Here is a 60,948-nt window from a genome sequence, read left to right as displayed (position 1 = left end):
AAGAGAAAAAAAAAATCAAAACCAAAAACATCACATTACATCACAATAGTTAAGGCCCACTTCCTGCTCATTAAAACTGATTAGAGCTCAAAAATTAAAGCTCCAAAACATTTTTTTTAATTTTTTCATTCAAATCATGTTTCAAAAAAAAAAATTTTGGGTGTGTTTGGTTTGGTTTTGGGAGATAAATTTTTAAAAAAAAATTTTGAGAAAAAGTTTAAAGTTTTTTTGGTTTATTTAGATGTATATTTTAGAAATAATTTTGGAGTATGAGAGTTTAAAATGATTTGATATTTTGTAATAATTAAATAGATGTGTGTAAAAAAAAATAATTAAAAAGGAAAGATGAGAGAAAAAAATAATTAATTAATGTATAAAAAATAGAAAGTAATTTTAAATTTTTTTTTTTTCAAAATCACAAATCAAACAAATTTTTTTAAAAAATTCACCAAAATTTATTTCTCAAAAAAACAAACCAACAAGCCACTATCTCTACCTCGTCAAGGGTTCGGTCAACGAAAACGTTAACATCATGCTGACGTGTCCGATGACCCTGACACATAACGTCCCACCACTTTAAAGTACTAACAATTGGATAGGATTGTATTTGTGCCCGATCTTTCTCTCGCTCTCCTCCAACTCCACTTCTCTTTCGTTTTCCCTCATTCAAATCAAATCCCCCTTTTTCCATTCTCAGATCTCATCCAAATCCCCCTCCAATGGCGACCCCAACCCCACGCGAAGACAACGTCTACATGGCCAAACTCGCCGAGCAAGCCGAGCGCTACGAAGAGATGGTCGAATTCATGGAGAAAGTCTCCGCCGCCGTCTGCGATTCCGAGGAGCTCACCGTCGAGGAGCGCAACCTCCTCTCCGTCGCCTACAAGAACGTCATCGGAGCCCGCCGCGCCTCCTGGCGTATCATATCTTCGATCGAGCAGAAGGAGGAGTCTCGCGGCAATGCCGACCATGTCGCAACGATCAAGGATTATCGGACCAAGATCGAGTCCGAGCTTTCATCGATCTGCGACGGGATTCTGAAATTGCTTGACTCGATGTTGATTCCTTCGGCTACGTCTGGAGATTCGAAGGTGTTTTATTTGAAGATGAAGGGGGATTATCATAGGTATTTGGCGGAGTTTAAGACTGGTGCTGAGAGAAAGGAGGCCGCTGAAAACACTCTCAATGCCTATAAGGCAGCGCAGGTTTGTGATTTGATTGCATTTTGATCTGTTGTTTGCATGATTTTTGTTGTGATTGAGAGAAATTAGGGTTGTTTTATTGTTATTGTACTTCAATTTGATTTTTTTAGGTTTTCTTCAAACTGAATTTTTGCGATGGTTAGGAGAGATTAGGGTTTTATTGATTTATGTTTCTGTTGAATGTTAATTAATTTGGGGTTTGGTGAGAGGCATTTTGTTTTTATGGCCTTTTATTTTATATTGCAAGTTTTATGAAGGTGGTGTGTTTTACTTTCTGCTATGATCAAGAAATGGATTGTTAGATGTTTGGTGTTGGAATTTGGATTGTGTTGTTAGATTTTGGTTTGCATTCATGGCTTATTTTGGTATGATTTGAATATTTTTGTTTGCGTTATGTAGTTGTCTCCCTTTGTGTCAATATAGAAATATTGATTTTGTAATAATTGTTAGGTCAGCGTGAGTTGTGAGATGTTTTGAAATAAACCTGGTCCCATGTCAGTGATGCCATGCCGCTGTATGTCTGACTGTCAAATTCATCTCATTGTCAAATGGCACGACATGGGTTTTGATTTGATTGTTCACATATTAGGAATTGAAAAGAGACCGTAGGAAAAATTATATGGTGGTCTTGTGGTGCTTGACTTGATTTTTGTTGGCTAAAATAGAGGGACTCAGGAGTTTTGTGTGTGTGTTTTTTATATGTACAAGATGACGAGTGTTATGTGATGATGGTGTAGAACATTGCTCCAAGACCACCAAATAACCTCTCCATCTCCAAGGGGTTAGTGGTGAGATGCTTTGAAATAAATCTCGTCTTATGTCAGATTGTCATGTATGTCGGAATGTCGAATTCATCTTAAAATGATAGGACACATAATTTGATTTGATCTTTGAAGTGTAAATATGAAGAGTGTTTATATATTAGGCATTGAAAGGTATCCAAGTGAACTAGGAACTTGATCTGCCCTTTTGTTTGACAATCAAGGACCAAGCATGACATAGTTACACTACACAACACATTTTAAAGTGTCTATGTAGCACAAATCATTTTGATTGCTTGTGCTGCTGACTCAGCTCAATCGAAAATTTAATTTGAATATGAACATTAGGGTAACCAAATCATATCAAACGAAGTCTTTGACCTATTTAGGTGGGGTCAGTTTTATGGATCCTTTTTCACTATATAAATTAAATAAATTCATATTTTGTTAGAAACATTAGGATAAGAATTATAAAAAATAAATAAATAAATAAAACTAAATCCTATCCACTAACCACTAAAGGCATGCTTAGGACCCAAAAAATGCCCTCTTACTTAGCAAGCATCGAAGAAAGTGCCTTATTCTATGCCAAGTTAGGCACCTTCTTCAGGTTCACATAAAGCCCTTAGGTTCGTGCCTTTCATTTGGCTCCATTTGTAGGCTTTAGGCTCAAGAAAGGCATGCTTTTTTAGATATTAAAAAAGTATCTTTATCTTTTATTTATTTTTCAATAGCCACTAATGGATATGTTTTATACCATATTTACAGTCTTTATAAATTATACCTATAATTTTTTATATTTTATATTTTTTATTCTAGGTTCATAAGCTTATGTTTGATTACATGAAATAGATCTTTGTAATGCTTAGCTTGATATTATGTTAAAAAAGTTTACAACTAACTTTTTCATTATTGCAATTTGCAAAATGGAAATAGTTATTTGCTTTAGTGAATGCCTATACTAAAATTATCGATTCAAAATATTTACATTTATATTGATTTGTCTAACTTTCTTAGTTGATGTGTCAATTTTTTTTTTACCTTTTTTCTGTTTCTGTTACATATTTCAAATTGCTTTCACTTGCAAGCTCTGTTATCAGAATCTTATGATTCGTGATTCGATTCGTAATTTTTGCAAAATTAGATACGAATTTATGGGTGAATTTATTTTGGAAGTGAATTTCTAGTGAATCACACGCTTCACAATCAATTCACGATTCGATTCACTTTTTATGATTCATACACTTTTTGAAATTATTGTGTCCGACATATTTTCAACTCTTTTTTTCTCCATTTTTTTAGTGAAAATGATATAATACAACTTCTAATAGTTTTTAATACTAAAATAACCAACATATATACATAAGTTGTTGTTATTTTAGTGATTATGGAGTTTTTAGTGATCAATATCATTGTTAATTATTGTTACTTTGGAAATTGATAATTTGTCTATTTGGTTATTATCTTTATTAAGAATAGTTGTCTAAAAAAAAAGAAAAGATATGATGGTGATCTTACATAGGAACCTTTGTTAACTTCTTACCTATTAAACTACGTGATTATCATTCAAAATAACATTTTCATTGATTTAAGTCTAAATATTTCATATTCATAAGATATATTTAACATCTAAATATGTAGATATATGTTTTTAAGTAATTTAAAAAAAATGACCGAATTTTTATGATTCACGATTCTATTTGATTTGCAATTTGGTACGAGACCATTTTGATTCCCGATATGAATCCCAATTTGACAACTATGCTTGCAAGTGTATATTTAATATACATTCTTATGTCACATGAACCTTACTTCTTTCATGCTCACGTTTTATGTTGTGCCTTTCGCTTAGGCTTTGGGAGATTTTCGCACCTTAGTGCGCCTTGAGCCTTTGACAACTATGCCCTTACCCCACCCTTCCCCTTTAAATGCCAACTTATTGGCACATGAATCACAATTATAAACTTTTCTGTGATCTATGGGAAAACTTTCATCTTTTATTATATATGCAGTTTTGTAGATTTTTCTTTTTATATTGCAAATGTTGTGCTCTCTCTAATGGTAAAAATTATATTAGGTTTTGGGGTTGTTTTATATAACTTTCTTTGTTTTGATAATTGTGATTCATTTTGTTATTTACCGTTTCCATCTTGATTTCAATGTTCTCTTTGCAGGATATAGCAAATACAGAGTTGGCTCCAACACATCCAATTCGGCTTGGATTGGCTCTTAACTTCTCTGTATTTTACTATGAAATTTTGAATTCGCCTGATCGAGCATGCAGCCTTGCAAAACAGGTGAAGGAACACATCTTAGTCTCTATAGATAAAAAGAGGATATTAATAACTGAAATTTTTGTTAATCAAGGTTCAATGTTAATTTGGGAAAGGACATGATGAGTTCACTTTGCCTTGGTACATTCTTTGACCTGAATTTTATTGCGACCCTTTTTGTATAATTCAGATGCTTACCAAATATGGGGAAAACATGTGGGTCCTCTGCTAAAAATTAACCATATTTGTACTTTATAATCCGTACTTCATTCTATTTAACTAGATTCATTTCATGAATGTGGGCCTAGGGTATAACTAACATTGTTGTGTGACTTGTGTCTGGGGCTCTTAAGAACCAGAAGTCTTCTTTTTCATGAACTAAACTAGTGAGCAAATGAGAAACTGCCCCAAAAAAGAGTAATTAGACGAATGCTTCTTACAAGCATAATTATGTTGCCCTCTTGATAGTCCTATTGTTATAGTTGGCTAATGAATGAGTTATTTTTAATTTATTAGTGACTTGTGCCTTTTTCTAATTGTTATCCGATTTCCTTCAGGCTTTTGATGAAGCCATTGCAGAGTTGGACACACTGGGAGAGGATTCATACAAGGACAGCACTTTGATAATGCAACTCCTTCGTGATAATCTGACTTTGTGGACCTCAGACATGCAGGTTTAGTACCTTTTACATTTCATTCTTTTTGGTTATGTATCAATGTATTCTTTTAACTCATGCATTGCTGGACCTATTTATAGGATGATGGAGCAGAGGAGATCAAAGAAGCACCCAAGCACGAAGAGGAGAAGCAGTAAACTAACTGATTGTTTTCATTCTAGTATTTCACTTCTCTTCTGTTTGTTTTTGAATGGAGAAGTTGTGTGGACCCTCTATCTATCTGGTGTGGAGCCTCTAGGATTTGATGTGATTCTTATTGTTTTTTAATTTCGGAATACGAGTGTTTACTTTTGTGATTTAATGATTAGTGCCTAAATCCACTTTGGTTTTCAATTTTTAGAAACAGTTCTCTCTTAGTTTCCGATTTAGATTTTTATATTTTTAATGATTTTTTAAAAATATTTTAATCAATTTTTTTTAATCTTTGGCTTCGCTTAATCTTAATATATTTAGAAAGTAAAAAATATGAGTGAAATTTTTTTTGGGCAAATTTCACTTTATCCCTTATAATTTTAGTCATGTGTGATCTATTCCCTTAACGTTTGGAAATGATCACATAATCTTTATGTGGTTTGTGAACAGAAGTGCACCATTAGACCCGTTAACTATGTAATAAAAAATTCTAAAATACCATTATACATAAGTAACATTCATTTCATATTTTTTTGTTTTTAACTCTTGTAAAAAAACTGAGGAAACAAAATTATTTATTTGGGAGGAAAACAAAAATTCAAGGTTTGACTTTGGTTCACAAATCAAATTTTAACTTTTTACCTTTAATTTTTATTATAGTATTAATTCTAATCTTTCATTTATATTTGTTAGTAATAACTAATGAAAATAGACCATATAAACAAGCTAACTATTTTTTCCTTAATTATTATTGGCATATAACTCAACCTAACCGTTGTCCATCACCACTCATACTCTTTCCCAATCTACTGTCATCCCTATAACCTTTTTAGCCTCCGTTTATGAAGTGGGTTGGCTTTTTGACTTTTTGACTATTTTAGCCTGGGCTATTTTAGCTTGGTTTGGGAAGGGCTTTTTGACTTTTTAGCCTCCGTTTAGGAAGTGGGTTGGCTTTTTGACTTTTTGACTATTTTAGCCTGGGCTATTTTAGCCTGGTTTGGGAAGGGCTTTTTGACTTTTTTGACTTTTTTTGTGAGAGAGGATTGTAATGATTATGGGTTGGATTTGATGTTTTGTTTTTTGTGGCTAAAATAGCCTATTTTGTTTTTTGTGGCTATTTTAGCCAAAAAAGCCTGGGCTTTTTCTTGCCAAACGGAGGCTTACCAATCCATCGATACCCTTCCCTTTCTAGAAATCCCCCCCCTTTTTTTTTTTTTTTTTTAAATGGGATCACTGTTATGCCTGTTATGCTTCAATTTAAGGTATATTATGAGTTTATTTTTATGATCCGAATTGTTTATTTTGTAAGATTTATTGAGTACTTCATGCATATCAAAAATCATATTAATCAAATATTAATAACTATATAATCGATAACCAAACAAATAAACAATAAGTTTTTCTTTTGAGAAATAGCATAAAAAATATGCCATTCGATCATATAATTATTGATATTAAATTAATATGATTTTTAGTAAGCATAAAGTACTCAATAAACCCTACAAAATGAACGGTTCAGATTATAAAAATAAACACATAATATACCTTAAATTAGGCCAAGTTTGACAACCCTAAAATAATCTATTTTTTTATCTTTTTTCTATCACATCACCTCTATACTTTTCTGAACATCTTTTCGTAAAAAAAAATAAAAAATACACTTATTTAGGTCATGCCAAACAATCCCTTAAGTCATAACAGTCACCACTGTACTTTTAGTACAACACTGACCCATCTCCTACTTTTCCTAGTCCTAGCCACTGCGCTATTCAACACTATTGACAAAAACAATAATTAACCTCCGTTTGGAAAGTGAGTTGGCTTTTTAGCTTTTTGGATTTTTTGTCTATTTTAGCCTGAGCTAAAAAACTTGATTTGGGAAGAATTTTTTGGCTTTTTGACTTTTTTTGTGAGAGAATAGTGTAATAATTATGGATTGGATGTGATGTTTTGTTTGTTATGACTAAAATAGTCTATTTTATCTTTTGTGACTAAAATAGCCCGAAACTAACTTGCGAAACGGACTCTAAATTGTCTAAAGTAATCCTAAGAATAATTAAATTGTCTAAGGCCAAGTTTGGCAACTCTAAAATAATCCGTCTTTTTTTCTTTTTTTCATCACATCATCTCTCTACTTTTCTGCACATCTTTTCGTAAAAAAATAAAAAATATACTTATTTAGGTCATCTCAAACAACCCCAAAGATAAAACTGTTACTTTAATTATGGTTGTAATTGATATCTTTTTACAAATTTAAAGTTTAAACTAAAATAATAAAAAAATTAGTTAAAGTTTTATAAAATATTGATTTTTTTTTGGTTGTTGCAATTTTTCTTATTTTATTCTCTCAAATTATTAGTTTTTTTTTTTTTTTGGATAATTTACTAATAAGTCATAATAGTTTACTCCCATATGTCTTATTGAAAATAAGGTCTAGTAAAATCGTTGTTAAAAATAATTTTTATGATAATTTTTTACATTTATCGTTAAAAATTAATAATTAGTGATTTTTTTTTTATTACGATTTTTATAAATTGTAATTAAAATTTTTAATTAGTGTTTTTTTGTAACAAAATTTTCAAACTATCGCTGAAAGTTAAAAATTAATAACTGTTTTTTTGATGATATTTAATAAAAACGTGATTAATTCTTACCAGATTTCGGCAACAGTTTATCCAATCCGCAAAACTCGTCCAACCCGCATATAAATTGACAGTTTTGTAGACACAATGCGAGAGGATGCGGTTTGAAATATGTCATGTTTACGAGTTGCAAACGGATTGCGAGTTTAACCTGCACCCGCAAGAACTCGCCTTCACTTTTTATTTTTATTTTTATTATTAATTTTAACTGTTGATTTCATTCTTATATCATACCTAGATATTTTTGCCCAAAACAAAACATATTTTTTTCTTTGAACTTGTTCTAACATTACATTTGCTAATAGTATTATATTAATTGAAACTAAATAAATACTAATAATAATATTATTGTTTCATAGTTGAACTTATTCGAGATAAAGTGTGATTTGAAATTTTAAATTTCTTAATAAATATGGAGTTCTAGTTTAGGATTTTGAAATATGTACTTGTATTAGTTTATGATTTGATTTAGGATTTTGAAAGATTTGTTTGTGTTACGAATTAATTTTGTTGTGTATTTAATTTTACAAGTTTTAATTTATTAATTATTAATGTTAAAGCATTTTAGAAAATGGGGAGAAAATGACCAAAAATAAATATTTACAAAATAAAAAAAAGGGCTAAAAAATAAATTTTTTTGACAAAAAAATCTAATCCGCAAATTATCTGCACATTCACAAATTTTATCTGCACAAATCACAAATTACCCTACTAACAATTACAAATTAACTTATTTACAGACATGAACGAATTCAAATCAACGCGCAAACCCTCGACATCCTAAGTCCAACTATTCTAAAGTTCCCTAAATTTTTTTTCAACCCAGTGGGGACAATTTAAAGAAAGAGTAATAAGGCAGCAATTGGAGCTCCGCTTGACCGGGTCTGGTATCCGCCCTCTCTCTCTCTCTCCCTCTCCCTCTCTGTCTCTCTCTTCACAAATTGATTAACATTCACGCTAAAGCTTTCTTCTTCTTCTTTTTCTTCAAAACCTAACCCCAGCTGCAATTCTTCTATTTCCTTTGCCCGAGGAACAGAGAGAGAGAGAGAGAGAGAGAAAGGAGCGGAGAGAGAGAATGATGTGGGTGTTCTATCTGATATCGATGCCTCTAACGCTGGGCATGGTGCTTTTAACTCTGAAATACTTCGCTGGACCGTATGTGCCTCGATACGTCCTTTTCACCGTTGGATACACCTGGTTCTGCTCTCTCTCCATCATCATCCTCGTCCCCGCCGACATTTGGACGGTACTCTCTCTCTCTCTCTATTTCTCTAAAATATTGCTTAATCAATACATTATTAGATCATAATTCATTTCGCTAATTAGCGATAGCTTGGCAGTAGATGTGATATTTAAAATTCTTGGGAATCTTAGAATGTTGAATAAAGGCTTAAATTATATTATAGTAATGTAATTGTGATTTGAGTAGGCTTAACTAATTCCTTTGTTTTCCACAAAGCTGCAAACTTGACTATTTGATAATGCACTTGATATCAATTTTAAGCCACCTGTTGTGTTCTTATCTAGGTGTTGGTAATATGCAGTTAGGTCATTTTCATTTAAACAATCCTCAAACATATGTTCTAATTTGGTATTCCAGTTAATTTGTTGGGATTTGTTGGGAGCTAAGATGCATTTAGTTATATATGAGGCCCAAATTGAAGAGTCAGATAGTTGTGATTAATATTGATGAACATGATGTGCATCATGGTACAAAGAAAAGGGGCAAATTAGGAATAACACATGGAACACGCTTTCTATGTTGTTTTGTAATGAATTTTAGGCTTAATTTGAGTCCTAATTATGTCTTTTGTAGGTTAGTATGATATTGGATGGTTTTATTATCAGTGTTTATTACATTTTAGTTGTTAAGAGCAATTTGGTCATTTTTAGAGTTGTTTTACATGTACTGTAAAATGGGTCACACACAGACTGTAAAATGACTCAGTGGGTTGTTTCATTGCTCAAGTTATTGGGTCTTATATGGAGTTTTTTTATTCATATTAAGATTATAATTTTCTAATTGGTCACATTAAATGGCTTGTACTGTTAAAAAGTCCTAGAAGAAACTTGAATATCCTGAACTTGAGTGAGCAACATTTGCAAATTGACCATGCTTATTTATTATTATGGAGTAATAGAACCAACTCATTTTTTCTATGCAGACAATAATTGGTCAACATAATGGAGGGATCTCTTTCTTTTGGAGTTGGTCATACTGGAGTACATTTTTACTTACTTGGTATGCTTTTACTTTTCTATTTGTTATTTGTTAGATCTAGTTAATGACAGCAAGCACTCTATTTATCAAAAAAATGGCAGCAAGCACTCTGTTAAATTTGCATATTATGGTTATCTACTAGGTGATCTTTTAGTTGTATTGTGCAATATTTGAAAGATTTGTGTATTGTTTACTTGCTTAACTTAACATATTCTTGTCGCATATGCTTTGTACAGGCCTGCAATTTCTATCAAACTACACGCCACCATGTCTTCCCTCTATCTCAACTCGTGTTAATTTTTTTATTCTATTCCTTAGCATCACCTATAATTTTACTCTTTCTTACATTATATAGGTATTTGAATTTCTTCGACTGGTCATAGGACCACTAAGGAGTGGACCCCACAACCTTAAGGCATAAGCCTTGTCTTGGAAGATGCTCACTTGAGCACTTCACATTGGTTTGTGAACCTTCCCTTCCCCAAGTGCTATGCACCATTCTTGTGGGGGACTGGTGGTGATGATTTTAAGTATCATTTGGTCGATTGGGGTCAGGTTTGTCAATCCAAGCGAGTTGGAGGGCTGGGGGTTCGACGGTTGGTGACTTTTAACCGAGCTTTGTTAGGGAAATGGCTTTGGCATTTTGCTTTGGAGCCTTACAGATTGTGGCGGCAGGTGGTGGCGTCTAAATATGGGCTGGGCAGAGGGGGTTGGGTTTCTGGGTCTATGACCTGTACTTATGGGTGTGGGTTATGGAAAGGAATTTGGTTGGGATGGGTAGAGTTTTGGAAATGGATAAGGTTTAAGGTGGGGGAGGGGAGTCGGGTGCGGTTTTGGAAAGACTTGTGGTGTGGGGAGTTGGTGTTGGCGACCCGTTTCCCGTTGATTTTTAATATTGCATTAGATCAAGATGCTTTAGTAGCTTCTTATTTGGATGGTGGGGGTGTGGTAGTTTGGGATATTCAGTTACGGCGACAGGTTTATGATTGGGAGATCGCTCAATTGGTGGAGTTGTGGGGTTTTTTATATGGTCTGGGCCCAATCGGGGTGGGTCCTGATGTGTTGGTCTGGACTAGGTTGGGGGCAAAGGGGCAATTCACCGTAGCCTCATTTTATCAAGGGTTGATGGGAGATGGTGGCTGGGTTTTTCCTTGGAAAAGTGTTTGGGTTCCGGAGATTCCGACTAAGGTTGCCTTTTTTATGTGGACGGTAGCTTTAGGTCGGAATCTTACTTTGGATAATTTGATGCGGCGAGGGCACATCCTTGTGAATCGGTGTTGTATGTGCTGCGCGGATGCGGAGTCAGTGAATCATTTGTTTCTTCATTGCTCGGTGGCTTCGCGTTTGTGGGGTTTCGTTTGTTCACTCTTTGGCCTTGCTTGGGTTCAGCCACAAGTGGTGTCTGCTTTTCTTTAGGCTTGGCGGGGCGTACGTCTTGGACGGCGGCAGCGCCGAGCTTGGTTATTGGTGCTGTTCTGCTTGATGTGGTTGCTTTGGTTGGAAAGGAATCGTCGTATCTTCTTAGCAGTTTCTCATAGTGTTTCTTGATTACAAAGTCGTCTTTTTATAGTTTTGTATAGTTGGTTGGAAGGAAGGGTCAATCCGGATTTATTTGTGTTTTTAGATTTTATAGATGAAATGATTGGTTAGTTCTGGTTCTCTTGGTTCCCTTTCTGGGTGGTTTTTCTTGTATTGGTTGCATCGTCTTGATGCTTTTCTAATAAAATTTGCTTATTTATCAAAAAAAGAAAAGAAAAAGTGCTATGCACCATTCTTATTCCGTGACCATCTGCTCACCTCACAACACCTGCTTCCTGACCATTGGATTGCCTCACTATCTTTGCTTTGTAACTTCCCACTTGCTCATCATGTGCCTCGACCTCACCTTGCCCACTCGATAGTCACATTACCTTGCCAAGGCTCCAACTCTGAAATGGCACTTTGACATTGTATGGCCTGCCTAGGTCGGGAGCAAGGACTAGGGACTCCTTCGGGGTTGGTGCCATGGTTATGGGATGCTCGCGCAACCCATGATCCCATGCGGAATCACCATGAACTTGTGGGTTGGTGGCTAGAGTTGAGGGATCATCAAAACTGCTCAACTCACTCCTTCAGAGTTGCCCCACTTTGACTAGTCTTAGACATGAGAGAGAGAGAGAGAGAGAGAGAGAGAGAGAGAGAGCGAGAGGGGGGGGGGGGGGGCTTTTAGACAAAGATCAAGGTTGACCGAGTCATGTAATAAATTGGGAATTGTATCATACCTACCCATTGCTATCTCACTGGCCTCCATGGCCCAACTCTCTTGTAAAAGGGATCTTTCCAACCACCTTACCAGTTTGTTTCTCATTTTCCAACTACCTTATACTTCTACCATCTTAGGAATGCAATACATACAATTTTATAGTCCTTCTCTTCACCACACATCCATCTTGAACATCCATTGTATTGCATCAGAGATTCATACCTAAGGAATGAAACTAGTCACTCTTTGATATTCCTTGGTCTTTGTACTTCATTACTTCCTTATTTGTATCTATTTTTGTTGAAATTACATTTTTTATATTTAGTTTTGATTCCACATGTATTAAATATGGAGTCTTTTCTTCTTCCTCTTCTTCTTTTTTATTTATTTTTTATTTGTTCAAAACTAGCATTTACCCTTGCTTTTTGTTTTGTCAATTAGAACAATATCATCAGTAAAAGCCTACAATAGTGAAATCACACCTTGTTTCAGACGTGTTTGGCCAATTTGTTGATTACTAGGGTAAAAATATAAGGATGTACTGTCAATCCTTAGTGAAAAGGTATTCTAAAGTTTGATAGAATGTATTAAGCTGAGTATATAAAATGATGCAAAAAGTGTCTAAACCCTACAGAAAGTATTTCCATATAAACTATTGCAGTCTTAAACTGAATCATACCATGTTCAAGAAAAATAACTAAATCATGCAATCAAACTTTGGGAAGAGTGATTGGACAAAATCTTACTTGAAATAGTAGTATCTGAAAAATGAAAAGGAGTAGAGAGAAAGGGAAAGATCTTAATATGGTTTCTACATGATATAATATGGTTGATTAAAAATAAATGAGTTTAATTTACAAATTAATAAATTGACACAATAAAGGACTAGTAAAATGGAGATTGGCTACCATAAGGTGAACTATAAGAGATCTCATTGAACATTTCTTTATCTATTATGATGTTATTAAATATTTTCTACTAACTGAGGTGCATCATCATCTCCTAAATACTTACAATCTCAGTAGTAATAACATCTTGTCCTAATTGCCCTTTTGGTTTTTCCTTTCTTGTGCAATTTTACCTCCAACATCTATTTTTCCCTTTAATCCTCCTACATATACCATATTCTTCTAAATTTAAGTTTTTGATAAGATTTTCACTCAAACAACTTTTCAACTTTTCCACATCTTTGTTATATACCTATTTTTCACCTAGACCCTTACATCCTTGCTCTTGATATGCTTAACATGATTGAAAACTGTAATTTTCCTCTTCTTTAACGTTGCAAGTTTGTGTGTATATTCTCCTCCCTGTCCTTTGTACTTCACTTAGTGTATATATTATCTTTGTATTTGTATTATTATATGTTTGGGGTCAACTACTAGCACAGGATGTTGACTATTGAGCATATAGCCCTTGACAAAGCGGAATTGCTGAAAAAGATTTATGTAGCTGATGATCCCAATTGATAGGAACACAAGGCTTGGTTTTGTTTTGTTTATTTGTTGCCTCAAGTATTCAAGCGTCCTCATTAGTTAGAAGTATTATAAATATGACTAACTTAATTTTTTTTTTCCTTATTTTTGAATGGTCAGAAGTTCTCAAATTCTGCCGCTTACTGCAGTTGTGCAACTGCATATTCTTCATGTGCTTTCCTTTGCCATTGCTTTGTCTTCATAAGTTTAGATGCCCTGGTGGTTAGAGTACATTTTAGTAGCTTCATTGTTAAAGATGGACATATTCTCATAGTTCTGTATGAAATTATTTCTCTAAGCAGGGCTGTGGTGCCTATAATTCAGGGTTATGAAGATGCTGGGGACTTCACTGTGGCAGAAAGATTGAAGACTAGTGTACATGTAAACTTAGTCTTCTACCTGTGTGTCGGTTCTATTGGACTTTTTGGACTTATACTGCTCATTATTTTGCGCAAATACAGGTTTGTTTTTTCACCTGCTAGACTATAAATGTTGTTTGATACAGATCCGATGCTTTCTTCTATAAATCCTGATTTATTTGGTTTAAATTCTTTTTGGTTTAGATTCACATGCTTACAAGTTTCTTTAGTGGTGCAGTGTAGATATGACGTCTAAAATGGAGGGTTGAGTCGGGGATTGAATTTTTATTATTTGCAAAAGAGAGAAAACATTCGAGTTTCTGCATTGATTTGTTTCTGATGCCCAGTCGTTATATTCTCTTTACTTTGGCTTCATCAATATTGCAACTATTTGCTTATAAATATGTAAAAAATATATATATCTATATATATATGATGGAAGTAATTGATCACTCTGGAACAAAATGATATTATAGTGTATTCTGTCATGTTTTTGGAAGATTACTGAATGTCTTTGTTATGATATAACTTATTTTGCATGGATGGATTGGCAGCTGTTTGTTGGAAACCTATTTATTTGCCTTTTCAACCACCAGCAGTGCATGGTTTTTAACTTGTGTATCTTAGTTCCATTTGAATGTTTATGACTGGTGTCTTTTATTTAACTATTCTCAAATCTTGATATGGTATTTGCAGGAATGTTACTATTCTTGGTTTTGCGATGGCTTGTTCAAATACTTTTGGGCTCGTAACTGGTGCATTTCTTCTTGGCTTTGGTTTGAGTGAGATTCCAAAGGGTATCTGGAAAAATGTTGATTGGACTTTTCGTCAAAAGGTTCTTTCTCAAAAAGTGGCTAAAATGGCTGTGAAACTTGATGATGCTCATCAAGAATTTTCAAATGCAATTGTAGTAAGTGTCATCCCTTGGTGACATTCTGAACTTTTTTTCTTGTATATATTTTAAACTCTCTCTCTCTCTCTCTCTCTCTCTCTCTCAATAACTATAGTTATTAAGGAACAAAATAAAACACTAAGGAATTATTTTGGAATATGCTGCAATGGTCATTTGTCATCCATGACTAAGACAGAAACTGAAGGAAGTAAGAGACATAGAGAATACTGTTAGTGTTAAAAAAGTATAGATAAACTTTTAAACATGCTAGTAATGAAATTGAAACTTATCCAAACAAAAAAATTGTAGATCTTATCCAGGTAAATATGGGGTATTGAGTTGTTGACAATATTCTACAGGCACTAGATGGTTTTCCAATATCTTTCAAAATTCTCATTTTTCAGAGTAATGAATGGAGTGATGAGGATTTGAAGAAATGAAATACGGAAGTCTTTGGCAGGGTGAGGTGAGAATATCAATATCTCTACTTCTGAGATGCCTTCTCTGCCCTCCTTGTCATCAACATGTCTAATCTCTTGTGAAAGAGTTGAGAAGAAAGGGGAGGTCGGAAGACTTATGATTTTGGAGGAGATTAGTTGGAGGCAGAGGGAGAGACAGTTATGGATAGAAAATGCCCAAAGGAGAGCTAATCACATAGGGAGGTTGACAACATGTTGTCAATAAGTGTTGTCGCCAATAAGCAAGAGATTCTGTAAATAATTTTGTCATCAATTGTGAGGTTGCTGTAGAGCTTTGGGTTTGTTCGGAGTTCATTTGTTTTTTATGCATTTGATGGTCCATTTTCTAAAACATTTTCAAGTTGGTCAATTTTCTTTGCATGGGTAATGCCAATTATCTTAGAGTTCAACCTTTTGATAGTATGTGTTACTCTTCAATATGTTGAGTCTTGCCTTTTGTCCTTTTTTGTTTTTTTGATATTGATAAGAAGACATTGTGGTTCTCTTCTCCGTTTGTGTGAAATTACTAGACATATAGTTGAATTTCAGTTTCTCCGTTTGTGTGAAATTACTAGACCTATAGTTGAATTTCAGTTGCAAGGGTTTAGTCTTTGCCTTCATTGTGAATGATGGGAAGTCCTAGGCTCCTGGTGTCACCAAATTATAAGATTTATGCAATATTTGTTCCTTATTCAACATATTCAAAAGATCTATTGTTGCATGAACTCTTGATCTTCATTTTATATTTAATTAAATTCATACTTGAAGTGTATGAAATTTAAACTATGCTGCTTCAATGGCTCGATATGAAACATGACCATCTGTACGACTTTTAAGTGCCGTATGCCTACTACATCTACCTTTATGATATTTACTATATTTCATACATTTCCAACATAGCACCTCCTTCTTTAAAAAAACTAAAATCCACACATGAACACCTGAGATTCCATAACGAGTAGAACTTCCTGGACATTCTATGATTTATTTTTGGTTTTCTTTAGTGACAAATTGTGATGTTTTTTTCTATTAGGTTGCTCAAGCAACATCAAAGCAAATGTCTAAGCGTGATCCTTTGAGACCCTACATGAATGTTATTGATAACATGTTGCTTCAGATGGTAATTACACTTGTTTATACCTGAGGTGCTTTATGTTTCAAAATACTTTTGTATGTGTAACACTAAGCTTTTCAAAGCATACATGCTTGACATTTAGCTTGTTTTCTTTTTTCATTTTTAACGAATGGTCTTATCCTGCTCTACTAGTTTAGCGAAGATCCATCTTTCAAACCACAAGGTGGAAGATTTGGAGAAAATGATATGGATTATGACACGGATGAAAAATCAATGGCAGCTCTTAGGCTTCAAATTAAAAGAGCTCGAGAGGAGTATTACCGGTGCAAAAGGTACATAGTTACTACGTGAACAACTTGAGTGCTGAAATTTTGAAGATTAACCCACAGCATACACATGGGATTTGTTCATGTTCATGCATTTTTATTTTTTGCATTTCCTCTATGCTAGCAATGGTATCATCAAAAGTTCTGCCCAGATTGGCTTTTATTGTGTCAATCAGTTTATGAAAACAAAGGCTACTTTTGCAGTCGTTTATTTGCAAATTTTGCATCATCATTTACATTACAGCCTTTTCCTTGCTTTGTGCCTCTCAAAGCTTAATCTCTCTAGTGGTAGCTTGAATTTTGATTATGCTTTGATAGATGGATTGCAAGAGGGATGCAAATCTGAATTTCACTTATTTTTTAATTTTTAATTATCTTTGTAGTGAATATATGAATTTTGTGATGGAAGCCCTCGAACTGGAGGACACTATAAAGAATTACGATCGTCGCCATGCCACTGGATGGTTTGCTCTTAATCCAAGCTTTCTTCTTTTTTGTCCTTCCACTGATTGCTATTCATTTTTTTTGTTGTGTAATTTAATTCTGGTACACAAAATCATTGTACATTGCGCATGAAATCATTGTACATCCTACTACCTCAACAGAATTTCCCTGAAGCAAAAAGCCATTTAATCCCAAAGCATAAGCCTCTCGGAGGTCATCTAGTTCTAGCTTTCTAGAAGAGTTGTGGTTTCTGCCTCTGGAGCAAACCCTATGGAAGCAGGTTTTGAGAAAGGAACAAATCGTGTTCCCTCAATTGCTTCTTGAATATACCTTCAAATCCCAGTTGACGTGGCTTCCTAGAAAGGCTTCCATCACAACTGAAGTCTCTCTTCTGGCAGAGGGGTCCAAAGGAAGGGGAAGGTTTAGAAATCATTGGAGTTTGTATGTAGTAAATGACCTCCCCAACCCTCAAAACAGAGCTTAAAGGTACACACCCCTTTGAAGGCATTTGTAGGATAAGTCCAAAAGGAAGTCCAACCCAAGGCCTTTCCTTAATTTTGTCTTCTAGAAGATCCTTACCATTGGAAATTTGGTGCCACATATTACCTTAGTTTGTTATGTGTGCTAACTCCAAGTTTGTTTCTGTTGATTGTAAATTTTATTATTTTTTTAATTTTAATTTTAATTTTTGTAAATTTGCAGGAAATTCATTTCAAGCTTTAGGCCTGAGCGAGCAGGCGCACTAGGATCCTTTCTTGATATGATTGGTAAATATCAACAAATTTCTGAAGTTATTTGTTTTGTTTGCACTTTTTTCTCCCCTTTTTGCCGGCCATCTTTCGAGATTGAAATTATGACCTTTTTTGAAATATACTACCTGCTTCAGTTATTAGGCCTGTTTTTAATTGCACTACTCTTAATAGGCATTTTAGTCCTTGGTTATTAAAGCAATTAAATGACAGGCTTTTGGATGTCCTATGGGTATGAAGTCATTTCGTTTCGTTTTCCATTGCATATGATGACCCAATGAAATACTTTGGAAAGAGATGATATTTGCATTATTGGAAAAGTCTAATCATCCTTTCAATCGTTGTTGTATGAAATTTGAACAGCATTTTTATCAAATTCTGGTCAATATGCCATGTATAAATATTCAATGTGATAGATTCATTCTGTAACTGCCATGAGAACAAAAATGGCATCATATCAGCTGCTACATAAAATGTAGAGGAATTATTTTTCATTCTATTTTAGATGTCCATCATTCAACATAGCATGGTTAAAGAGATTCGGTCATTGCTTTTCACCTTTCTAAGTCATGATTTGGGTCTTTCCTAGATTGATAGTTGATTTGATGCATTGGGAAGTGATTAAGTTTAGCTGACTTTGGGAACTGCCCCTTTGTTGGATGAAGTGTATTTGGTTGGAGTAGACTAAGAGATCTTTTCATGTAGTTGAGGACTCCATTCATAGTTTGAAAACATTTTTTCGGTTTTAGTTGGGTGATGGGGAGACTTGATCCCTGGTTTAATTATTTTTGTCTCCTATTGATACTCTAGATTCTGTTGTCTGTATATAGTCATTTTATTTTATCCTTCTTTCTTGTGTATAGACCATAAATAAATGCAAGGTTTGCACCTTCTTTGTCGATTATTATGCAATTTACTCATCATTTTTCCTTCTTTCCTTGAAGTCCATACACATCCTTGTAAATATACTAGCTCTCATGTGATTGGTAATTCAACTCCTTGCAGAGTTGGTCTACCGGTGTATTCTAAGGAAGCAACTTGAGAAAGTCTTGGCTGTGATACTTGGTTGCATGTCAGCTGCAATTCTGTTGGCTGAGGCTACTATACTTCCAAGTGGAGTTGATTTATCTCTATTCTCTATACTGATAAATGCTGTAGGAAAGCAAGAGGTACTAGTGCAGGTAAATTTTCTGTAATAATTTTTTTTTTAGTGCTTTTAGTTGCATGAGCTCATCTTTGGTGAAAATCAAAGCTTCAATTTATGTAGAGACTTCATATATTTAAGTTTTATGTTTCAGATTCAAAGTTTGATTATTGAGTACAGCTTCAATGACCTTTTTTTTTATTTTGTTTTATATATATAGGGTCTTACTAACAATTGCCCCTAGGGCATAAGTAAAAGACAATATTTGTAGAATACAATACATTTTTCATTAATTTTAATGCACTTTTACTAAAATCAATACTGTAAGAATTTATGTATTATTGATTGATGTCTTGATTGATAGATTACAAGATTCATTAATTACAATTCCTATACAATCTATATATAGAAGAAAATGTGGTAGTAGGTGTAGTGGAGGTGATAGTGGGTTAGGTGAAGTGGAGTGTGTAGTGGAGTAGAGGTAGGTGAAGTGGAGTGTGTAGTGGAGTAGGTGAAGGTAATGTGGTAGTAGGTGTAGTGGAGGTGATAGTGGGTTAGGTGAAGTGGAGTGTGTAGTGGAGTAGAGGTAGGTGAAGTGAAAGATGGGAAATTCTAACAGCCCCCCGCAAACTCAAGGAGGAGAGAAACTAACCAACTTGAGTTTGGAGAGAGTAACAAAACAAGAAAATACATAAAAATAAAAAAGGATAGGAGACACTGTATGGTCGTGTCAGACCGTTGGTGAAGACACTGTATGGGGTGTCATAACGTTGTAGAGGACACTGTATGGTGGTGTCAGACCGATGTAGAAGACAGTTTATGGGGTCATGTCGGACCGTTGTAGAAGACAATGTTGTGACAGTTCTTGCTGGACCCTTGTAGAAACTAACCGGAATCAATGTCGGGACAGTTTACAGAGTCTTGTCGGACACTTGTAAAAACTAACCGGAATCAATGTCGGGACAGTTTACAGAGTCTTGTCGGACTCTTAAAAAGTTGCACCCTCAAAAGGTGTGCCCAATTTTGTCAAAAGGCGTGCCATCAAAAGGCGTGCCCAATTCATCAAAAGGCGTGCCATCAAAAGGCGTGTCCACTTTGTCAAAAGATGTGCCATGAAAAGGCGTGCCAGTTTGTCGGGCGGCAAGAGGCGCGGTACGCGTGGCTGCCTCGGCTATTTAACCAAGACGAAGGCTGAGGCTGAGGCATACCATTCTGAAACCTCTGAAACCAACCCTTCGCTGAAAAAACTCTGCCTCTGCGGAGAGAGAAACTGTGGAACACTTTGTTGCCATTCTGTCACCAACCCTTCCGAACATTACCAGTCTGAAATTGCTATTTCGCTGAAACACTTAGCAACCCAAAAACATGGCCTCTTCTTCCCGTCCAGCTACCCAGAACCTGCTCACGCTCTTTCCAGAACTGAACGAGCCCACAAGAGAAATAACTGGTGCGGTGGCCAGTGAACCTCAACCAAACACCTCTGGTTTTGCTCCATTGAACTTTCCGATGCGGTCGGTGGAGCAAAAAATGGCGGTGCAAACTGATATTGAGGCTAATCAGTATACTCTGAAGTCATGCGTGGAAACCATGACGGCGGTCACAAATTTGTCGAACCGGCTGCAGAGTAGGACAAATGAGGTGCAGCATTTAAATTCCCAGCTGGCTCTGCTCCAACGCATGTATAAGGATGCGCGAGCAGAGATAAGTGTGCTGAAAGCAGAAAATAAGGAGCTGAAGCGGAAGGCCACTGTGATGTTCCGATTTGGAGGTCCGCCGTATGCTGCAGTGGAGGAGTATGGAGGAGTGAACGTGCTCGGCGGCGTAGGAAACACGGAGGCAGCACCGTCAAGGGCCGCCCAGGACGGAGGAAAGAAGAAGAGATCTGCAGCAGAGTAGAGAAGAAAAATCCCACTGTGGGTGTTGGGTGTGTTATGGTGGTTTTTTTTTTTTTTTTTTTTTTTTTTTTTCTCGTGTAAAATTATGATCGGGGTTGATCCTGACATGAATAAAATAAGTGTGTTTGGCAAACTCGAATGGTAGGTGTGGTAAGGCAGAAAAATCAACTGGAATGAATTTTTTTTTTTTTTTTTTTTTTTTTTTTGTGAAAATAATAATAATAATAATAATAATAATAATAATAATATTAATATGGAAATCATGGAGTGGGCGGTGGTACAAAAATATTGTGTAGAAAAAGAGGGAGATGGTGGAAAAGAGAGGCCACTCATGTTATTAAAATAAATTAAGGAATTAAAAAAAGTGATATTGGTTTTGTTTTCAAAAAGATGGATTAAAATAAATATAAAAAAAGAAAAAGAAAGTGGAGACCATGATGAAAGGTGGGAACAAGTGTGCTGGTGCTGTGTTGTAATGGTCAGAAAGAGAGATAAGAAAATAAAATAAAATAAATTTCAAGGTGCTGTGTTGTAATGGCATTGAAATATCCACCATCATAAAGAGTATCAGTGGTGCTGCATATGTTTATGAGCATTATTTGAGGCCTTTCTTTCTTAACCCACAGCAGACTGTTAACGTCTAGTATGTCCCAAGGAAGAAGGACATCTTCAGTAAGCCAGATGACATTCTAACTGCTGCTGAGAAGTACATAGAAGAACATGGCCCGGAAGCATTTGAGAAGCTTGTTAGCAAGGATAGGGAAACCAAGTTCAGGAGTAGCAATTACACGTATTTTGATGAGGACCACAGCTATTGAGCCTTGTTTGGCTGAGGGAAACACCTTTTTTCCGCTGCTGTTAGGAGTATCTTTCCGGTGGAGAAGCTGCTATGGACTATTTGGGGAGAGTGATGTCGAAAGCCGGAGCCTTGGATCTCGCCACCGGACCTCAACCTAGTCCGCTAGAATTGTCTACTACATACCTACCTCCTCATCATATCTTCATAACATCTCATTCTCTCTCGGCATCATAGTAGCCGTGATACTGCTCATACTTCTGGACAGCGGAGAGAACATCGTCTTTCTCGATCTTTGCTTTTTAACCTTTTCACATATTTTCAAGACGTTTTTTACACATTTTCCCAATATTAAACAATGCATAGGGGGCACTTTTTAGCATTTGCCATATATATATATATAAGTAAAATGTTATAAAAAAAAAAGGGGGGGGGGGGGGGGGGTTTACCAAGGGGGTGCCAGAAAAAGCAAAAAGGCAAAAAAAAACTACTAAAAAATAATAAATAAAGAAGTCTAAAAATTGGTTCAATTGTGGATCAATACCATTCGAAAACCATAAAAACAAAACAGGCCTTCAAATTAAAGAGAGATTCTTTAACTCCCTCAAAGATTCTCTTGTTGTGTTCTCTCCAAATAAACCACATCATGGCTGGAGGCACCAAAAGCTATGCCTTTTTCTTTCTCTTCCCCACGCTAGCCCCCTTCCACACAAAGAGAATATCCATCACATTAGGGAAAGTCCTAACCACTGCAAGCATACCAAGAATCAAGGCCACAATCTCTAGAGTCTAGCCATTCTACAATGGGTAAGGAGATGGTTAAATGATTCCTTGACCTCTTTACATATACAGCATCAATTGGCGTGAATGTATTCCCTCTTGATCAAATTGTCAGGATCTTACCATGTGTAGTCCACACAAAAAACGCAACCTTAGATGTGGCCTTAGATCCCCAAACCTCTCTAGGGGAAAATCATCTCTCTATGCAAAGCATGCCATCCTCGTCCAAAAGAGAAGAAGAGCGTAGAGAAGACTGAAAAAAACCCATCAACGAAAAGCGTGCTATCCTTATCCAAGGAGGAGAAAGAGCATAGAGCAGACAAATGATCCATCAACTTTTCTACCTCCCAATCATTTAAATATCTATAAAAGGCAAATGTCCCAAAAAGCTTGGTTACCTTTTTCTTTCTTCATATAATCTCTGTTAGAACTTAGAAGCAATGGTAGAAAAAAGATGTCACTAGCTTCTCCTCCCCACATCACAAATGACTCCAAAAATCCACCTTGTTACCATGCCCAACAAGTTGGGTTTTATTTTCTAGTATCCTTGAAGATTGATTTGTTTTTTGTTTGCAGGTGGCTGCCTTCATTCCTCTGATGTACATGTGTGTGTGCACATACTATTCCTTATTCAAAATTGGAATGTTGACATTCTATTCATTCACTCCAAGGCAAACAAGTTCAGTCAGTTTGCTTATGATATGCTCGTATGTTTTTTTTTATTTTGATTCTTTACTGAAGCATTGTTCTAACTCGGAGAGATCTTCTTCATGTGTAATTTCTTCACAAAGATGTTGGTAATAATTCTCAATCCACATATTTACCAGGATGGTCGCGCGATATGCACCTCCGATTTCCTACAACTTTCTCAATCTTATTCGTCTTGGTGAGAAGGATGAGGATAAAAAAACTATCTTTGAAAAGGTGAGTTTTTTTTATTTGTTTGTTTTTTAATACATATTGATAATTGTATCACTTCTGTACAATGTGTTGATGTTGTTTCCATGACCCATTGGCTCCATTAGAACTAATGTGAAGTACTGGGATGGTTGGGATTGGAAACAATAGCTTTTATCCTTGTATTTGACAACCCATCCTAACCCAAATAATAACCCAACCCTAAATTTCATGTGATGCTAGTGTAGCCTCTGCCACGGCTCATTTTGCTCTTCGTAAAATGTGAAATGGAAAGAAGCTATTAACCTATGACACCTGAACAGCAAGATCACATGAAAATCAAAGGGCTTTGTGGAATAAAAATTAGTGACACTCGGTGTTAAATTATGATGATGACAATAATGCCCATTAGAACATGATGTGAAGCAAATGTCATCAAACATAATTTTGGTGCTAAATGTTAGTTGTATTTTTGTGATGAATTGGGAAATAAATGGAAAGACCTAACCTAATCAGACAAGTGGGAAAATGAAAAATCAAGGTACTGCACTTTTGGGTGACTGTAGGAGAAATAAAGGACCATCATTTATAGCTTCTTCATCTGCTTGAAAAATTGTGTATTGGGATTTAATTAGGTTGGTCGAAACATACCAAGCTTTGAACACGGAGAAACAGAACACTAGTTTGTAATGGGCTAGGTTATTGAAATTTCATCATGAGACAAGCCCTTTACCCAATAGTATATTTCTGACCATATCTTGCTAGACTTAAAGCACCCAAACATATAAATTTATGTTTTGTGGATACGAGTGTACATGGAGCTTAAAGCATTTGGCTTGAAGAAGATTTTTCTTTGAATGAGTTTGGAGGAAAATAGGGCAGGTTGTTTAATCTGTATGTTTGGTGGTACTTGTGTCGTAATTTTGCTTGGTAGTCATTATTCTTTTTGACCCACTTTATGTTATTAAGCACGTCATTGTCAACCGTATTAAATTTATCCAAAAAAAAAAAAAAAACTAGTCATATTCCTGTACATAGAAGAATCTATACACCACAGTCATCTCTTTTCTCTCCTCTTAACCGTTGATTATACAATTTGAAGTAACAAAATCCCATTTTTATGTGCAGAGAATGGGGAATATTGATCAAGCTGTCCCTTTCTTTGGAAATGGATTTAATAAAATCTACCCACTTATCATGGTTATATACACCATAATGATTGCGAGCAATTTTTTTGATCGGATCATTGATTATTTTGGAAACTGGAAGATATTCAGATTTCAAAGTGAAGCTGATGATATAGATGACGGATTCGATCCATCAGGATTGATGATTTTGCAGAAAGGTGTGTAAACAGATCATGTCTTTGTTTGTATGTGGCACGTGTTTGGGGTTATCTCTCACATTTTGTAAGTATTGGCATTATGCTATTCTGGGCTCAGCATTCTTGCACCTGTGGGTTATAGCATTTACAGGGGGGAAGAACTGAAGATTAAACGAAAACAGTTCATTATAATTTTTCCTCCTATTAATATCCACTATATTTGCTTAAAACCTATGAAAATTTATTATTTTTTTGTTTTTATATTTTCAGAACGTTCTTGGCTTGATCAAGGTCATAAAGTTGGTGAACTTGTTATTCCATTAGCAAGGAATTTCAACGACATAAATATGGATCTTGAGTCTAGCAGCAATAACAAGGTATGTGTTAGCTCCTAGTAATATATCAAGGTATTGTCTTTTGTTCTTTTCATTTTTAACGGAGAATACCAGTTGCAATTCTATTGTGTGCTTTTTTATTATTATTGGGAATGCCTAAAAATATATTTTTCTAATTTATGAAATTAGGACACGGACAAATACACGGGACACAGATTTTCAAAAAATAAGGATACATCACAGTGGGGATATGGCCAAATATATACAATATTTTTATTTACTATGTATATGAATATAAACTTAGAATATATAAAAATGAGAGGTTTTGATCTATATACGGGTGTATTTTTATTTCTTTTCTACTTTTTCTCTCTTTGTTTCCATAAATTTTACTTGACCCTAAATCACTTTCTGAAATTATAAAAATCAATTTTAAAGGTATCCTGAGCCATGTCTATACATAGGTCACACATGTCCATCAAGTGTTTCCAGCGTGTCCTACAAAAAAATAAAATTTTAAAAAATAGACACGCCACGTAGCATGTTGGACGTGTGGATACACGTGTTCACGCTGTGTTGGTGTCTGACGTGTTGGACACGGACACAACACCCAGGAGTGTGGGGGCTTCTTAGCTCATGCTCATGGTGCAACACAAGATTTGTCTGTGCCTACAGATCTTAGGCTGCTGTTGGCTCTATCCAAGCTTCATGCTTATTTAATTTCCCCCCCCTCTTATTATTCCACAAGAATGTAACACTACATATTACTCAAAAATGGTCTGTATAAGGTTGCCGTTGACACAAAAACAACAACCAGTTTGATCGAGGATGGGCAGAGAGATTACTTAATACTTTCAAGAGGAGAGGGCCATCATCAAACCAGCAGAGAATCCATTGCCAGAAAGTACGTAGCTGTAAGAGCACAACAGAGCAAACAACCGATCTCACAAAATTTGACAGAGAAGAGCAGAAGAGCATCCTTCAATGCCACTTTCCCTGATGCAGGCAGCTCCCAGAATACAACAGCCGGACCATCTTCCAGATTATCCTCAACCTGGGAATCTATGAAGACTGGTCTCCAAAATCTCAAGTCTAATATGGGTGCCAAGAAATTCCTTCCCTTGCGCGAAATTCAAGATACAAAACACTCCCTGGTTTCCTCATCTGAATCCCTCGATGACATATTCCAGAGATTAAACCAGCCTAATATGAACCATAGAAGTTATGGTGGTGGTGGTGATTATGACGATGAACTTGATGATCATTCAATTAATGTCAGGAAGCTCAGGAGCATTGGGTGATACATAACCAAAGGTGCATTCTTCAGGAGTCTTGGCATACATGAAAGGTATACATACATGTATTATACCAGTATACATGAAAATACAAAATGTAAGCTTGTAACTTTTACTGTGGATGTTAGTGACTACAACGGAAGATGATAGTTCTCAATGAATACAAAATTTTTCCCCCTCTTCAAAAAGTTGAACTTCATCTTGTGCAATTTATCATGAAATTCAATTCATTGTTTTGAGTTTCCAAGTAATTTCTGGTAATTTTGTTCTTTGATCCAATATTGTAACTCAATTATTAGAAATTGAAATTGAAGAATGGTTTTCTTAGTCTCAACTCTCTTATGGGGACTATTGTAGCATGTTTGTCCTAGAGCTCCTCCTTTGCCTATACAAGGAGCTCTAATGTGTTGTATTCAGCAAAAGACTAGAAGGCCAGCAAATATAAATTTGGTTATTCCTATTATTCTCTTGATCTTTCCTTCTTCGTGATTGTATCTCCTTTGTGGTTACAATACCACCTCCTCTACCACCACCATCACCATCACCATCAATACAACTACTAACATATTAGTTGCATTTCAAGGTTGCAATCAACATAGAAATATGTTTTCTATGAAAAACATTTTTTGAAAAAAGTTGTCATCGAAAAATATTTTCTACCAAAACAAACGAAGTAAAATGCTACATCTTCCCCACAAAAAGGGTTAACAAAGTAAACCCTAGATCCAGAGGGTGAGCAAAGTGAAACAATATAATAAAAAAATTCAACCTTTTATTAACTACTTTTATCAAATCTCCATTAACAATGTACAAGAGCATTGCTACATAGTCATTATGATCATCACATTACTACTGCAATAATAAATAAAGCCATATATAGGAAGAAACAACCTAACAATGCAGCTAAAGCTTAAATATCCAATCAGACTTGACACAAAATATATCTTCAACAATTTGTTAAAATTTTGATTTGCACCAAAAAAAAAGAGTAAATAATGCATCTTTTAAATTTTAATGAGAATTATTTCACTAGAATACTGCCAAAGAGAGCTCCCCTGAATGTTAGGTTAGAGCTAAAAATTGACAAATTTTCTTTGTAAGTAAATGATTTTGCCCCGAGACAGAAGGACATCGTACAACAGGAGGAAAATTTATTTTAATTTACATGAAAATCGTCAAGAATCAATATAGGCCCAAGAACTTCCACCAGAAACCCCCAACAACGCCCCAGATTATAGCATTAATAAGCGCCATGACAAAGCCCACTCTAAACACGTCAGGAAGGTCTACGTAACCAGCTGTTCAAACATGGCAAAGAAAACTATCAGTCCTCAAAACTGCAACATCTGCTAGGATACAAAATTTATAATAATTACTTGTGTGCAATCTTAAACTATTGAGGATGCTATTAGTTAGTTATCAATTCCAAATCTTAAATCTCTTTCTCTTCAATCTTCTCAATAATCAACAGCAAAAAAAATAAATATGAACATAAACATATACTATAAAAGGAACTAACATAGTTAAGGTGAATAGATTTGAGAATCCTAGAAACAGGTGAATATGTGTACTAGGCCATGGAGGACCATGATTTGATACTCACCCCCTAATGGACTTTCAAGATAGTATAGAGTTTGAGTTAGAAGATACTCGCCCCTAATGGACTTTCAAGATATTATAGAGTTTAAGTCAGAAGTGGGTAGAGAGAGTTTGAATTGAGAGAAGTAAATTCACAAGAAGGTAGAGTTTGAGTTGATAGTAAGAGTACACAAAAGAAAAACAATTTAATGGAATTCACAAGTTTAGAATTGCTTTGTTAGTTTGGCCAAATGATGCCTCACATATGGTAACAATCTAGATTCTTCCATCATAATCAAATGATTGCCTCCCATAGTTATAGACATTCAAGGCTTTAATTAATAGTCTAGACATTTACAAATATCAATGATCAATGATCTAGTAGCATGAAAGCTATCTATATCCTTCCACCACCTTATGACGGAAAATTTTTACAATTATCTACCGAATTATAGACATTTCTACAAAATTTTACACCAATTTAGAATCGAATTTGTAGTTAATTGATAAAATTTCCAAGTTGCGACATTATTCCTACCTAAATTCTTCGTGGCCATTGATGGACACCAATAAAATGAAAAAAACCATGACTGCTGACCGCACAGATACATGTTTGAAATCACCACCAATTGAACGTATCATCACCATCAAAGTTGTAATTTAAACAAATTAAATCAATGAATTGGTGTTGGGTTTTGGTGAATGATGATAGTGTTGTAATTTAAACAAACCAAGAGGAAAGGATCAAGCGAGTGAAGGATTGGGATGGAATATTTTATTGTGGTGGGCCTATCGTTTTGCTTATATGTTGATGGTCAATTGGCTGTCCGTAAACTTGGTGTTTTATGAGAAAATAGTGTATAATTTATTCATTAAGAAAAAGTCTTTTGAAAATGTGATTCCATCACACATTTCAAAATATATTTCTTTTTCACGTTTGGCTGATTCGTACATACTCTCTTTCTCTCATCTTCTCCATTCTAAAAAGCAAAGGAGTTTTTAAATTTTGGGTCTACTCAGTCATCCGGCCAGTTGACTAGAACAGTTTTTTTTTTTTTTTTTTCAATCACCAATCGCCACCTGTTATTTGAAAAAAAAAAAAAATATATATATATATATATTTGTTTTTGATATCTTTTAAATATAGAAATTATTATTTTTAGACCAAAATGACAAATTATTTTTTTGAATTAAATGTTAAAAAGAGTGGTTATGAGTTTTGAATAGAATTTTCAATAGAGTTTTGAGTTATGTGACTAGTTATAAGTTATAAATTTTTGAATTAAGTTTTGAAAACTTTTTTTCAAAACTCATAACCAAACAACTTTTCTCAATTCATATGTCACATCAAAAATTCAAAACTCTTTTCAAAACTCATAACCAAACAACTTTTCTCAATTCATGTCACATCAAAAATTCAAAACTCAGTTCATAACTCTTTCCAAAACTCATAACCAAACAAACTTTCTCTTTTCAAATCATAATTTTAAAACTCACAAACTCAAAATACAACTCTACTCTCAAATCATAATTCCAAAACTTTACCAAACATTACCTGATTTTCCTTCCTTGACACCTATTAATGACTTTGTACTTTTCTACGACTTCTATTGAATGACGAATGAAGATGGAAATAACATGCACAATGACTGAGGAAGGGGTATATTTTAGAATATTTAATTTTTATTTTTATGTTTGGATTTTAAATTTGTCGACAAAAATGGAAAGGACAAAACAAGAAAAGAAAAGATTAAAAAAAATCATAATTCTAAAAGTCGGAGAATAACAAATGCCTTCACATAATAGGTTTAAGAAAACTTCACAACAATCTTAACATATTTTTCCTTGTATTTTAATTATAATTTTTTTAGTACATTAATAGAAAATTATAAATATGTACAAGACAGATCCTCAAAACAAACATAAAAATAAAAGGCCCAAATGTAATAGAAGTCGGTTTGGACCAAGCCATTCCAAAAGTGCATATTTTTTCCTATGAGCCCACAGGACAGCCCAGCCCAGCGCAACCCATTACATAGTAGACAATAACAACTGCTTTGTATTGTAAAAGTAACTCCAAGAAAGGTCACTTAAGGAGAATTCTACGATACACCTCCCTATCATATGCACCTTTAGTTACACAATTTTCTTCTTTAATTATGATCAATTTTCTTCTTTAATTATGACATTATTTTATGCCTCATGTAGTGTTTTTTTTTTTTTTTAGGATGTACCTCATGTAGTGTTTGGTTATGACTTTTTTAAGTTAGGACTCAAAAAGTATGAAATTATACTATTTTCTTCTGTAGTTATAAAATGCATATGGCACACGTGCAAGGCATGGGCTACTTGCACCAAATTATTTTTTTTTTAAATTTTGATCGTACTTTCTTATTTTATGTTGTGCTTGGTTCATAAATTTAGGGAGTGATTTGAAAAGAGAAAGGAAAAAGTAGATAAATTACGAATAAAATATATCTACATTTTACCTAATTTAACACATTTTTCCTTTTTCTTTCCAAATCCTTGAACCAGACATAGTGTTTGTTTTAGAAAAAATATAATTGAATGCTTATCTTGTAAATGTTGAAAATAAATAATTTCATTTTATTTTTCTAAATTTAATGACATTTGGCCTTTATTTTAATTAAGAGGACTGCTATTTGCCCCCACCTTCTTACTTTGGCTCCTCCACTTCTTTAAACCCCCACCTAACATTTTTTTCTTTGAACCTCCCACCTTAATACCAACTCTATCCCTAACCCCAAATCCAAATCCAAATCCAAATCCAAATTCAAATCCTAACCCTAACCCTAACCCTAACCCTAACCCTAACCCTACCAACTCCGGCAACAAAAATAGCTCTGACAACCCAAACCTTAACCCCAAATCCATTTTTTTACCTTCAACATCAAGAGCTATTTCTGTTGTTGTTTCGCCAAAACCTGATTCAAGTCCCACTTGCTTTTCCATCATCGAAACACCCACCTTAATCTTCGCTCTCTTCTTCGATCCACCGCTCGATTTTTCTTCTTCATTGAATTTTCTCGTGATTTTTTTCAGCTTCGCTTTCTTCAACTAATTGCAATGGTTCTCGCAATACGACCTTCCTGGCAAAGCCTTCTCACTGCACTACCAGCTTTGGCTGCCTTGTCTTCGGCACCGGTGATCTGACGAGACATCCATCACAACTGATCACCAAAAATCCAACAGCTGAGATCGTTTTCACAACGATCATTCAAGATCTCTCTCTCTCTCTCTCTCACTCAATCTCTCTCTTTAATTCAGATTTGCAAAAGACGAAGAGGAAGAGGAGCTGGGGGTTGAAAGATAGGCTGCGATAGTGGAGTAGGGTTTGGGGTTGCTTGTTAGTGAAAATGGTGGTTGCGACGGTGAGGGGTGGTCGGAGATGGTGGTGACTACCAGAGGTGATTAGGGTTAGGGTTTGGAAAACTAGGGTTAGAAGATTAGGAATGAGGGTAAAAGTGGAATTGTAGGTTGGGATAAAACTAGAATTAAAAAAAATGGAAGAGGTGAGAGTTCTAGGAAGAAAGGTAGGGGTTAATAGCATTGCTCTTAATTAATTAAGTATTATTTGAGATATATATATATATATCACAAAATAAGATTTTTCTTCTCGGAATTGAATAGAGTAGAAGATTAAACAAATCGAACCGTTCATATTGTAGGTTAGTTAAGCATATCATCCATTGAAAAAATCAATTACTCGGATATGTTTTGAATTGCTCAAAAGAATTTCATGCTATTTTTCAGAAATAAGAAGCCTTTTTATACAACAATCGGAGAAAACAAGAAAAAAATTGTTTTTTTTTTTATAAAACAATAAAAAATTATGAGAAATTTTATTTACACACTATACAAACTCTCAATACACACCACAAATAGTGTTTGGGTATAAACTTTCAAACAAATGTCAAATGTTAGGATTTAAAGTTTTGAATAAAAATAAATTATTTAAATATACATTGGCCTCGTTTGGTAGAGCTGTGAGAAAGTGATTATAGATTATAACTTAACATATTATAACTTACAGCTGTGAACATAAGCTGGTAACCTGTTTGGTGTAGCTGTGGAATTATGGATTTCAGCAGCAGAGTAGTGATTGATAAATAAGCTGTAAAATAACTTTTTTCTGTATAATTGTCATTTTTGCCCTTGTAAGATATAAAATTTGTGATTTCATTTATAATTCATTTTTTTTTCTTTTTCATTTTATTTTCTTTTCTTTCCTTTTTCACCTTATTTTCTTTTTTAATTTATTAATTCATTAAAATTAATATTCATGTTCTAATTTATATTAATGTTGTGATTTCATTACATATTATCTTTCATATATTCATTATCAAAATTATTAATTTTTTTCTTCTCTTCTTTCTCCGTATTTCTTTTCTTTATTATTATTATTATTAATTGTGATTTTAGTATAAAAATTATCAATTGCTCATCAATTATTAATTATTATTATTATTATTAATTTGTTCATCGATTATTAAAATTAGTATCAATTTGTCCATCAATTAGTATTATTATTATTTTTCATATTATTATTATTATTCATTACAATTATTTTTAGTAATATTTCATTTTTACTAAATATTAATTCTGAAAAGTAATTTTTTTAATTATGAAAAGTAAATATTAATTGAAATAAATTGTGTTAAATATTAAAATTAGTATCAATTTGTCCATCAATTATTATTATTATTATTTTTCATATTATTATTATTATTCATTACAATTATTTTTAGTAATATTTCATTTTTACTAAATATTAATTCTGAAAAGTAATTTTTTTAATTATGAAAAGTAAATATTAATTGAAATAAATTGTGTTAAATATTAAAATTAGTATCAATTTGTCCATCAATTATTATTACTATTATTTTTCATATTATTATTATTCATTTTAATTATTTTTAGTAACATTCATTTTTAGTAAATATTAATTCTGAAAAGTGATTTTTTTAATTACGAAAAGTAAATATTAATTGAAATAAATTGTGTTAAATATTAATTCTGAAAAGTAAATTTTTAAAATTTTTTTCATATTAAATATTAATTCTGTTTTTAATTAATATTAATATTAATATTGATTTTTTTCCTTTTTTTCAATTTATTTTCTAGGGTTTGAAAACCCTAGCTCCGATAGCACAGGGGCGACGACCAGCGCTAGGGTTTGAGATCGCGATGGTTCAAATCGACGACGGCGTTGGATGTAGCGCGATCGCGATGGTGACGGCGTTGGTTCAAAGAGAGAGAGACAGACAGAACTTCGCGATCGCGAGATCGACCGGCGCCATGGATGTAGCGCACAGAGAGAGAGAAAAAGAGAGAGAGCGAGGGAGAGAGAGAAGAGAGAGAACTGTTTCATCGCCGGAGCAAGCCGGAAATCGCCAGAGCTTCATCAAAGAGACAAAAATGAGAGATTTTTTGATTTATATACATGGTACACTCGTAATTATTTGAAATTGTGAGGGGCATTTAAGTCATTTTGCTCCTCCAAACACAGCTGCGCACTTCAGCTCAAAATTTAAGCACCCTTGGAGTTGCTTTTACATTTAAGCCGAAAATGGCTTAAATTAAGCCATAATCTATGCCTCATAAGTTGTACCAAACACACCAATTCAGCTTAATTTAAGCCAAAAGCTTATATAAGTTGAAAAAAAGTTTTACCAAACACCCCCATTCTATTCAATTATTTATATCCAAACAACTACTTTATGTTCATAAATTTATATCCGAACATGTTTAAAGTAAAATAAATATTTTGATAGAATGATAATTTTATTCCAAGAACTATCTAAGAATTTTCGAAATGCTACTATGCACATCTCACTCTTGGACAACTATAATCAAAATAATTATACTTTATCTTTTATTATGTAAGATATTTTAAATAATATTCATAACTTAACATAAAATAAATTAATAACTAAAAAACAAGAAGAAAAAAGGCCAACACATGTAAGTGGCACTGCTTTTAGAGAATTCCCAAATGGGACCAAAAGCATCTAATGGAGCAAGCCTAGAAGAGGGGCAATTCCGGAAGGACAGGCGAAATATAAGCCATCCACCTCGTATATATATAGATATATATAGGGTAAATTACACTTTTCATTCCTATAGTTTGACCCAACTTTCACTTTAATTCCTCTTGTTTTAAATTGAATAATATTAACTATACACTTCAAGTCCAGATTCAATTTGGTCCTTCCGTTCAAATTCCAGTCAAATTTGTCTAAATGTACTCCAACTGACAGTGCCAAAAAATCATGAATTTTAACATCCAATTTGTATGGAAGAACAAAATTGAAACAGTAGTTGAAGACTAGGGTCAATATTGTTCAAATTGAAACAATAAAGACTACTGTGCAATTTTGGTCAAACTACAAGGATGAAAAGTATAATTTACCCTATATATATAAAAGATAAATGATGATGATGATTGATCACCTGATTAAAATATACTTTTATAATTACACTATTAAAAGAGTGAGTAAAAAAGAAATAGACGCACCTCCATAGTATACAGCAGCCTGACCACTGCTATAATGCGTTAGAGCACCGAATAGATTTGTATTGTAAGCTAAAGCCAGTGCTGCCAACACGCCAGGTACCCCGGATGCCAAGTGCATAGCAAGAAATGCGGAGTATAAAGCTCCCACTTGACCGGTTTGACTTGCAAACAAGTAATGGATGAGGAAGTAAGCGGCTTGAAGGACAGCAAACGCGGCAGGCCAGCTCAAAGAGAGAGATTGAAGAGATAAAGCCACATAATCAGACATCCATTTTACAATGCCAAGATTGGTCAATTGGCCTGCCATGCCCACGAGAACTGCAAACCAAGCCAAGGTGTCCCATGCTGATTTTTCACCCAAGCAGTCGTCCCAATCAAGCACCCCCAACAATAGTAGTATTGATAAGCCCAGCATAGCAGCAACAACACTTGCTATGCCAAGAGCATCTCTGCATGCAGAACCAAGAAAATCAACACACTTAGGAACCTAATAATTCTAAGATATTACTAAATCAAATATTCCTATCATTGTTGAATCACAAATATTGCACTGGGTGAATATGTCAATCAACAAGAAGGGTGTGTTCTAAAACAATTGCATTGAACAACAATAAGGTGCTACTGGCACTAAAATTCAGCATATAACGGTCACTTAAATCAAGGGCCAGCCATGTTTTTCAGATTTATTTTTTCCGAAGGAAAAAGGCACTTTAATGAGAATATAACATCAAATTTGTGATCACTGGAACTTATTTGTAATATACTTTCTTCACAAAACACCACAGGTGAAGCTCAACTGAAATCTGAAACACACAAACTTGAAAACTAATGGCTCACAAAGCATTACTGTGCAGATAATTTGGTAACTTGTTGTTTTGTTAGACATGCCAGCACAAGATAATGTACCCTCATGAGACATATTAGCGTAGAATCTCGTTTGTTTAAGGAAAAAGACTAAGACCCCCACCACCCCCACTGTTTTTTGATTGGCCCAAAATTTTTTTTTTTTTTTTGGCCTCGGTCTCACAGCCCCCCACGTGGAGGTGGGGGTGCTGGGGGTCCCCAGCACTGCCGTTTGTTTAATAAGTACATGTGCATCAAATTTATGAAATGCATTTATGTATATACCTAATAACACTACCATTGAAGGTTAAGCAAGGTTGTATCTACGTGATGTATATTGTTTTGTTATATTGTATATTTTTATTATATCTTCAAATGAAATATTCATATATATATATATATATATAACATATACTAAAAATATAAAACTATATATTTTGCACTTGTCCCCACACGTGGTGCCCGAAATTTTTTTGAAAATTGTTGGTGTCTGTGTGTGTCGCGTCCATGCTTCTTAGATTACTATACTATCCTTATTTCTAACTAAACTAACAAACTAAATAAATGTATGAAGTTTCGAAGTGTTCTTTACCTTTATGGGATTTTTCATAATTTCACCACCCATTTGCATACTGGAAGTATACCAAGACTTTGGAAGTAAAAGCCAACAAGAAGGGGGGGAAAATGATTTATCAACAGTGAATATAATTCCATACAGGGTTTATGCCATTTTTATCAAATATAAATGCAAAGTTGATGTACCACTCCTGATCTATTCTAACCAAAACGACTTTGCTTTTCTAAACATCAAATAAAGCAAAAAGAAACATCACAATTTTTTCTACCACTATGTATGTATTGAATGATGTATGACATGATTCTGTCTACCTTGCTTGCCTATGATGACAAAGGAAGCTTGCACAATTCGGAACCTTCATTTTGTAAGGCCTGCAGTGTGCCTAACATGCGAAAGTGTTCATCGTAGTTTCATTCAACAGAGATCAATGGGAATCTCTGTCCTACTACTCCCTTTAAAATCTCCTGGTGTTTGTTTCTACAATTTTTGTCACAAGTGAATAACAAGGTGCAATTGTAACCCATCCGTCTATTAATACAAGTTTGTCCATCTAGATCAATTCCTAATTTCTTAGAATATCTCCACTTCCCAAGTGCTTGAACTTTTAACCTCAGTAAATTTGAAATTTTCTATCACAATGTGTAAGGTCTGATTTTGTACTGAGACAGAGAGATGGCAACAATATCCACTGTACCTTAGCCTATTTGTTTTCATGAGAACAATGAAGAACTCACATGAACTGCCCTCACCATAGATTAAATTAACCAATAATTATGGTTATTTACGACATTTTCTTAAAAACTATATGCTGGAGATCCCTACTCAAAAGGCATTTTAAAAGGATTCATAGGAATCATTAAAGTATGAGATAGTACTTACCCAACGACCCACAAGGAGACAGCAAGAAGCATTGTGCCAACCATGACCCACTCATTCCTTGTGACAGGACCCATAAGCTCCAACTTTTTTGAAGCTATAGCAGGGGCATCTGGCGTGTCTTTGGTTTCGGGTGGATAAAGTTTGTACAAGACAAGAGGAGTAACTAAGAGACAAACGATTGCAGGTAAACTAGCAGCCATGAACCAAGAAACCCATGGGTTTGCAACTATCACCCCAACTTCCTCGGCTAGTTTTAGGCACAGCAGGTTTTGAGCTGCAGCAGTCAGGAAAAGCGCACTAGAGTTACCAGCAGACTGTCATGCATTAGACAACAGCAATGCATAAGTCACAATACAACATGTGATGGCATATATAAGTCAAGCATAGAAGAACAAAATGGTTCTCAATTTTTAGTAACATGCAATATATAGTAATCCAAATATTGATCGCAACATAATGACAGAAGTACGGCATTGATGCTTAACCAATTAATGAAAAAGAAGAAGCTCTGCCTTTTGAAGTTTGATCAACATGAGCACACTTGGCATAAAAATATATTTCAACATAGAAATCAAACAAATAACCTTGTCTGATGGGAGCTCTATGCTAAAATCAACTCAACCAATATGGCAATGTTTCAGAAATATTGCGAAAACTTTTCTCTTTGGGGGATAATTCCCAATTGTTCAAGAGAAATAATGATAATGAAAATGTAAAAATTATGAGAGAACAAGCTTTTTGAATTTACATTCTAAGAATGAGAAAGCTTTCAGCACTTACATTTTAAAAAAACTTGCTAGCTTCCAAAATAAGGGATCAAACTTAGGTTTGGATCGAGACAACTGCAATTTCAAGATGTGTCACAATTTGAGCGTGCTCCCCAGCCACAATGGTACTAATTATTTACAAAAGTACCTAATACATTACCAATCTCAGTGACAGATAAAACCATGCATCAACCACCCAGATACAGTGCAAAATTATTGAATGTAGTCTAATGTTCTGCATCACTAGGACTAAAGAGGAGTAGGAGTGAGAACATAGAAAACAAAAGTAAAAAATCATCACCCATAAGCTGCCAAAGACAAGTTATTTTAAAGAAGAAGAAAAAGTGGATGAAGCGAACTTTTTACTTTTCAATGGGTTCACATATGCAGTATTTTTCCTCAAACCATACTTTATATCAAAATAAAAATATATTTTTTCCTTCTGTCCAGTGGGTTCATGTGACACCCAGGGGTCACTATATAGCATCGCCATGTCCGACGTCTTCCCCGTGAACATGAACACCCATGTTTTTCCCAATTCATAATACTAATCAGCATGAAAGAATTCTCCAAAAAAGGCAAAGCTTTTAGCAGAGAATTCCCAACACAAGCAATCATATTGAGTTTCTTCATCTAAACTTGGGCTCCAAAAACAATAAACAAACTACAATTTCAAAATTAATTGAATCCAATGATATCAAAATTCCAAATTAAAATTAGCAAACAAACATTCAAGCTAACCTGAAATTGAGACTGAACCAAATAAGCCCCGAGCTTTTTCGCTGATGGATCACCCGGTTTACTACCCGCGGATAGCGACAGAGACTTAATGATCGGCAAAAATACACCACCAGCTCTCGCAGTGGTGCTCGGCATTGCCGGAGCAATAAGAGCTTCACTGACAGTCAACCCATATGACAAACCCAACGTACTCTTCCCCAACCACTTCACAAAATACGTAGCAATCCTATCCCCCAACCCAGTCTTCACAAACCCACGAGCGAAGAAAAACGAAATCACAATCAACCAAATCACCTCATTCGTGAAAGCACTAAAAGCAGTCGAAAAAGTCAGGGTTTTTGTCAAAATCGATGTGGTGAGTCCCAAAAACGCCCAAGCACCAACAGGCAAAGGACTCAGCACAAGCCCAGCAATTGTTGAGAGAAAAATTGCAAGCAATTGCCAAGCTTGCAGCGAAACTTCAGGGGGTTTGGGGACGAAGAATCGAACGATTAGGCCTACTGCGAGAGAGATTACGAGCGGGACGATCTTAGCGCCTTGAGGGTTTGGTTCGGTGGTGGTGGTGGTGGTGGTGGTGGGTGGGGGAGATTGAGAGGCTTGGACTGGTTTGAGGGTTTTGGTGGGTTTTGGGAGAGGATTGAAGAGGAGGTGATTGTGGGCTTGGAGGAGAGAGAGAGGAGAGGCGGAGGAGAGAGAGGAACGGAGGGGGGAGATGGGGCGGAGGGTGGGTTTGGGAGAAATGTAGGAAGGGGGGGATTTGGAGAGAGAAGAAGGGCGTGAACGGAGGTGTACGGAGATGCGAGAGGAGGGAGAGAAGGAGGAAGTGCTGGTGGGATATGGAGAGTAGAGTGCGAAGCTCTCCATTGAAGAGAGAGAGACAGAGTGATTGAATGATCGTAACAGCAGAAGAAGAAAGAGAAGGAGAGAGAGGGAGCGGAAATTACAAGGACCATAAAGAGAGGTGGTAGTGTTTGTTTTGTTTTTAATGAATAAATTGCACTTTACCCCTTATGTGGGTCCCCCGTTTGAGAATTAAATTATTTTAATTTATTTTTTTTGATTTTTTATAAAATTAAAAAAAAAGAAAAAAGAGATGTGTGAACTGGAATGTGTTGTTGAGCTCGTGTGAATCATCATGAATTCTATTTTGATAATCTGAATTGTTTAATGTATAGAGCTACAAAAATATGTTTCGATCAAGGAACTATCAATATCTAATCAATGTGATTTTTTGTAAGCATAAAGTACTTGATGTGCTCTATATATTGAATTATTCAAATCATCAAAATAGGACCGATGATAAGTCTCACAGGACCAATAATATGCTTCAATCCACTATGTAAACTGGAAATAAGTCACCTCTTAAAAAAAAGTATACATAAAATAAAGAGACTGATTTAATAATTTATAGCGATTTTTTAATTTTTTTTTCTACAAACTTTTTCTTATTTTGGTTCGTAAAGTTTTTATTTTTTCATTTTAGTCCTTCATTTTAAAGTTTTTTTTTTATTTTAAATTTACTCTAAAAATTAACTTATATTTAAAAAAAAAAAGTGACAATAACAATTATGTGGTATAAAAATATTTTTTTTAATTTTAATTTTTTTAAACTCATATAACAAAATAAATCTTGATTTTTAAATTTTAATAAATTAAACTCTAAAATTTTGATTTATTTTCAAATCTAAATTGACAAAAATAATATTTTAATTATTAAACTTAACGAGAAATTATAGTTTAGTACACCTACATTTTAAGTCTTTAAACATAAATTATATAGTATGTTAGAAAAACAACGAATCCATATATTCAACTTGACATAGGTGGGTCTATAGGAGCTTTTGGCCCACCACTTAGAGCCTAATACATAATTCAAACACTAAACTAAAGCCCAACATTGCTGGAGCCCAACGTTGCATCAAGGACTAATGACATCTAAACATGTGTCAAGAGAGAAACCAGCCACATAAGCAGACAAAGATCCTGCAGAGTTATTGCACCACACATCAGCCATTAATGAGGTCCCCTGCGGCATTTATTACGATATCCCATTCACGTTGGAACATGACAGCCTCACCATGAGCAAGGCAAGCTAGAGCATAGATTTTCGGCCAACATGACAGGTCGGAATGGACAAGGAAATGATGAGTAAAGGATATAAGTAGGTTTCTAAGACAGAGAGAAGGTTAAGTTATTTATCACAATCCAATCTCAATATTCCGTTCATTATTATTTCTCTAATTTGCTCGTCGGAGGGTTCTCTAGGGGACTCTCGTTCCCCTGCTAAACTCTTGTGCACGTTTCTCTGTGGGCCCAACGATCGGACAACCATGTGGGAGACCTGGATCAGTCCAACCCGTTCTTCAGAGACTAGTTGTAACATCAGCTGGCGCTGTCTGTGGGAAGCTTTCACTTCATGCGGCAACTATGCTTATTGTCGCCGGAGACCCATTCCCGATAGTCCCTACCTGCCACCTACCAAGGTGGATGGTCACAATTAGATCCATGGCTTCTCAACACAACACTGCCAACCCCTAAGCTGACCCTCCTAACCCAAACGACCCATCACAATATTTCATAGAACTCACCAACAGCATTAACCGCCTAGCCGAGCAAAATCAAGCCCTGATTAATGCTTTGCTCCAACGAGACCTCTATGTGCCTCTTTCACCACCACAAGATATCCCACCTAACCAAGAACGAACCCCGAGCCATCTCTTCCAACAAGCCCACCCTTCCAACTTGGAGGGTTTGCGACCCCCTCCCCAAGATATGAACCCGCCACCTCGGGGTCCACCTCCATCAATCCAAGCACCTGCTCCTAAGGGAGAGGCCAGTAGTGTCCAGCCTCCATTGCATTCCGGTGGTGACAACGTTCCTATATAGGATGCGGAGCTCCGAGCCATGAAACTCCAACTTCAAGGAGTCATGCAGAACATACAAAACAAACCCTCTACAACAGCCAATTCCCCGTTCATCGCCTCCATCAAGGACAAGCCCCTACCTCCTAAGTTCAAAATGCCCTCGATCGACTCCTTCGACGGTACGACGGACCCAGTCGACCATTTGGAGACCTACAGGACCCTGATGGTCCTCCATGCATTCCCTGATGAGATCATGTGTCGGGCTTTCCCCGTGATGCTTAAGGGGTCGGTCCGACTGTGGTTTAGTCAACTGCCGACGGATTCCGTCTCTACTTTCTAGCACCTAAGTCACTCCTTTCTTAGCCACTTCATCGGTGCCCAGCGCCAACGGCGTCCGGCGACCCATCTCCTCAACATCCGCCAGTTGGAGGGGGAGTCACTGCGTAGCTTCATCACCCGTTTCAACACCGAAGCCTTCAGGTAGCAGAAAACGACGACAAGGTCATTCTCACGGCTTTCATGGCTAGTTTATGATCATCCGATTTCCTTTTCTTCCTCTCTAAAAACCCTCCAACCTCTATGGCAACCCTCCTTTCCAAAGCCCAAAAACACATGAATGTCGAAGATTCTCTGGCCGCCCGTCAAGATTTCACTACCAAAAACCCGACCCTCAGAGAGAAGAGAAAGAAATCTGAAACCAAAACCACCTAAACACCCCAGTATACAGACCGATCGGCACCTACCCGACCGCCCGGTTGATTCGAACGGTACACAGCTCTCAACTCCCCCATGGAACAAATCTTAAACCAGATCCAGTGAGATTACAACTTGAAATGGCCATAACCCTCACGGTCTCCTTCCAACCAGCAGGACTAATCCAAATACTGCGGTTTCCATCAGGACCACGGTCACAACACCAAGGAATGTGTTAACCTTAAAGACTAGGTAGAAAGCTTGATAAGCCAGGGGCGCCTCAATTGGTTCATGACAGCCCGCCCTCAACAACAGCCAAAGACCGAACCTACTAGGGGTAACCGCCGACACATTCCTCCCCGACAACCAGCACAACCTAACCAAGGCAATGATCGGCCCCTCGTCACAACCCCGAGCACAAGGCAACCCTGCCCCCCCCGATTGGAGAGATCAGAGTAATCGCTGGCGGACTTGTGTGGGAAGGACCATCCCGTTCGATCCAGCGAGCCGAACTCAAAAAAATTAGGCAGGGCTCCGACAAAGAAGTCGCGACTTTGGATCGCCCCCTCAAACTCCCCAAGCAATGGATGGAGCCCATCAGCTCTACGGAGGCCGATTGCACAGGCATCCGTTACCCTCACGGCGACCCCCTCATCATCTCTGCTCTCCTGTCCAACTACAAAGTCAGACGAGTACTTGTCGACAACGGCAGTTCTTCAGACATCATCTTCCTAAACGTCTATCGCCAGCTTAAGGTCGGGGAAGAAAGTTTAACCCCTCTCTAAACCCCACTGGTCGGCTTCACTGGGGATCGGGTGACCTCCATAGGCTCCATCAATCTTCTCATCACCATCAGAGAGTATCCACGGCAGACCACCAAGTTGCTCACTTTCCTTGTCGTCGACTGTCCCTCCGCTTATAACATCATCCTCGGTCGCACCGCCCTTAACGCTTTTCAAACTGTCACATCCACATACCATCTAGCCATGAAATTTCCTACCGACCTCAGGGTCGGCACTGTGAGGGGAGAGCAGACTGGCCAGAGAATGCTACTAGAAATAGGCTCATGCAACACATGCAAAATGCAACTAGAAATAGGCTCGGCTATGCTAGAAATGGCATGTGAAATGCAACAACTCGATGCACGTATTCAAATTGGAATTGAAATATTATGCAGTTAGTATGATGTGCCGAGCCTAGTGCATGCAAGATAGATGAATGATACAAACATGCGAGCATAAGGATGCTAATTGAAACATGACCTAAAACTAACCATTGAAAGCAGGTAAGTAAAAAGGAGAAAGATGTGGCGTTGGAAGACATTCACACACGCACGCACACTTATTACAAAATTTGCCCTCTCGACGGAGGGTCCGAATAAATAATACAAATTGACTAATTAACTAACTAACTAGCTAATTAATTATTACACAACACTTAACTAATTAAACAAATTAATTAAGCTACTAAAGCAGTAAAGAGGCCTCGGGGAGAGGGACAAATGCATGCATGCATGCTCGGCTCCTCTCGGAAGTCTATCGTCATGCTCATGCTGCCCTTGTTTACACTGCTCTGCACCTCTGAAAACTGTACAAGTCTCAAGGATGCTTTTGAATCACCTTCTGGGTACTATGAGAGGCCATCAGCCAAGTGGAAAGGCCATCGGCCAAGGGTAACTGGTCATCGACCAATAATGGGGCTCTCGGCCATAAATTTGTAGCCGACCGGCACTAAAGATGGCCGACCGACCATCTCTTCCTGCAGAATGCTGTTTTGCTGCAGCAGAGGACAAACAGAGCATGTCAATGCATTTACAAGACAATGTATGCACGACCACCCTCCCTATCATGTCATGGGCTCAAGAGAGTATAGTCCTCGACCCTCGGGACATCAATCACGCATTTCAATGCATGATGGCCAAAGAAGCCAAGTGTGCAAATCAATATGGAATGAATGCACAAAACACATGAAGGCCTCACACACTATCATGTTGGATCAAGAGCGTCGGCAACTAAGGATTGAGGCACGTTTCGTCACTTCAAATACGAACGTTCCTTGGTCCTCGTGTTTGGTTTGACAACCCAAACCAAACACAATGCAACATGGAGAAGCAATGTCATGCAACCTAAGCATGTAACAAGCACGCCAAATGCGATGCAACCTAAGCATGTAAGCTAAGCTAATGTAACATGAGCATGCCAAGTATGCAACAATGTTATGTAATGCAATTAGCTAAATATCATGCCGTATACCAAACATGCAAACATGATACAATACAAGCATGCAAATATCATGAAAGCAAACATGCTCAATGGACTTAAACCGAAAGGGGAGACCTCAACCATGCCCAAATCAGTGGCCATAATACCAAAACTAGGGCACCAAAAGGGAAGGCACACATGCATACATATTGGTCCACAAGCTAGGCAACAATGCACAATCCTCAAACATGAGCAAGGCATGGTAAACATGAGAATGTGGCAATGCAATAAGCTCTGAAATCATATGAGAAATTATGCCAAATCAACTAAACAAGACAAGCATAGTATGCTAATGGACTTAAAGCTGAAAGCTAGCCAAAGGACTTATACCATGGCTATATCAACCGAACCCCAAAGGGCCAAGGTGACCAAAAACAGTCCCAAGGTAGACCAAAACATGGTTAGAACATGCAAGGAATGAGACCAAAACATGCTAGAAAGGTGAGTACAAAACATGACGCATACAAGGCTAGAAAGGATGATTGCACTACACCTACTAAAACCAAACATGGTATGACTTAACCAATAGAAATCAGAGTTATGGCATGATAAAATAAGCCCAAAAACCCACTTAGATGGCATCCCAATGACCTAAGCATAGAGGCATACACAATGGTCCATTCTTGAAACACAAAACAACAACTCTTCAAAGCATTGAAAGAGTGACAAATGCAAGTGTATGGCTACACTACATGGACTGAAATTACATATGAAATGATGCCAAATCATGAAAATGGTATAAGCAATGTATGCTAATGACTTGATGCACAAAGCTTAACAAGCTAGGATGAAAGAGGCTATGCAAAACATGGCATTTATGACCAAAGCAATACAAATCAGAGTTAGAGCATGGTAAAACATGACCAAAAACTCCTTTGAGTTGAACCAAAATATGCAAGAATGGAGGTCCAAGCACATGATGCATGTTAAGGCAATAGAGAGGATTATACTACAAGTGCATGATGCAAGTAAAAGGCTGCCAAACCAACTTTAAACAGAGGTAAAGCAGGTCCTAAAAGTCACTAAAAAGTGCTGAGATGGGACCAAAACATATCAAGCAAACATGCTAATGTTATGAGCCAATAATGCAATCATATGAGACACAAAGAGAGGGGGGTGTCCCTCTCCTATTCAAGACTTCAAAACCACTTTTCCACCACTGAAAATCCTTTGGATTTCAGTGGTGAGAAGGTCAAAATGAGATGATACCAAAGCTCAAAAGTAAAGGCACAAAATAAGGCCAAACAAGGCCTAAGAGGGGGTAGACAACCTCCAACCAAAAAGTGATCTTAAACAACTATAACAAGCATACAAAATCAGAACTTTTTGTAGTTTAGAGTCAAGCTTGAAACAATATGCAAGTATGTATAAAAGTTTAAGCAAGAATGGGGTATCTAAAGTTTAGAATCTCACCCTTGAAGAACAACTTCAAGAACACTACACCAGCAACTCTCTCTGATCAAAACCAGCCTAAGAACACTAAAACCAACCTCCTAGTACCTCAGCACACAAGGATAGTATAACACTAGGTGTCTTAGTGCAAAAGTATGAACAAAACATACTTTAGAACACAAATACACACACAAATGTAGAGAGATGGAGATATAGAGATAGATAGATATATATCACTTCTCCTCAGATTTTGTCAACCCTGAGAAGGGATGAGGAGTTCCCTTCTTATAGGAATCCAATTCCAAGGCTTCTTGGAGAAGCCAACACAAGGTGCAAATCCCTCCATACACGTGTATGGAGGAAGTGAATTGTGCATGTCAGCTATGACAACTGGCATAAAGTATCTGCCAAAAGCAGATGGAAAGGGGTCAACCGAAAAATATGGCCGATTGACAAACAAAGGTGGCCGACCGACCAAAAAAAGTGCCGATCGGCCAACACCTTTGGCCAATGGCAAGAAAAATAGGCTGATGGCTTCATGCCTTGGCCGATTGGTTGAGGAAATGGCCAATAAGCCACCATCTTCCCTCAAAAGCAAAAACACAAGTGCTTGGTCCACAACCAAGCACAAAACAGTCAAGTTGAGAGATCTTGAGGCAAGGCGCGCGGCCGAGACCTCCGGGAACTGAAAATGAACACGAGCATGGATGATCATCGAGTGTTCAAACGATGACGTCCAAGTCTTGAGGACGGTCAAAAATGGGGTGTCTACACCCACTGGTAAGGGCCAAACCAAGTTCGCTGTGGTCGCCATTGATTACTTCACCAGATGGATAGAAGCGGAAACCCTCGCCACAATCACTGAACGGAACACAACCAGATTTATCTGGCAGTCGATTGTATGTCGATTTGGAATCCCTCAAGCCATTGTCTCAAACAACGGCAAGCAATTCGACAATGCTAACTTCAGGAAATTCTATGCAGAGCTCCACATTCAACCATGTTTCTCTTCCTCAGGTCATCCCCAAGCCAATAGACAAGTCGAGGTCACCAACCGCTCTCTCTTGAAGATCATTAAAAATAAGTTGGAAGCCGTTAAGGGACTCTAGGCTGAGAAATTACCAAACGTACTCTGAGCCTATCACACTACGGCCTGAACCCCTACTAGGGAGACCCTCTTTTGCTTAACATACGGCGCTGAGGCGGTCATCCCAGTGGAAATCGGCCTATTGACCCCGAGAGTTCTTCATCCGGATCCAGAACTAAGCGAAGAATTGCGTCGGGTTGACTTAGACTTGATTAAAGAGCTCCAAGAGACCACTGCTATCAGACGGACCTCATATCAACAGAAAATGAGAACACACTACAACTGCAAAGTCTGACCGAGGGAGTTTGCAGTGGGGGACCTCATCTTGCGCGAAGCAACTCTTGCCACCAAAAATCCCGCCAAGGGAAAGCTAGCAGCCAAATGGGAAGGACCTTACGTCGTTAAAGCCAGACCTCGCTCAGGCACTTACAGACTCCAAGGCATGGAGGGCAAAGACCTCCCCCATCCATGGAACGCCAAGCACTTGAAGCGTTATTTCTAGTAAAATGGCGTCTCCTATTTTTGTATTGGTCAATTCCTGTATGTTTTTTTTGGTGATTTACATACTTGTTCGTTTTTGTGCTTTCCATACATGGTGTAAACTGGTGATCAATAGGCCACGCCTTAAATGACAATGACTTTATATCTCCGTTATCTACGATGTGTTTCAATAACGACTTGTTAACTAGAGCTCAACCATACTGAGTTAATTAAAGACTCAGCCAGACTGAGCACGAAGAGCTCAGCCAGACTGAGTCAACTAAAGCCTCAGCCAGACTGAGTTAATTAAAGCCTCAGCTAGACTGAGCATGAAGAGCTCAGCCAGACTGAGTCAGCTAAAGCCTCAGCCAGACTGAGTTAATTAAAGCCTCAGCCAGACTGAGCACGAAAAGCTCAGCCAGACTGAGCTAGCTAAAGCCTCAGCTAGACTGAGTACGAAGAGCTCAGCCAGACTGAGTTAGTTAAAGCCTCAGCCAGACTGAACACGAAGAGCTCGGCCAGACTGAGTTAGTTAAAACCTCAGCCAGACTGAACACGCAGAGCCCAGCTAGACCAAGATAACTTAACCCTCAGTGCAGTAGAGCCCTCTAAGTTTTAGTTAGAATTCGGATGAAACATTCGGCCGGTCCATTTTCACAATTCAATATTACGACATGGTTGCCATACTTAGTCAAAATCCAAGTTCATAACCAGCCATTTTCACTAGTCATACAAGTTAGTCTGTTTACCCATTTTTAACATTTTTCCCATTACGGTTTCCTTACGAATTTCATATTACTTAGCTATATTACAACATGGTTTGCCCATTTTTAACATTTTTACTGATCATCCATGTTTAACATGGTTTCACATTTTCACTTCTCACTGATTGCCCATTTTGACCATTTTACATCATAATTTACTTACAAGCTTTGCAATTTACGCACAAGTCTCATTTTTTACACCTACTTTTTGGTGCATTCCGCTCAGTCATTTTTACCATCCCAAATTTACAACTCAGAATAACAACAACAATAATATACAAGAAAACTCGTTGTTTTATTCAAAAACTTGCGCTTTCATACAAATCGTTGCACCAAATTACATACAAAAAAAAAACAAAACAAAAAAACAAAACAAAACACACAAACAGAAAATTTTTACACCAATCACTCTTCCTCACTAGAGGCAAGATATTCCTCTTCAATCCCCTCATCCAAGGGGGTCTGGGCGACGTCGTCTTTGCCTACTTTTACGAGGCTGAAGTCCACGTCTGGGAACAGCTCTTGCGCCTTATGTTTGAAGGTCATCCAGCCGCTGTCTCAGAACTCGCTCATTTCGTGCTTGTAGAAGTCAGACTGCTGGAAACTCTCGATCATTTCCTCTTCACTCCTACCTCTAGCGGTTGCTCCCGACGGCCCAACCCCCCTATCCCCCTCCTTCGCCAAACTACTGGCGACAGCAGCATCAATGGCAATTTGGAATTTGACGGACCCCTTGAACTGCTCCATGACCGTCGTACACAAGTTGGGGTACGCCGCCCTTTCAGTTGCCAATTTTGCCCTCTCCTCCGCCAGGGCCTTCTCCAACTCCTCAATCCGACCATCTGCATCTTCTCTGTCTTTGATCGCCTGGTCACGAAGTTCTTCGTTGTTGGTCATGGCCTCCTCCAACCTCTCATTGGCAGTGGTGCAGACTTACTGGAGCAGCTCTAACTGCCTCTTCTCACCCGCCAGCTCGAACTCTAACGATACCGCATTGCGGAGTTCCGTTTCCAGCTCTGACTTGGTTGTGAGGAGCTCAGCACCAGCATGCTCTGCTACATAGCTGTGCACTACCGCCAATACCTCTATATTCTTCGCTCGCTACGCATAATCCAGCCCCTTCGCGCAGGCACTTCGAGAGGCTTTCTTCCAACTTGTCGTCTCCACCTTCAGTTTCTGTAGCTGCACCTTCACCCCTTCTAGTTGGGTCCTCAGCGGCTCTACCTCCATCTTCACCCCCGCTACTTTATTCATCAGGGTAGCCGCCAAGGCCGCCGCCTCCATCTGGGCCGAATAGACCCCTCTCAAAAGGTCAGCCTCTGTCAACCGCACCATTGACCGCACGGCCGCATCCTCTAGCATTCCAACGAGTCGGTCGGCCGCTGCCCTGGCCTCCCGCCCTTGTTCTGCCGACCGACCTGCAACTGCGTGCGTGTGGTACATGGCGGTCTTCAGCGTGGCGTTTGTCTCTAGTCCGCTACTCCCAGTCCTCCCTTCACCAGAACTGGGAGATACCTCTACCACAGCCCCCAACGTCGCCTCTGCCTAGGCATATGAGCCCACGACTTCTCTCAGCACTTGGGCGCTTGGACCCATATCTTCTTTTGGCACTTGGGCTCACGCCTTCCTTTGCCGCTTGGGCAATTTCCCTTCCTAGCGCCTTCTCCGTGCTCTCCTCCTTCATCTTCTTTAGAGCAGGGGCGTCTTTACTCCCTTCTACACCCTCCGCCGCCGCCCTCTTCTTCTTCGCCTTCTTCAACACTGCCGCCACCTCCTGCTTACCTCTCTCCTTCAGCGGGTCTACTAGGGGTGGCCGTGGGGCAAAGTCGGTCAACTCTTTGCCTCCCAACGGCTTCGGGCAAGGTCAGACTCTCTCCCTCATCACCAACTTCGGAGCAGGCCCTAACCGAGCCTCCTCATACTTTTCTGTCCTGGCTAGGGTCCTCCACTCCTCCACCTCCTCCGCCTTTCTCCTCGCCTCCAACTCCTCTAGGATGGGGTCCTCTTTCATTGGCTGCGGTCTTAAACCTAAGGCATACAACGTTGAAGGACGGACAAGGTCGTCCCACCTCACACTCTCCTTCTCCCTCCACTCCTTCACCTTTTTCACTTTGCCCTCTGCCTCCACCCCCAACTTCGACTCCATCGACTTCGTCGGGACTTTCCATGTCGTACGCACTCCCCTCCCTACCATTTGCTGACACATAGAACCACCTTGGCCTCCATCCCTTCACCAACGAGGGCAACCCACCTACTAACCCCCTGCCCGCTACCGCCTGCAAAGTCACCCACGTCTCTTGTTGACCGGATGCTTTGTAGCAAGAAAAGAATTCTTCCACTGTCATCGCCGCTCCATCGGTCGCCCGTGGCCATGCAATCGTGCAGGCCATTATAATTTTCCATGCGTTGGGCATCAACTGCCCCGGCGTTGCCTCCAGTCAGTTCAGTATGTCTACCACTACTTGAGGGATCGATAACCTTAGGTCTCCTCGTAATGCTTCCTTGTACAATGAGAATTCTGTCGGCCGTGCATCTGATGCCCTCTCCTTAGCTGTGGGCACCCTCAACTCTATCTCTGCCAGAATTTGGTATTTCCTTTATACCTCCTCTAACTCCTCCGCCGTGAATGTCGACCTGTCGGCCTTGGTGTGCCAGTGGTCCGGCTCCACTTGGTTAATTGGCCTAGCAGCGGCGATCATCGTCGTCGAACGAGCCCGTACTACTTGCTCCGCTCTCTTTTCCTCCCTCCGCTCCGCCCGATACTGTTCCGCCAACTCCACTGCGTCATCGTCCCCCAAAGAGTCTAGTCTCATGGTTGGCACTTCATCTCGAGCCATATCTCCTTTGTGTCTGCGTGTAGCTTCAGACGCTGGCATAAGGAAGTTCGCAAAGTGTTGCAGAGGTGTATCACACGAAACAAATGAGTTCACTTCTGGGACGTGTTGGTTTTTTGCAAAAAGGTAGGTAAAGCGAATAACTCCAAACGCCCACGGTTTGCTTAGATTCCGAGGGTCAAGATTAAATTTTGCCAGTTTGAAAAATTTCAAAAAATTTCGCCCCGCCTCTACAACACCCTATATTAGCCTATCCCTTCATTTCCTGCTAACGCATCACTTCCCTAGTTATGGGATTGTGCCACGTGTACGACCACGATCCACTACACTCTTTCCCTTCCCTGTCTATTCCACTTTACATCATCACGTGCCACGCCACGCCTCGAGGCCTGCGTGCCACCATTTTCCCTTCTCACTCGGTCACCGTCCACGGTCGGCCCTCTTCGCAGTCGGCTTTCTCACCCAGTCACCCTTCGCGGTCGGCCCTCCTTGCAGTCGGCCTTCTCACTAGGTCACCCTTTGCGGTCGACCCTCCTCGCAGTCGGTCTTCTCACTCGGTCACTGTTTGCGGTCGGCCCTCCTCGCAGTCAGCCTTCTCACTCGGTTACCTTTCGCGGTCGGCCCTCCTCGCAGTCGGCCTTCTTACTCAATCACCCTTCGTGGTCGGCCCTCCTCGCAGACGGCTTTCTCACCCGGTCAACCCTTCGCGGTCGGCCCAAATCCCAGTCGGTCCTCTCTCTGTCGACCTCTCACAACCCCTGTTTTCTTCCTTATTGCCTTCGTTGGACTGAAGCTGCACTTGGGAATGGGGGACTGTAGACACCCCATTTTTGACCACCCTTAAGACTTGGACATCGCTAATTGCTTACTTGGTGGAGAAAGGTGTGCAAGGCCAAGGGTTCAGTTTCTTCGGCAAGGAGGGAGTCAAATCTCAACTTCACAACCCTTTTGGACCAAAAAAATCTTGATCAAAAAGATTTTAGACCTTGAAACCCTCTCTTTCAAAATGTTTTGAAAATAAAGTTCCTACGATGTTCCGACGCTCGCATTTTGTTAAATGTCGCGCTTTTCGATAAACCAAGCAAGGACAGAGTGGAAATGAATGAAAGAGAGATAAAATCTTTAAAAAATCTTTCAAAATACCTTGTTTAGGGGTTTTGAGTTAAAGAAAAGAGGAGAAGAGAGAAGAAAACAAGTTTGAGAGAAGTTCGGCATGAATCCAGGTAGGACCAAAACTGCGCGGCTTCACCGAAACAGGCATAACTCTTTGCACATGAGGAATTTTGATGTAAGGTTGGCGCCATTGGAAAGATAACTCCTGGGGCTTCAATGTGGCCACATGGCTGACTAGAAAATCAGATGGAAGACAACTTAGGTGGTCAAAAGTGGTTCAGCATGAATCCGGGTAGGAGAGAGAGGAGCAACCCTCGCTGAATCAGGCTTATTCATTTGTATACCTGGATTTAAGATGTGAGGCCATTACCGTTGGAAAGGAGACTTCTGGGGCTTCATTTCACACTCAAGAATCTCCTAAAGCCAAGTCCAGGTGGGGGAGATATGGTTGGTTGAAGTAGGGCATCAATCCGTTTGGACCGAATCTGCGCGGCTTCACCAAAACAGGCATAACTTTTTGCACAGGAGGAATTTTAATACAAGACTGGCGCCATTGCAAAGCTAACTTCTGGGGCTTCATCCTACAAGGTGGCCGACCACCTTGAACCCTTTGACCAGCTCGGCCGACCAGGTCAAGTGGTCGGCCGACCACTTGAACTGGTCGGCCAGCTCTCAGCTTTTTTGTCTCCCTGAGTGTCTTCCAGCTGGGAGGCATTTGCTGCATCCTCCATACACGTGCATGGAGGATGTTTGACCTAGATTTGAAGCTTCTTGGAGAAGCTTTAGCCTCTCCTCTCTATAAAGGAAGGGCTCCTCTTCCATTGCAAGGGTTCAGAACCTGGTTTGAAGGCATACACACTTCTCCCTCTATATCTCTCCCTTTAGGCTTCAAAAGTGTGAAGCTCTTGCCCTTTTGCATACCAACTCCATAGCCTAACCCTTCCACCTTTGCTTGGAGCTTCTTGGAGGTCTTAAGAGGTCCTAAGGAGCTGCATTTTGGGACCAGAGGCTGCTAGAGTTTCTTGGCTACAAGGGTAACACCCTATTCCCTCTTTGTAGCATCGTCTTGCTCCATATTTTAGCCTTACTTGAAAGCATATTTGGGCTTTGTCATAAACTGAAAAAAGTTTTATTTTGAGCTCCTCTTGAAGTTTGTTTAAGGTCATTTTTCTGTTGGGGGTCATCTACCCCCTTGCATGCTTGTTTTCATCTTGTTTTGAGCTATGCATTAAGGCCTTTGTGTTGTGCTTGGTTTGGCCTTTTAGCCACTGAAATCCAGTGGATTTTCAGTGGCTAGCATGCTGTTTTAAACCCCAAAATCAGAGAGGGGTGATCCTCTCACCCCTTGTTTTGTTTACTAGCATTGTTGGCTTTACAAAGGAGCCCATATTTGCACACTTCTTGAGCATGTTTCAGGCCATTGTTTTGTGAGTTTTATGACCTGCATGGACTCTATCTAGAGTTGTTTTTGCCATATTAGGTGTCCCTCTTGCATGTGTAGAGTAACCCTCTTCATGGCCTTTCAAAGGAGCCTTTACTTGCATGCTTCCTAGCCTCATTTCAGGCCCTTTTCAGTGAGTTTTAGGGCCTTCATACCCTCTTTCCAGAGGTGGTTTTTTCATATTGAATGTCCATCTTGCATGTGTAGAACAACCCCTTGCATGGCCTTCCAAAGGAGCACCTCATTCTAACATGTGATGACTGAGTTTCAGTGGATTTTTGGTCATATTTTGGCATGCCATGTTCCTTTTTTTGGCTAGTTTGGTGACCTCTCATGTGCTTCATATGGTTGTAGTGCAAATCATGGTTCACTAGCTTGTATTGCATGATCTTTTGGCCCTCTTTTCTAGAAAATTTTGGCCATGATCCAAGCTAATTTTCTTCATATTTTAGGCTGCCCTAGCTCTGTTTGAAGTGTTTTGGGTCATGCATGCATTGTTGTATATGGTCATAGTTCAATCAAGCTTACTAGCTTTGCATATCAGGTCCACTAGCATGCGTTGTTTGGGCCCTTGACATGTTTTGGCATCATTGTGTATGACATTTCAGACCTTATACTTGTGCCATACTTCCACATTTTCCATGCTTTAAGTGCTTTCTAGAGTTATGCTTGTGCGCCTCATTTACCGACCATTGCATGAGCTTCGTTTGAATGCATTCCGAGCCACCATCCCAACACATTTTGCCACTGATTTTAGGTCTGCATAGGGACTGTTTGGGAGTGGTTTGGTCATATGTGCATTGCTTTGTATACCTATAGTGTAATCCACTTCACTAGTTTCGGTATCTGGGTCATTTAGCACGCATTGTGTGAAGTGTTTGCATGTTTCGAGACCATCTTTTATGCCATTTCAGAGTTGGATCATGTGCCATTCTATACCATATTTCATCATTTTCCATGCTTTGTTAGAGTTGCATGCTGTGCCTTAGGATCGGTCCTTTGCATTCGTGCATGTTTGCATGTATTTCGGTTGTCTCATTTTCATCATATGGCTACTGATTTGAGTGTGGCTGAGGTCCACTCACATTGTTATAAGTCCATCTTGCATTGTATGTGCCATATAGTTCATGTTCTTGCATGTTTGGCCATTGCATTGCGTATGCCTTGATCATCTCATCGTTTGTCTTCGTATGTGCATTGCGTATGCCATTTAGTTTGTGTGCATCGAGTATGCCATTCGTAGTTCATAGCATTGCGTATGCTAGTTGCATGTTTGTATATCATCCCTCGCATGCCAGCATGATTAGGTTGCATCGCATTTAGGGTTGTATGTTAGTCGCATTGTGTATGCCATCTCGTTGCATTGTGTTTGGAGTAGGGTTAGTCCAAACACGGGAAACGAGGGACGTTTCGTACTCCAAGTGACGAAACGTGTCTCGATTCTCGGTCGCCGACTCTCCGGATTACCCATGATGGAGTTTGGGCCTTGTTGTGTTTATATGTGCATTCATTTCATATCGAGTCGTGCAATTCGACTCCTCGGCCATCATGCATCGAGATGCGTGATCGATGGGACGAGGATCGCGGACTACACTCCTTAGAGCTTGTGCAAGAACGGGGAGAGTGGTCATGCACACATTTGTCGAAAATGCCTTGCCATGCCTCTCTCTTGCTTTGTGTTGCAGAAAACTAGAATCCAGGGGCAGAAAATGGTCGGCCAACCAGGTTTTCTGGCAGGCCGACCACCTTTTTTGGTCTCCACCACAAAGGGTGGTCGGCAGGTGTTCTCCATAGGCAAGGGCTAGTCAGCAGCCTTCCCACAGTCTTTTAGGGTGGAGTTTTAGCCCTCTGGAGCTTTGTACAGTGTTCTAGGATCAATTGCAAGTAGAGGCAAATCGGAGCATCGCAAGGAATTTCCAGACGAGACGACTCGAGCATGCATGCATCTTTTATCATTCGGAACAGAGCTGAGGCGGTCCATTTAGCTTGCATGCTAATCTATTTGCTTTCCTAGTTAATTTGTTAATTAATTAGGGTTTTATAATATTTAATTAGCTAGAGTAGTTAATTATTTATTCGGACTGTCTTATTTATTCGGACCCTCCGCGACAGGACAATATTGTAATAAGTGTACGTGTGTGTGATGCATGTCTTCCAACCCCACGTCTTTCTCCCTTTTATTTACCTGCTTTTGATGGTTAGATTAGGGCACGTTTCAATTAGCATACTTATGCTTCGCATGTTTGCAGTCATTCATTTGTCTTGCATGCACCGGGCTCGGCGCATCATACTAACTGCATTGTATTTCAATTCCAAGTTGAATATGTGTTAGCTGTAACATCATCATATGCCATCTTAGAATAGCCGGGCCTATTTTTAGTTGCATTTTGCATGTGTTGCATTAGGCATCTCAGCATAGTTTGGATTCATGCATGATTTCTAATTAACTTCTTTCTTTGGCTTGGAGTACTCGGTAAGTGCTTATGCTTTAGCATCCTTGCATGCGTGTGAGTGATTGCCATGATAGCATGCTTAACATGAGGCTATGTGCTTATATGATATAACTACCTGAATGCCTGTGGGTGAAAGTTGGGTTATTTGGATTGGAACAATTCATCGACTGCGAGTTTTATGACCACTTGAGAGTGGCAAAATCATGTTTTCTAAGCCCATCCGAGGGTGGCAAATCCACGTCTTAGCCTACTTGCGAGTAGCACCATCAAACCGTTTTCAAAATAAACAAACATGAAATGTTTTGTTCCAATTCAGGCGACCTAGTCTATACTTGTTTTGCTGTGCACAGCACGTAGTAATTCTACGCTAATAAACCAGAATAAGAGCACATATGTTTTCAAAACAAGATATCATGGTTAGTAGAGGCCGATCTTTAATCGGGCGAGTGGGGGTGCTCATGAAGTGACCTTCCCCAATCGTACCCAAGTTCCCGAGCCGAGGCAACTTTGGTGATGACAGACACGTGGCCTTAGGCAACGAGTCAGAGTTTCCTAAATTCCCCCAAAATAAAATATTTAGGTGGCGACTTTGTATCTGGCAAAGCAGTCCATATTTGACACTTCTTTCTTAAAAATCTGTTTTCCAAAATGATTTGTCAGATTTGGACTCTTTGATGATTCATCGGTCTTGCATTGCACTCTGCGAGATTAGATACAGAACCATGACATTGAGTCCGAACTGTAGTGAGCCCAAATGAACAAAACGGGGGGATTCCTCCCGGGACGTTCGGGGACGTCTACAGTTTCTGGCGACTCTGCTGGGGATTTAGAGAACTTGACTCGAACTCATGATATCTTGTTTTGATTACACTTATGTGTTTCTTTGCATTGCATTTTCATTGGTGCGCCTAGGACACTGTGTTTACCGTATGCTATTCCTGAACGGTTTACGGCCCGTTTTGAGAAGCGTGCCATAAGGCTGACTGGTTACGGGCTCTGCCACGACGGGAAGACAAACCCCGATTTTACCAGGGCACCTTTTTTGGCCATTCGACCTAATGCATATTTGAAATCCATAGTGACCATTCCAAGTTAGGACAGGTTGCTTACCCGATTATAGGTTGTTTGAAACCGCTGCGTGCGTAGTGAAACCCTAGCCCCTGACAAAATAGGACAGGGAAACCCTACCCCAACATAGAGGTGTTTTGGCTCTCATTTACTTGTTATGTGCTTTAGAGTGCGTCTCTACAGGAATGCATATATTAGTTTACAAGTTTGAGTATCAGGCCTGTGGGCATCAACATCAGTATTTAGGGAATCAGTTTTACCTGAGGGTATAAATTTACAGGCAGAATTTTGGGCAGAATTCAGTAGAGAGCACAGTCGTTCAGTTTTGCTCATATCTGCTTTGGTGAAGTTGAGCTGAGATGCTGTCTGTTTTCTCTTTTGCTAGGGTAACCTTGGAACCATAGCTTCAGAAGGCTCCAATATCCCCTGAGTACACCGGACTTGTGTTGATAGATTTTGTCAAGTTAGAGATTCAGTTCAAGGGCAACCAATGTTTCCTTCACTGAGGCAAGGCAAAGAAAGGCCAGTCAGGGCTCGCCGGTTTATCTGATCCGTCAGTCGCCAGTCACATCATCTTTGTTCGGACTCAGCAGACCGTGATGGCATAGGGTTCAGAAGAATTTGTGGCCGTGATAGCAGCGTCAAATCAGGGAACTGCCATGCAGGCTGAGGCCAATATTGAAACGCAGCGCCCATCTGGGGAATCTGCCTCACATCCAGCTTTGGGACCCCAGCCGAACTTTGACCCACTTCCGCCAGTTGAAGATTTGCAGTGTCCGAATCCTCAAGAAAGGTTGACTCAAGCTCAGGTGCTCAGACCCTTGGTGTAGCCTAATGAGAGGCTTTATTCCCTTGATGTTAATGAGCTCAATCCAACCGCAGTGAAAATTGCGAACCTTGAGAAGCAATTCAAAAAGGCACAGGGCCTTAACTCCATTCTCGACACTGAGGATGGGCACACTGAGTCTGCTGTACGGCTCCCAGACAGATTCAAAATGCCATATATTGACCGTTTTGACGGGTCTGGAGATCCAATGATACATATCCGACTCTTCTTGGATGTCTTGAAGCCGATGGGTCTGATTAAGCCACATAAACTCTCTCTGTATGGAAGAACCCTGTCGGGTGTAGCAGCCACTTGGTACGCTAAGTTGGAGGACAAAGTGAAGCAAGATTTGGAAGAATTGGCTGAGGCCTTTGTTGATCAGTATTCCTACAATACCCAAGTTGAAATGACCATCCAAGAGCTTGAAACAACCCGCCAGAACCCAACAGAGCCTTTTGTGGAATTTGTTGCAAGGTGGAGGGCAAAGGCAGCACAGATAACAGATCCCTGCCCTTTTGAGAGGGATCAAGTGCAGATGATGGTGCGAAACCTCGAGCATGATATGTTGCAAAAGTTGATAGTCACTCCGCTATTCACTTTTAAAAGTTTGCATGAACTGGGGGTTCAGATCGAGAATGCGTTCAACAGTGGGATCATTCCCAGAACAAGTGAACCGACAAGGAAGGTGATTTCAGGAAGTACCAACGCTGGTAGTAGCGTTATTCCCAAATCCACCGAAATCAATACAGTTGCCACAACCAACCCTTTTGCCAATCCAAGCCTACAAACAGCCGGCCTGGCTCGAGCTCAGGGCAGAACCTTTACCCCCCTCTATATGAGCCTAACTAGCGCACTAAAAGTCTTGATGGAAAGAGGGTATCTCAAACCCCTCGATCCTCAACCTCTGCCTGACCCACTCCCAGCCAGACATAACCCCTCCAAGTACTGTATGTACCATCAGCAGCGCGGTCATGGCACTGATCGTTGCTACCGCCTTCGTCATGAGGTCCAAAATCTCATCGACAACCGGACGATAGCTCCACCTTCAGACCCCAATGACCAAACATCTCCTGCCTACCTCAACCTCATCCATATATTGCCATCCACCTATGACCCCAGCATATACATCACCCCATCCCATCTACCCAAGCCTGAGGTGTTTATCCCAGAAAGCATGGACTTTTGCATGATGGATGCACCTGGACCCCAATCATCTCAAACCCGTGAGCCCACTACTTCTGAGCTGATGAGAATGATCAAAGATCTTCAGAGAACTGTGGTAGATCTGGCCTTCGGGACATTGGCTCCATCATCGACCACACCATATACTGGAAATTTCATGTCAAAAGGCTCCCTAATCTTGGGACGGGCTGCATTTGAAGAAGGCCGATCCCTTGGCAAAGTGGAGGCGAGTGGAAAGAACAAGGTGGGGGTAGACATTGATCCCCATGAACACCTTCTGTGGGCTGTTGAGGCTTTGAAAGCCGAAGGACTGAACAAAGAGCAAGTGCTCGCAGTTGTTGCAAAAACTGTGGATGACACTTTCGCCACACAAGTTGGGGGCAGTTTGAATTAAGGGCAAACCGGGAGAAGGGCCGTCGTACCAGAAATGATCCTGTTAGCTCTAATCCTTCACTCAGAAGAGATCAGCAAACCAGGCCAGCACCTGCCAATCCCTCTGCTGGTACGTCCAGCAAAAATCCACAAACCTTGAAATACCAACCCCGAGGTCAGAGGGTCTTCTATGCCCTCTATATGCCTTTGTCCAAAGCTTTCCAAATCCTTGTTCGACAAGGCCATCTCAAACCCCTTGAGCCTCGGCCTCTCCCAAATCCTCTTCCAACTACGCATGATGCTGCCCAGTTTTGTGCCTTCCATCAACATAACGGTCATGGCACTGACAATTGCTTCCGTCTTCGCCACGAAGTGCAAGATTTGATTGACAACGGGGTCATTGCCGCGCCAAGCTTTGCAAAGTCTATCGGCACTGGATCAGTGAACTTGGGAGATAATGTGACCATGTGATCAGGGAATGAACCAGCTGCGGGTGGCGCTTGATTTACTCCAGATGTGGCGTATGGCACGCACTATTTTAAGCATTTGCGAATGCTAGCTTTTGTGCTTTCTGACTTGGGTATTAGGTCTGTTTTGTTGTTTTGTATATAGTCAGTCTTTTTGTACCGAGTCAGCCCTGTTGCGTTGGAGTCGGGTGATTCCGGGGATGTTACCTCAGACATCACTGTCTTGTTTTGTGTCTTCTTTTGCTTTCTTTTGAGTCTGTTTCTGCCGAGGAGCCAGTTGCGCCAACAGATCTGAATGAAACAACAGTGATTTTTACACTCTCGTGTTTGCTTCTGCCTTGCGCCAGTTGTGCCGGAAGTTTGAATGAAACGGCAGTACTTTTCGCCTACTTTTCTGGGCCTCGAACTCATTGCATTGACCTAAGTTTTTCAAAACCTTTTGAACATTGTGATGAAAACAAAGAGGAAGGAATTCCTCAGGATTTGCAAAACTTTGATCAATTGAGAGAAAGAGAGGCATGCTAAGCCCTTAATGAATGAAATCATGCTTGTTAACGTGAGTACTGAGAAAGATCCTGGATTGATCTAGATTGGTTCTACACTGTTTTCAGCGCGAGCGATTTGTCGCTTCCTTAAAAGATTTCAAAAAAATGTTTTGCGTGGTTCTACGAAGACCTGTGTGGAATTGCTCTTGAGATTATGTAGCCTAGGATCGCTCTCAGCCTCGAAACTCGACCCCTTGCTTTCAAACCTTCAACTCGGATTCAGAATGTTCAATGGTCAACCACAATGTGAGGCCTGTGTGGCCAGATTCGAAGTAGCCCTCAAACAAGAGGCAAGAAAGTCAGATCAAGAAGATCAGTTTTGATCAAAGGGAGCTCGCGAAGCTAGACCAGAAGCACCCCCCGAACTAGGGGCAAAAATGTCCGATGTGCTCGAAGAGCCGAAGATCATCATCTTGCAAATCAACGAAGATCGGCAAGAATGCCAAATCCCAGAAGGGAGGAAAGAAGAGACTTTTGTTGAAGAACAGCTGAGTTTCTATCCACAACACTAGGGGCAAATTCAGCTCCCCATTGGATGGACTCCTGCATCGTCAGCGAATAGCAGCCATTCTCCTGGATTCAGATGACTTCAGGATCTCAAAACCATTTGACATGGACAAAGCTACAATTTTACCCCATGAGAGGCTCGCTAGGCCGAAAACCCGGAAGGCGACCCAGGCAAAAGTTAGAGCAAGAAAAAGAAGAAAAAAGAACCAAAAAAGAAAAATGCAAAGAATGAAAAAAAAAAAAAAAAGAAGAAGAAGAAGAAGAAGAAGAAGAAGAAAAATG

General features: G+C 38.7%; 3 protein-coding genes across 4 annotated transcripts; 2 read left to right on the top strand and 1 right to left on the bottom strand.

Annotated features, from left to right (window-relative positions):
- The first annotated feature begins 592 nt into the window (after positions 1 to 592).
- Positions 593 to 5,256, top strand: LOC114259667 (14-3-3-like protein 16R). Its single transcript, XM_028199692.2, has 4 exons — positions 593 to 1,205; positions 4,138 to 4,260; positions 4,794 to 4,910; positions 4,994 to 5,256. The coding sequence occupies exons 1-4, from the start codon at positions 720 to 722 to the stop codon at positions 5,048 to 5,050; spliced, it is 783 nt and encodes a 260-aa protein (XP_028055493.1). The 5' UTR covers positions 593 to 719; the 3' UTR covers positions 5,051 to 5,256.
- Positions 5,257 to 8,525: 3,269 nt separating this feature from the next.
- LOC114284110 (uncharacterized) lies at positions 8,526 to 26,582 on the top strand. 2 transcript variants are annotated; one of them, XM_082900062.1, is made up of 14 exons: positions 8,526 to 8,933; positions 9,853 to 9,929; positions 13,928 to 14,086; positions 14,681 to 14,894; positions 16,368 to 16,454; positions 16,602 to 16,741; positions 17,119 to 17,199; positions 17,882 to 17,946; positions 18,934 to 19,109; positions 23,120 to 23,250; positions 23,371 to 23,467; positions 24,569 to 24,785; positions 25,035 to 25,141; positions 25,888 to 26,582. In XM_082900062.1, exons 1-14 carry the CDS (start codon positions 8,763 to 8,765, stop codon positions 26,398 to 26,400), a joined length of 2,235 nt encoding a protein of 744 aa, XP_082756188.1. In that variant the 5' UTR covers positions 8,526 to 8,762; the 3' UTR covers positions 26,401 to 26,582. The 2 variants fall into 2 exon arrangements, with proteins under 2 accessions (XP_082756188.1, XP_082756189.1); XM_082900063.1 differs by having other exon boundaries at positions 8,532 to 8,933; positions 13,950 to 14,086.
- An 814-nt stretch (positions 26,583 to 27,396) lies between these two features.
- Positions 27,397 to 43,650, bottom strand: LOC114259665 (dicarboxylate transporter 2.1, chloroplastic-like). Its single transcript, XM_028199690.2, has 4 exons — positions 38,318 to 43,650; positions 36,810 to 37,123; positions 34,511 to 34,959; positions 27,397 to 27,692 (listed from the first exon to the last, which is right to left on the bottom strand). The coding sequence occupies exons 1-4, from the start codon at positions 39,179 to 39,181 to the stop codon at positions 27,577 to 27,579; spliced, it is 1,743 nt and encodes a 580-aa protein (XP_028055491.2). The 5' UTR covers positions 39,182 to 43,650; the 3' UTR covers positions 27,397 to 27,576.
- Positions 43,651 to 60,948: the final 17,298 nt, after the last annotated feature.

Source organism: Camellia sinensis, chromosome 12 (genome assembly GCF_055761805.1).
Source record: "Camellia sinensis isolate YWXY chromosome 12, ASM5576180v1, whole genome shotgun sequence".
NCBI classification, from domain to species: Eukaryota; Viridiplantae; Streptophyta; class Magnoliopsida; order Ericales; family Theaceae; genus Camellia; species Camellia sinensis.
Note: the sequence above shows the minus strand (reverse complement) of the source record. Positions and strands in the feature narration are given on the sequence as shown.

Coding starts and splice junctions, on each gene's coding strand:
- LOC114259667 (XM_028199692.2), top strand. CDS start 720: ATGGCGACCCCAACCCCACGCGAAGACAACGTCTACATGGCCAAACTC. Junction 4,261..4,793: donor CATGCAGCCTTGCAAAACAG/GTGAAGGAACAC, acceptor GATTTCCTTCAG/GCTTTTGATGAAGCCATTGC. Junction 4,911..4,993: donor TGTGGACCTCAGACATGCAG/GTTTAGTACCTT, acceptor ACCTATTTATAG/GATGATGGAGCAGAGGAGAT.
- LOC114284110 (XM_082900062.1), top strand. CDS start 8,763: ATGATGTGGGTGTTCTATCTGATATCGATGCCTCTAACGCTGGGCATG. Junction 17,200..17,881: donor CGTCGCCATGCCACTGGATG/GTTTGCTCTTAA, acceptor GTAAATTTGCAG/GAAATTCATTTCAAGCTTTA. Junction 17,947..18,933: donor ATCCTTTCTTGATATGATTG/GTAAATATCAAC, acceptor AACTCCTTGCAG/AGTTGGTCTACCGGTGTATT.
- LOC114259665 (XM_028199690.2), bottom strand. CDS start 39,181: ATGGAGAGCTTCGCACTCTACTCTCCATATCCCACCAGCACTTCCTCC. Junction 37,124..38,317: donor TGGTTCAGTCTCAATTTCAG/GTTAGCTTGAAT, acceptor AATGCATGACAG/TCTGCTGGTAACTCTAGTGC. Junction 34,960..36,809: donor GTCTCCTTGTGGGTCGTTGG/GTAAGTACTATC, acceptor TTCTGCATGCAG/AGATGCTCTTGGCATAGCAA.